The sequence below is a fragment of the Colossoma macropomum genome, unplaced genomic scaffold (assembly GCF_904425465.1).
Source record: "Colossoma macropomum unplaced genomic scaffold, Colossoma_macropomum, whole genome shotgun sequence".
Classification (NCBI taxonomy): Eukaryota; Metazoa; Chordata; class Actinopteri; order Characiformes; family Serrasalmidae; genus Colossoma; species Colossoma macropomum.
This window is the reverse complement of record NW_023494798.1, coordinates 27051571-27123659: the sequence shown is the minus strand read 5'-3', so window position 1 is coordinate 27123659 and position 72089 is coordinate 27051571. Positions and strand designations below refer to the sequence as shown.

At 38.2% G+C, this 72089-nt stretch overlaps 3 protein-coding genes across 8 annotated transcripts in view; all 3 read left to right on the top strand.

The window, feature by feature from the left end:
* The first annotated feature begins 30430 nt into the window (after positions 1–30430).
* Positions 30431–45048, top strand: chrnb4 (cholinergic receptor, nicotinic, beta 4 (neuronal)). The gene is made up of 6 exons (XM_036584910.1): positions 30431–30602; positions 37794–37939; positions 39802–39846; positions 40088–40197; positions 41449–42514; positions 44409–45048. Exons 1-6 carry the CDS (start codon positions 30554–30556, stop codon positions 44580–44582), a joined length of 1590 nt encoding a protein of 529 aa, XP_036440803.1. The 5' UTR covers positions 30431–30553; the 3' UTR covers positions 44583–45048.
* A 3628-nt stretch (positions 45049–48676) lies between these two features.
* Positions 48677–65432, top strand: chrna3 (cholinergic receptor, nicotinic, alpha 3). Its single transcript, XM_036584943.1, has 6 exons — positions 48677–48822; positions 50140–50279; positions 56487–56531; positions 60896–61005; positions 62233–63379; positions 65051–65432. The coding sequence occupies exons 1-6, from the start codon at positions 48771–48773 to the stop codon at positions 65177–65179; spliced, it is 1623 nt and encodes a 540-aa protein (XP_036440836.1). The 5' UTR covers positions 48677–48770; the 3' UTR covers positions 65180–65432.
* Positions 65433–68736: 3304 nt separating this feature from the next.
* Positions 68737–72089, top strand: part of LOC118818469 — a 6795-nt gene continuing 3442 nt past the window's right edge. For 4 of the 6 annotated variants that reach the window (XM_036585732.1, XM_036585731.1, XM_036585730.1 and 1 more), the window contains exons 1-6: positions 68737–68851; positions 68936–68968; positions 69074–69385; positions 70818–71126; positions 71369–71467; positions 71584–71608. In XM_036585732.1, coding sequence (XP_036441625.1) covers positions 68827–68851; positions 68936–68968; positions 69074–69385; positions 70818–71126; positions 71369–71467; positions 71584–71608 — 803 coding nt within the window. In that variant the 5' untranslated portion in view covers positions 68737–68826. Of the gene's footprint in view, positions 68852–68935; positions 68988–69073; positions 69386–70817; positions 71127–71368; positions 71468–71583; positions 71609–72089 lie in introns of all 6 variants that reach the window. The other 2 variants (XM_036585734.1, XM_036585733.1) reach the window with 2 other exon arrangements.

The window sequence follows — 72089 nt, the reverse complement described above, 5'->3', positions numbered from 1 at the left end:
AACTGAGGTCTTCACTCTGGGGTGGTCAAAGCAGAACACCTCCAGCTCAATGAAGTCTTTTTTCAGAGAAAGTATTTTGAAAATTTGGAAAAGCTAAACATGATCTGCTGTTTAGTTTGGTCCTTTTTTTCATTATCCTTTTATTCAGTAATGAAATGGACTTCAATACAAGCTGGTTGAGTTATTCTTATGGTATAGAAGTATGTAATAAAAGTTTGGATCCAAAATTTGGTCCTGGCCATTCATGGCTTAAATTTGAAAAACAAAAACTAAATTACTGATTATTTGATATCTCAACTGAGCAACAAAATAATCTGCAGATCCATGAATTGCTAATTAACTGATAGCCTTTGCCTTTTACGTCCAGCCTGGCTGCATTCTTCAGAGGTAGCATAGGGCAGTTTTGTTTCTGACCTATGTGGCTCTGCTGGCTTGTTGTGTGTAATTACTGACATTCAGTGGAATAAAACTGACCCATGTTTAAGAAGATGCCTCACCTGAGTGTAACCTATTAGCAAATGTCTAATAAAATGCAATAAACCCTGATTGACATCACCTCCAGAGCTTTTTCACCTCTCTTAGTGGCCTCAGTGTATCTTCACCACTTGACATTTCCTAGGCCTGCAGATTTAAACCAGCTGTAGCTCTGTTTTCCTTGCTTACTGAGCAAAAGTTAATTTTCGCCCATTAAAAACCACTGAACTGCAAGGAGTCAAGGCCATGTGTTCGTGCATGTTTGTGTGAGCATATTGCAGCATCACTTCGCTCATTTTGAGCCACCGAAAACAACACTGATTTGATAGTTGCAAACCAGCCAGTTGAAACATGTTTGACCTGCCATTCTTTGTGAAATGTGACAGAGGGTGTCTGTAGTGTTCAAAAGATACTATTAATCTTCCGTGTAATTATCTTTAAAAGTTGTATACAGAGGTTACATCAGCATCCACTTGCTAATTGTTTTGTTACATTGATGAATTCCATCCCAGCTTAATGTTTAACCTTGGGCCATGTGTTCGAAGCCAACATCAGCTACAAATCACAGTAGACTTCATTCACAACCATACTAAAGCTGTCAGATTCAGTGACAAAGCCAAAATGAATGTGCTTGCTTTAAATCCAATTGTCTCCTGGGTTGTACTTTATGATGGTGGCAGCATCTCGTAGTTTGTCAGGGCGAGAGCGTTCATGTCCTCTCTAATAAAGAGGCAGATTGGGGTTGTCATTGGTGATTTAGGCCCTTGTCCTCCATCTGTATGGCAGCTGAAGTTAATTAAAACCCACAAGCTCTCACATCTTCATTCCAACTCGGACATGAGCGAATCACGCCCCCCATTTACTGCCCACGATTCTGGTTTGTGCTTTATGATGCAGAAGGAATTCATGCGAGAAAATGATGGGCTGTGCGTAGCTGCTTGTGATTTCTGTCTCAAAATGGAATGGAAGTTGGTTTGGGTGCTAATCAGGAATAAACAAAAAGGCAAAAATCCTAAATCTCTCCCCTCTTTAATCTCTCACACTGATTGGTAGTGCTTCTCTAAAGTGTAGTCACTCACTCATGTTGGGGTGGGGCATCATGCTTGTGCAAAGCCAATGATATTTTTGAAGCTAGGTGGTTACAGTACATATATTAATATTCTTTTTTTCACGGCTATACATACTGTGAGTTGAATATAATTACAGATGGATGACTAATTAAAAGAAAAAAAAACAAAACAAAGTGTCTCAGTACAGTTTTGAGCCACCAGAACAGCTTCAGTATACACTGGTACAGATTCTACAAGTCTCCAAAACTGTGCTGGAGGGATGGGATGCTGTACTTCCAAAGGATATTCCGTCAACTGGTATTTTGATGACGGTGATGAAGTGCACTATATAATGTGTTGGTCCAAAAACTCCCATAGGTGTTCTGTGAAAGCTATAACATACGATTTCATTCAGTCAGCCCTGATGCCCTGTGGATGGGGGCTTTCTCATCCTGGAAAAGACCACTCGAAACAGGAGAGAAGAAATGTTTCTCCCAAATAATGCCCTAATAACAAACACTTATTCCAAGTCACTTAAATCCTTTGGATTTTGATTAAAAGTGCCTTCTCAATATTTTTATACATACAACAGAATATGGCAGGATGCAGTGGTGAACCATAACTATTAGAGCTGCCAAACCTTGGTCAAAAACATGGAAAAAACATGTCTACAGCAGTGCTAATTTCTGCTAGCACTCATAAAGGATTCTAGTAGTATCTTAGAGCTAAGCTAATGGTGATTCATGTGAACAGATATTAACATGTGCTTTACCTTGTATGCTGCAGTTTTAGAGTGACTCCTTCAGTATAGAGCTTTGTCATAGAGCTGCTGCCACTGTTTTCCATTTCTAATAACTGACTGAAACTTAGATTATTGCTTGTATTGACAGACAGTAATGTAACTAGAACTTTGTGGAGGCCTAGAGTGATGTTTTCCTAATGAAATTGATCCCATCCGTTGAAAATCAAAACATGACTGGTTGATTCTTCTGTCACTTCCTAACTATGTTGGTAGTTAAATGTGTAAGATCTTCAGTTCAGCTCCTGAAGTCCTAACCAATGGGAGAACATTCTTGGCTTCATTGACCAAGACACAGGAAAAGATTTCTGATTGGAAATCAGACCAAACCAAAAAGTCAATAAATAAATAATTAAATAAATACATACATACATACATAAAAAACACACTTATTTTAAGGGTAAGAATGGTCCTCTCCCCCTACAATCCATTATTATAAATTCCAGATTTTTATATTTACTACAATATAATTTAATTACACTACATATTTAAATGCCTAGAATTGATATAAAACTCATAATCTCATCATATCATTAATTCACTAACACCAAAACATCAATAACAGAAACATTCAAGTTAATTGAAATTGTTATATATTCCTGAGACGTTACCTCCATAACAGAGTCGTATGGCCGCTATAGCTGACGTCACACTAAACAAATGGCAAAAAGCCTTTATCAAGAGCGATCTTTATGCAATATAAACAATACATCACAGACACAATGATCAAATAAGGTAACCTCATTCACTGTCAGCACAGTCCTAGCAAAAATATCTCTTGTTTGCCATAACAACTTTAGCCTGTTTAGTTGATTATTTTCGTAGAAGAACGGCTCATACCACTTGACTTTTGAGCAACCAATTGGATCACCTCCTCCCCACAATCTGGACCCTGCCATGTCAAATTGAAAGTACAGACATTTTTTTAGTTCTCAAAAATCATTAGAAGTCCTCTGGTAGGATTTTATTGCTTAATTGTATTATACAGTACACCTGTCTAGAAGCATCTGCACTTGTTATGCCTCCCCATGCATTTCTTCAGGTTTTTCAATTAATTAGTCTGTAGATTTTGTAAACTAAAAATATTTGATATATTGGATATACTGATAATAATTCTAATATTGTCTACTGTTAAGATTAGAAACCGTCCTGTACTGCAACTGAAAACATTTGCACTTTAAAGTGTTTTTGTCTTGGTTTGTGTTTATGCTTTCAGTACCGCAATCTTGTTTTGGCAAATAGATCCTTTTTATTTCTTTCTCAAAAATGCATTAAATCATGATGCAAAAACACAATATATATCATATTGTGAAATATGTGTATCGATACACCCCTACTTTGACATGATTCAAACGCTGCCAATGGGTTAAAACACAAGCATGAGAGCTCTTAGCCTCAAGGACCTCAATTTTCAAGCACTTCAGCAGTTCTTTGTGATTAAACCGTGTCTGTAGTTAATAGCCAGCCCCTCTTATTCTCTTATGAACAGCTAATGACTTGGCTGATTTCAGGAAGCACAATGATCTGTACAAGTTGTCTAGTTCAGGAATTGCACACATAAGCCAATGTCATAGCCTCTACTGGCTTAAAGTAATGGCGAGTTAAACCTATATCTCAGGCTGCCCAAATATCATATATCAGCTGTAATTCTGGCATGCAGTCGATGTGCACTATCATTCAGGATGAAAGAGGATTTCCTGTGTGCTCTACTCTTGTCCTGCTAAGGTGGGGTACAAAATGTTCCACAGCTGTTACAAATTCACAACCCCTTGAGATGTCTCACTGGTAAGTAAAAGCAATTGCTTAACACTCATACTTAATTTTCTGTGGCTTGCTGATTCATTATATTTCTCTGCAGTTTGTAATCTGGACCAGCCCCATTGCTAACATCTCCACCATGAGCTATCCATTCTCCTTTTGGCAATCAATACAGACTTTTCTTGACCGAACGAAGGCGGCAAACAGCGTTGCAGATGTGAGAGTTATAAAAAAAGTATAAAACTATGGCCCTGTAGTTCTCCAAGTTGTATGATAATAGTTAATATTGACCACTTATCAAATTTGTGTTGGTTTATGTACCAAAAAAAAACCCTTAATTTATTCTTACATGACCATTCGAACCTCTCTTTATCACTTACAAATAAAGAGGTTACTGTACTTCCTGCTACTGTACCTTTAAGACTGAAATATATGTAAGTAAAGTCTGTTCAGATTGGCTCCCCTGTATTATGGCTAATTCAAAAAGCAATCCAGATTGAACAGATTGATTCTATAACCGCTGATCTCCTCACAACAGTCTCTAGAGTTTACTCAGAATGGTTCAATAATGAAAAAAAAACATCCAGTTCTGTGGATAGAAACATCTTGTTGACGAGAGAGGTCAACAGAGAATGGCCAGACTGGTTCTGTAGATGACAGAAAGACCACGAAACTCTACGAACTGCTCTGCACAATTGTGGTAAGCAAAAAATATCTCAGAATGCACAACTCACAACACATAGAACCTTGAGGCGGATGGGCTACAACAACAGAAGACCACATCAGGTTCCACTTCTGTCAGTAAAGAACAGAAAGCTGAGGCTGCAGTGGGCACAGGCTCATCAAAACAGGACAGCTGAAGACTAGAAAAATGTTGCCTGGTATCTTGATTTCTGCTGAGGCACACAGATGGTAGGGATAGAAATTGGTGCCAACAGCATAAATCCAAGGACAAAGCAGGCTAGTGAACAGTCCAGGCTAGTGGAGGTGGTGTAATGGTGTGGAAAATGTTTTCTTGGTACACCTGTGCCTTGGGCCTGTAAATACCAATAAATCATCCCTAGAAAGCCACAGCCTATTTGATTATTGTTGCTGACCATTTGCAACCCTTCAATTTACTCTTCTTCTAGTGGCTACTTCCAGCATGATAATGTCACAAAGCAAAAGTCATCTCAAACTGGTTTCATAAACATGGCAATGAGTTTAGTGGTCTTAAGTGGCGTTCCCAGCCACTAGATATTAATCTAATAGAACATCTTTGGGATGTGGAGGAACGGGAGATTCACAGCATGGAAGAACACCTGTAAAATCTACAGGAATTGGACCAGACCTGGACTAGAATCTCAAAGAAATGTTTCCACCATCTTGTGGAATCCATGCCACAAAGAATTAAGGCTGTTTTGAGAGCAAAAGGAGACCATGCCCAGAATAGTATTCCTAATAAAGTGCTTGGTGAGAGTATGTTTATCAAATGAAGAAAAGTAGCCCAATAATTTATGACACCGGTATTGGACTTATTCATTACTCTGCAGCATGGTTGGGATATTTCGGGTACTTCTGGCCTCCGCTTCTTGCCACCTGGCTCATTTAGAGAGCAGTAGGCCTGCAAAAAGGATGTTTTTTGTATCAATATTAGGCCTGAGGCTTTCACTGAGTCTAAAATAGAGGCTGCCCTATGAAATTTCATGGTACACAGACTATCAAAGTAAAACCATATCTGAGTGTAATGTGCCGATGGTATCAGCTGGAGTCAGTGTGCTTTTCTAATGTCTGACCGTCCAGCAGATGTGGTCCTTCCTAATTACATAATGAACCAGGAGAGAGAGAGAGAGAGACAGAGAGAAAGAGAGAGAAAGAGAGAGAGGGAGAGACGGATTGCTTCTTGTGTTTTGATTTTATGATCACTTAATACTTATCCTTGACAGTAAACAACACTTGGTGCTTGTGGTCAGGCACATGCACAGATGTACCCCTTAGCCCCTGCCCCTTTGGCCTCTAACTGTACAAGTGCCCTATTTGTCAGTGTACATAATAACTATTTTATATTCGCTGTTCTTTAAGATCTGTTTCAGCGAGGTGAGGCTCAGCCTCTGGAATAGAGCGTGTGGGTTGGCTTGGGTTCTTTAAGATTCATCGCTCTTGAGCGCCTCTTCTGATGCAGTACAGACCACCTGTCGTTCACCTCAGTAACTCCATCCTGTCATAAATCACTACAGTGCTGGAAATCCTGCTGATATAGTACTGAAAATATCTTTAAGAAAGTGTCACATTTCATAAAGCATCTCCATGGTAGCAGCAAACTTAGCTTAACTCAAGTTGCTTTTTGCCTTCTCAGCTAATTATGAACAGCTGTTGAGCTATTCAGAGCAAAAAAATCGTAATGAAAGCTTGTGCTGCTAGGTCATTTATTTATTGTTGTTATTATTGTTCACGGCATGGGAATAAAAGATTTTCCATCCATCTAATTTATATACTTTTTTAAATGCGCATAAAAACCAATGGATAGAAAAGCCAGAAATTCAAAAAAATGCCTAAATGTCATGTTTGAAAGAGGTGGAAAAGTTGGTTTATTGATAAAGGAGAGATGCCAAAAATGATGTAGTTACTGAATAATAAGCCTTAGTATGTAATAAGCCTGGGATTTTAAGGGGTTCAAATTGGCTAAACGTTTGGATGGAAATCTCACTGATCATGCATTGGATGTTACTGAATTGGATATGTGCATGCGTGTTGTTTCAGGGCAATGGTGTTTTCACACAAAAGACAGATATTGGTCACTTTCAAAAACAATTGTGGTTAATAAGTGCAGGACACGCATTTAGCTTATAAACAAAAAGGCTTTGGAAGTCCATCTATGCCTAATACTCTCTGTTGTAACAAATATTTGGTTTAAAACATCAACATCGATGAATATTCAGCCAGAGATGAAGTTTACACAAAAAATAATTTTCAGTGAAACACTTTTAGTGACACACAACTCTTAAAATGGGGGTATTGTTTCATTTAATGATTTAATTTTAAGGGAAACATTTTACAGACCATCCCATACACTTGTTGAAACTTGGTTTAGCAAACAGGCCTATACTGAGGAAAGAGAAATAAACCTGCTTGTATAGACTGCCAAAGCATTTTATGTCATGTGTAATGTCTCCTGCATCTGGTACTGGGGAGGTTATCATTTTAGGTCATCGTGTAGTTTGAGCTGCATGTATAGTGCGTGGATCCAATAGTGTAATAGAATAATAGACTGTGCTGGGACAGTGTAATTGGATAATAGTTATCGTACATCAGAGTCAGACATGAGCTCTGTTTCTGCCCATCCTCTCTAACCACGTAAACGGTGGCCTAATCAAATCCTCTGCCAGGATCTGTTTACTTTACTCACTGATGATATCAGTGCTGGGCAGGCAGAGGAGGACTTTAAGTGGTGCATGTTTACATACTGTATGCCTGCATGTGTTTTGTAGTGTCTTTAAAGGGGAACTCTAACCATTTTCAAAATCTCTGCATTATTCAGTGGTTGAGATGTGAACATTTAGAGTGGTTTGATGTGAAATGTTCACTGTAGAGAAACTTCCAGACTCAGATTTCTTTACAGTGGTGGTGGTGGGTCACAATGTCAACAACGCAAACATAGACATTTTATTTACTATGTAATATTGACAATGGTACAATAGTGGTAAATCTGAGGAAAGTTTGGCAACTATTTTACCATGTACTTTTATGCCATTAATGAATTTTTTAAAATACATTTTTGGCCAAATCTTTTCTCAAAATCATCATAAAACAATGTTTCAGGCATTGGTCAGCATATTTGTAACCAAGTTGTGTAATAACATTCTATGATGTTACCTTATAGGAATTAAACTCTTCCGACATCTGGTTCCTTTCACCACCATTGAGAAATATTCTGGTAAGTTTCTCTAGAACAGAACATTTCACATCAAACCACTCTAAAAGACTTTGTTTACATCTTAACCATTTAATTATGCAGAAATGTAGAAACATTGGTGGAATTATCCTTTCATATAAGCATACTGTTGAAATCAGCTCAGCCAAAAACTCATTTTTGTTGGTTTGTATTTGCTTATTATTATATATGTTTCAAAATGCAAATACAAAATCAACAAAAATCCAAAATCACATGGAAAAAAAATAATTTACATTAAAATACACTGAACAAAATAAGATGGAAAAAAATATCATTCCATGTTCTATAGCTGTCCTGTTTTAGACAGCGATGGTACATGACCGATGGTGACATGTGGTCATGTAAATGTTGCCATGGTGGTGGCATTACTCGTATAACAGTGAGGTTTCTGCCTGTGTACAAGGCAATATTGTTCTGCTCTATGTTATCTCACAAAGTGTTTTGAACAGATGCAGATCTTTCACAATGTATCAAAGTTCAGGATTTGTTGTGTATGACCGAATATGGCTGGACGTCAGCTGAGCGTGTTCAGCATCCATATTTCTAGAAAAATCAACATGTAGTTTATTCCTCTGCTGCAGCTGAAGACAAAAGGTGGGCAAACTGAACTGTTGAAAGAACGTTCCCCTGAAAGTTTGTCAGATTCTGATCTTTTTTCATCGCTGTTCCATTGAAAGACATGGAACTCATGGTTTGACATTGTCCATGCTCTGCCATGGGCACTGTCAGAAGCAGCATGAGAGTCTGTATGTGTGCTTACACTTCAGTTCCTCACTCTCATAACTACATATGTATTAATTTCATGGCAGTTACTGAATACTTTACAATAGTTACTGAATAATGAGTCTTACGATTAATAACTATGTAACAATCCCAAGGTTCACAGGTAAAGAATAATTTGTCCTTCTCTAGTTATCAGAGGTGTCAAGTTTTGTTACAACAGTGGTGATACTTGTGCCTCCAAAAGTGTAGCTTAACAGGGCAAGACTTACAGGGCAAGGGTAACACTTCACAGGCCAGAGCCCAAAGTCAGGCACAAAGTTTGATTACACACTTCTATAAATGAACAACAGCTCACACAGTTTACACTGAAGTCCCTGTAGTTACTGAGCTTGGAACTCTACAAGGTTAACTTTAAATGTGAGATAGCATAAAAAGATTTTATTTAAAGTAATTTTGGAGCATTTCTACTGCCCTGTTTGTTTTCACATGGATTCAACTGTAGGTGGTATTTTTAATGTTTTTAACCTGTTAACATTCCAGGCTTTTTACATGCTAAGGCTTATTATTCAGTAACTACAGGGACATCAATGCAAACGAATGGAGCTTTTCTTAGGTTGTAGAAGTGTATAAGAAGGCTTGGTAAGGGGTTAAAAGAAAAAAATGAAAAAATACAAGAAAAATAGAGATTTTGTTCTGACAGCGATGATGTCCCTATTTGTTTCCATATGTGTTTGTATAGCCTCAACACCAGGAAGCACTCCTGTCAATCTATCAGTCATGCAGCTAATGCAGTTTATGGGGCCTGGGGGGGCTCTGACACACTGGCAATGGGAAGGAGGCAGGCCTGGCTTAAATCAATTAGCTAAGAGGACAGGCCCAGCCTGAATCACTGGCAGCTAGAGAGCCTGGTCAAACAGGCAGAGAGGAGAGAGAGAGAGAGAGAAAGAGAGAGATGTTGTTTGTGTGGAGTGCTTAGTCAGGACTAGAGCTAGAGTTATGGGCAAACAACTGACAGGAAAAGAGAGAGAGAGAGAGAGAGAGAGAGACAGGGAGAAGAGAGAGAGACAGACAGAGAGACAGAGAGTGTGTGAGAGAGAAAGAGAATGAGAGAGAGAGGGTTAGAAAGAAAAAGAAAGTGAGCAACAAAAACGTAGATGAGGAATAAGAGAGAAGAAAATGAAAGGAAAAAAAACAAAGAAAAAGCTGGGGGGACAAAGTGCATGAGAGAGAGAGAAAGAGGAAAAGGGAAAGAGGGAGGGAGAGATGGAGAGGAGAGAGAGAGAGAAAAATGGAGAGAAAAGGTGTGAAAGGTAGAAGGAGAGAGAAAGAGTGTAAAAAAGAGAGAAAGAAAGAAAAGGGAGAGAGAGAATGAAGGTTAAGAAAGACATTGAGAGATGAAGGGGAGAGAGAGAGAGAGAGAGAGAGAGAGAGAGGCAGAGAGAGAGAGAGAGAATGAGAGAGAGAGAAAGAGAGAGAGGGAGAGAGAGAGAGAGAGAGAGAAAGAGAGAGAGGGAGAGAGAGAGAGAAAGAGAGAGAGAGGGAGAGAGAGAGGGAGAGAGAGAGAGAGAAAGAGAGTAGCTCCAACAAACTGATCACTCTCAGTGTAAAACCTGTCTGGCTGCCAGTCACTGTGGTATTAACATCAGCAGCAGTGTGATTTGGTGATTTGCTGATGCTGAAGAATAAAAGGCTGAGGATTAAAAGCTGCAGCCGCTGTGCTGAGGTTTTTTTCTGGCTTCACTGTTCAAGACTGTGACTTATTATCAGTATGGGAGTGAGCTGTATGGCATGCTTTGTGTTTATGGACTATGAAATCAGCTCATTCCTCCAGTGGCTGCAATCATTCCAACTATTGTAGTGTAGATGACATTAGCTACCTTAATTACTAAAGGCACTGAAAGCTCATCCCTTTACAGACTTACTGCAAACACTTCAGTGCCTTCCTGCTGATGACTCACAGCTTACCGTCCCAACCTTTTTGGAAATGGGTTTGTATAAATATATATAATTTACACTGTGCAAAAACCTCAGCAATACTGAAATAGTCCCAGCAATAATGAAAATGGTCCAGCACCTGGTTTGCGGTCCTTCTGTTGGTCTTTCTCACTGATGGATGAAGTAAATGGAAATGATTAACTGTGTATCAGTAGATGAGCAACAGCCTAAAAAGTGCACCCATATGGTAGGTTTTTCTGCTAAAAATGACTGCTGAATTTAGGTACAAGGTAGTTGTTTCTAATAAGCTGGCAACTCAGTGGCTGTTTATCTGTAGAGAGAAAAGCTCAGAAATGGTCAGAGATTTAGATCCAAAGAAAAAGACTCATTGCATTTGAATGTCATACACAAAGCTGTTTTCCTCAGTGGCACCATGCTTTATTCCTCTCACGGCTTTTATAAATTACTCTCAGTGCTTCAACAGACACCTGTGAGCCTGCTGCTGTTACCAGGAGGGCAATAATACACCAGGTGAAGGATTCTCCTCATACAAAAAGAGCAAGAAGTTTTTTGGTGTGCTCTGTTGCATTTTCACTGTCTTGAAAGGAGTCATTTCTTTTCAAGACTACCTCGAAATAAAAAAAAACAACAACAACAACAAAAAAACGTGGGATGATCTGCAAACCACAAAGAAAAAGATGCAATACTCTACAAAGTAAGACAAAAATTACAATGCACTACTAAAAATAATAGTCAGAAGAAATTACATTTGGAGTGATGGAATAAAATATTTTATTTTCTTTTTTTAAAACTACTTATTTCAATCTAATTACAGAATTACCAATACAATTATATCTGCCCAGAAGGGAACCCTCAGTGCCCTCTAAGTCTTCAGAGAAGGCCTAATAATTTCTCAGAACTAAAAAATGCATGTCTGTAATTTATTCAGTAGAATCACACCTGTAATTAACCTCAGTACTACTCTTGTTTCACTGCTAAATGGGATGGAAACAAAAAGCTACAAAGTAAAACATATGCTGATATATCTGTCACAAACTTCAAGTAAAACATGCAATATCTTTAAGAAGCTTCTAATGTATGTTTTTAAACTAGAACTGCCTTTTTAAATTTCATATCCCACCTTAAATGGTACAACAGTTACATTCTGGTTCCACTGTATTTTCCTTTCCACCTTAAGTGCTGAATGCACTGTTTAAGATGGAAAGGGAGGCTGACTTCAGCCTCATCAAAAAGTCTTCATGATACTTGCCATTAGCTTAGTGCAGTTTTCCTCATTTATTACTGAGGTTTGACATTTATGGCCCAAACTGAAGGCCTAGCTCTAATAGTTACAGTGCACCACTATATCTGCCACATCTACAGTGAATGGTTATTTACCATAAACCATTTATTCTGCATTTAAAAAATCACAAACAGAAAATCTGTTGCCTTGGGTTCTATTATTGTGTTCTGAGTACGTAATATTGACATAACCCTGCCATAAACATGTCATGGAAGATGACAGTGTCAATATAACAGTAATTGTCAAAACATTTGCCATAATGTTTGATGTTATGACTTCTAACCAGAGTAAACTTAGTAAAACTTAGCATGTGGCATAAGCTGTCACTACATCAAACATTATGGCGTCTGTCTTGAAAAAATGGTAACTGTTATTTTACTGGATGTAATCTGTCATGACAGCTCCCAGCAACATGTTTATGACATGGTTATGTCAATATTATGTGACATGGTTCAGGTAAAGTGTTACTGGTGGTTCTTTTATAGCATTGTCCTTTCGGCAGCTTTATTTTTAAATGTAGTATGTTTATTTATTTTTTTCACCAATGATGACGTGGCAATATGAACATATGACGCTAGCTTTGGCAGACAGCATTTTCCACCTCTACCTCAAGCCACAGAGGGGAGCGTGGAGAGAAGTGTCTGGGTTGGGGAGGCTGAGGGTGCAGCAGTCAGCCATCTGGAGTCCTGAGAGTGCTCTGACACTTCCAATTTATCTTCACCTGTGGGAGTGTGAGGCAAATCTACACGAACCTCGCAGGACAGAGGACCATACTGCACTGCCACTGACAAAACTGACAGGACAAACTTTTAGAGTGTTAAACCTGAGAGTGAAGCAGTTGTGTCTCTAATAGTTTTGGATATAGGTTAGACACGAGGTGAAGGTAAATTTGGAGTCAATCTCCAATGTGTAGAGAAGCCTAAGCCCATACACAAGTAAAAGTATTTCCCAAAAAACAACTTCTTCTGCTACTTAAGTACTGAATCCCAACAGAGGAGTAAAAGGAGCACTGCAGCAATCAACAACAGCTCATAACAAAAGCATAGAGTTTCTCTGCATCGCTAGATGCATCGCTAGATGCAGATCCAACTTTCACAACATTTCTCAAAGGATCAAAAGCAACTTTAGCAAAGATACTCACTGTATTTACATGTTGGATAAAAAGATCAGAATCTAAGATTACACTCAGGTTTCATACCTCAGGTATGGTATTCAAAAGAAAAGGACACTTCTATGAATTTTAGCACCAAGAAACAGTATTTGCAGTTTTTTTTTATTTAGTTGTAGACAATTTTGCAACATCTGCTGAGAAATATCTAACACACCACTAGTAAGCCTGTCAACAGAGCCTTGATTTTCAAAAGAAATGGTAATGTATAATGACGTGTCATTAGCATAGCTATGAAAAATATCCTGATGATATTACCGGTAACACTTTACACTAGGGTGCTGTTCATAAGACTACATGACGCCTACATAAGCTTGCAATGGCAACTGACATAACCCTACATATCTGCTTATAAATGCTTATTCCAACTGGCGTCATCTGTCATAAAGGCTACTTCAGCTAACTTTGATGAAAATTGGCAAACATAACCATTATAGTGAAAGACGCCTATTGGAATAAGTATTTATAAACATTTATGTAGGGTTATGTCAGTTGTCATGACAAGCTTGTGCAGGTGTCATGTAGCCTTATGAACAGTACACTACAGTAAAGTGTTACCATATTACCTAGAGGTAACATGTACAAATAGAAAATCAAAGGCCTTAAAATTGAACCTTTTGGGACTTGTTATAATTTTTTAAGGTATTGTGATTTGAAAATACCCAAGAAGGTGTGTTGGGCAATTTTTTACTTCAGTACATGTTACTAGGGAACATGTTACTACCCATCCCTGTAAAACACACTGTGCAATCTGTCAGTTAAAAAGTTTAAGGCCCTTTACCCATGATGGAATGGAGTTTGTGGTCTGTTATCACATTGGTTGTCATTCTGCACTTGCCATTTCTTTAAGTAACACAGACAAATGGGTCCCTCCTTGCTCCAGGGATTGGACAGCTTCCAGATAAGCAAAGTAAGTAGGCAGGTAATTCACCTAAAGATTGGCAGCCTAAAACAGCTTGGGACTCTGATAAGGATCAAACTCAATTTGACTCAAGAGACGAACCCTCCTTGATCTAAATCTCTCTCCGTGCCAAACCTGCACAGATTTTAATACCATTCCCTAATGAGATCGATAAATTCAGTACCTCTATCAGGAATGACAGCATTTCACAGCTCACATTACTGCCCTTGGCATGATTTATGATTGTGGGCTTGACTAAGAAGAGCCAAAATCCAATAAGAATGTACTTTTTTCAATAATGTTGAGAGCAAAGGATAAAACAGGAAAAGAAGTTTTAGCAAATGAGTCGTTTAACCTTTAGAACACTCCACAAGGATGTGGTAGAATAATCAGTTTGTCTTCTCAATGTTATGCAAAATTACATTTTGTCCAATGTGTTTTTGAACTGAAGTGAGTATTTAGCTTTATCAATGATCAATGAAAATGATGCCCTGAATTAAAGATTGATGATCCATTCACTTATGCATGTAACCACAACTCAGTGGCTGTGCTATCGCTGTACAGCCAGGGTTGGGTTGTAATGGAATACAAGCATTCGGAATACATATTCAGAATACAGAATTGAAGTATCTGTATTCAGTCTAAGTTACATTTTGTAAAGGCAGTATTGAGAGTACAGTTACTTTTTACATTTTTAGGAGACTATTTTATAGGGTACTCATCCACTAAATAAAAAAAAAATCTTCAAAAGAAACACCATTAATGCATGTTCTTAACTTTTAAAATCACACGACATATAGCAAACATGTTCATTAGACAAATCCTAAAGGGGACCTCAATTAACAGCTTCTTTAAAAACACTAAAGTTCCTGCTAAAGCCTGAGTAGACTGATAAATCAATGTGATGATCGGTTGTTAATCTCAGTGTTACTGAGCTCTGCTAAAGCCTGAGTAGACTGATAAATCAATGTGATGATCAGTTATTAATCTCAGTGTTACTGAGCTCTGCTAAAGCCTGAGTAGACCGATAAATCAATGTGATGATCGGTTATTAATCTCAGTGTTACTGAGCTCTGTTAAAGCCTGAGTAGACTGATAAATCAATGTGATGATCGGTTGTTAATCTCAGTGTTACTTAATCTCTGCATTAATAATCTCCTTTGAGGGATAATTAAACTAATAATCTCCTCAGCAGTGGACATGTTTGCAAGTGTTAAGTTTAGTACTAGACTCCTGCTCCTGTTGTACTAGACTCCTGCTCTGGGGAGCAGCAGTGGACTGAAGCAGATACGGACAGAGAAAAAAATTAAATGGTTAATTTAAATGATTAGGAAATTTTCTATGAAACAAATTAACGGAAGAATTACATGAAGAAAACTGCCAAATGGTAAAAGTGAGGAAAAGTGTGAATTAAGTAAAAATTACAGCAGAGTTTTTCCTTATCAATGTGTTATTAATAATATATTCTAAATGTCTTTTGAATGTTACAACTTTTTTTAGACTATGTCAATCTTGTTCCTCACTGAAAATAAAAAATACTCCACCAAGCATGTATTTTGCATAAAAAATACCTCAGTCAGGATGTAAAAATGTGTGTCCTTCACATTCTCATTCTAAACATCACCACTGCTGTAATGTTTTCCCCACTATGATGACTTCTGCGTTGAATGCAGAAGTGTGAAAAGGCTCCATTGATAGTTAATGTTCTTCCCCAAGTGTGTTGAGCTGTCCATTGAGGTTGTGTTAGATGTGGTGGCTGTCTTAACATGTCTCGGAGGAAGCAGATGTTAGCCCTCATTCTCTCAGCTTGTCAGCTTGGTAGTACTGCGTGATCAGGGAGACCTAGTTAGTGGGTGGGAATTGGCCATGACTTCATTTTTTTGGGGGGTGGGGTAAAAATAATTAGGATAATTAGGATAGTTCTTACATTATTAGGATAATTGTTACATTATCTGAACAACATTTCAGGATCGAAAAAGTGAGCTTTCTCAATGGAGAATGAAACAGGCTGGTTGATTCATCTCTGTAGATTGTATTCTGACCATGTAGCCCAGCTTAGCGAAACCTCTGTACTGCAGAGAGCCCCTTTCTGCGGTCTTTAACATTCAACACCATCACAACTGACCTTGTAAAAGTGTACTCGCTGCATTTATTGCCACGACACTAAACTCCTCAACTTGGCCAGGACAAATAGGCCTTATGAATCCGAATGACAAATCAAACTTGTTTTACTGTATGTATTATACATTCTAATGGACTATTGTTAAGGCTTGAGGATTTAAATGCTTAGTGTTCACTTTTTTTTTCTTTCCGGTCTCTCAGTGGGCTAAGCAATAAAATACTCCATAAAACCACTGTGCTCAGCTCAAAGATTTTAATTATCATTTAGAGATGAAGATGCTTATTATCATAAAACTGTATTTCATAAGAAGTTCATTTACCTGAAAATAAAGAACATTGAAGGAAAATTAATCATCCTGTATGCACAGTAACTATTTAAAGACTACTGCTATAGACTTGACTCAGACAAAGTCTTGCATATGGCCAATAAAATGTCCTTCACATGAAAATAAAAAGGTCACAGCATTTACTTTGGTACTGTTTGGGTACTCCTCACCTTTCACCTATCTCCTCACCTTGATTAATGAATGATTGATTTAGGTCTGCTTGTTTCTCACAGATATTGATCCAGTGGGAACCTTTGACCTGACTCTACCCTCACATTTAGCCCTAGCCATGGCAGGCCATTTTCACGTGAGGCATTGATGGCTATTGATTGCATTAGTAAAGTTCACACTGTAAAGCACACAGAGGGCTGGGTGGGCTATAATTTATCTCATCTTAATGCTGTCATCCATCCAAAAACAAGCTTAAGCAAAATCATGGGAAGAGGTCAATGCTAACATACTAGTGCCACAACAAATATCCAAATGAATGAGCGTGACAAAAAAAAACAAACTATAAATCACTCAACTACAAAAATTAAATAACTTTTAAAATACAGTACCCTGTACAACCCTGTTTCCAAAAAAGTTGGGATGCTGGACATAATGTAAATAAAATAAAATGTTATGATGTGCAAACCATTTAGACTCAAATTTTAATTGAAAATAGTTCAGAGAGAGCATAGCACATGTTGAAACTGAGGCGATGCCAGCAACATGTTTCAAAGAAGTCGGGATGGGGGTGTATTTACCACTGTGTTTCATCACCTCTTCTTTAAACAACATTCTGTAAGTGTTTGGGGGCTGAGGAGACGACTGCTGTAGTTTTGAAAGTGTAATTTTTCCCATTCTTGTTTGATATAAGATTTCAGCTGCTCATCAGTTCGGGGTCTCCTTTGTCGTATTTTTGGCTTCATAATGTTTTCAGTGGGTGGCAGGTCTGGACTGCAGGTAGCCCAGATTAGCACCAGGACTCTTGTACTACAGAACCATGGTGTTGTAATGTGTGCAGAATGTGGTTTGGCACTGTCTTGCTGAAACAAGGGCTTCCCTGGAAAAGACGTCATCTGGATGGCATTATGTGTTGCTCCAAAACATGCATATATCATTCAGCATTAATGATGCCTTTACAGATGTGCAAGTCACCCATGCCTTGTGCACTAATGTACATCCATACCATCACAGATGCCGACTTTTGAACTGTGCGCTGATAACAAGCTGGATAGTTCCTCTTCTCTTTTTGGAGGAAGTGTTGTTCATTTCCAAAAAGAATTTCAAATTTTGATTATTGGTTTGGATTATATGGTTTCTTCTTTGCATGGTGTTAACTGTTTTCACAGACAGTATTTTTTGAACTGTTTCTAAGCCCGTGCAGTGATTTCCACTACAAAATCTTGTCTATTTTTGATGCATAGCCACCTGAGGGCCCGAAGATCATGGCCAGCCAATATTGGTCTTCAGCCTTGTCCCTTGCATACACAGATTTCTCAGGATTCTCTGAATCATTTAATGATATCATGTACCATAGATAATGAAATCCCCAAGTCATTGAGAATTGTTGCACCATTTGTCCACACAGTCTTTCACAGAGTGATGAACCCCTCCCCATCTTTACTTCTGAAAGACGCAGATCTGTATCCCACAGGCCTGATCTGTATACAACATGTATTGCAGATTATGTTTAGAAATACTTATCTAATGTAAATGTCTAAAGTAAAATAGCAGATTTTTGCTACACATGTGCTTCAAAATAAAGTTTCCTAAATGGTTGTTAGCTTGGACATGTGATTCTAAGAAAAATCCTTTATTTGTAAGCCATTATGAATGCAATTATAACAATTTGTAAAAAGGTAACAATGCTTTATAAGCATATTTATAAACTCTAATAATTCTTGATGAGGCTCTAATAAAAACCTGTAAATAATTCTGTGACTTATAAATAAGTTGAAAAACAAATGTCCCAGTTCATAAAATGTCTCTTAAATGGATAGTGATTTTACATTATTATGAAACATCTCTAATAGTAATAATTATAAAAAACATTATGAACTTTTAAAATGTCATCACTGAGTGCTTCAAGTAAAGTGATTGATATTTTATATTATTCTTTGTTATAAATAAATTATAAAGTACTAGATTTTGTAATGAAAAGTGGAAACTTTTAATTCCAAACTAACTATAAAAGCACAGATACATTATGGCAGTTTAAAAACTTTATTTTCTTAATTTTTCAAAATTCTAAAAAGGTTACCATAGTAAACATATTTGTTTGGTATAGTAAGAACAATTGTTTTGAACATTTCACTGCAGTTGGAACAAATCCTCGAATCTTCATTTTTTTCAATTTTCAGTTTTTGACATAATTTGAAAGTGTCTGCCCAAAGCAAATGGCCCAAATGACTTATGAAAAGGTCTGATTACACTGATTAACATTAAAATTAAAGTATGTTTTTACCTTCTCCTGTAAATATATATATATATATATATATATATATATATATATATATAGTAAACATATATATAGTATCGTAGCAAGCAAGTCAAAGTGTTGCTGTTTTTTACTGTTTCATTGCTTGCTAGCAGCTCTCCTCAGAGTCAGATTATTTTACACACAGAGAGCCAACAGTGATAACAGATATACAAAGAAAAATATTTTACATAACACAAAAACCTCTGAAGAGATTTTCCATGTGATTTCAAATGGCCTCTAGGAGAAGAGGCTATATAAGACCTGGATAAGACCTTTACATGAAGTGGAGGTTCTTTAACCCCTTAAAATCCCTGATTTATTACATACTATGGCTCATTATTCAGTATCTACAGGGACTTCAGGGCAAACTGGCTGAGCTATTCTTAGGTTATATAAGTGTGTAATAAAACTTTGGGCCCACTGGCAGGTCCTGTTAAATATCAGATTTGTCCTACATACCTGAATAACACACTATATCCACTCACACACATAGTCGTGCATTAACTTCTCATCTGAGCGCTGACAGACTGACTGGAACGTACTGTGACAGGCCGCCAGTTGACTGGTGCAGGTGAAAAAGACCACAGGCAGATGACAAATGGAATCAATTTTACGAGTCTGTTAATTTAAGAGACAGCTTTCAGTGAATCATCTGTGTCATATAATACAATAACACACACACACACACACACATACACACATTTCTGTCTTGTTTTCTTATATATTCAGGCAGGAACAAGAGATGAACACTATGAAACACTCCTGGACCATGTTCCATCCTTCTGTGAAAGTTATGGCAGAGAAGCTAAATGTTTCCAATCTGTTTGGCAGCCTGTGGGTGTATCTGTGTGAGATAAGTGGTTTCTTTGCACATTTGCTGTGTCCAGCTAGAGACAGACCCTGATAGGATCTGTCTACTCATGAGGGGCAGATAGGAGGTAAAGAGGAGACCCTCTATTACGGGTGGAGAACCACAGACAGATGAGCTTTGTAAGTTTAAAATCAGGCACACTAACGTTCAAAAATTGATATTTTTTTGTAATTGCTATTTTGTTCAATAATTCAATAATAACTTTAACTTACAGATTGGTACACTATAGCTACACTATACACTATGTGCTAGAATTTTAAGATGTTGCATTCAATATTTCAAGTTTACTGGGGACATCAAAAAAGTAATATATTCATCATCATCATCATCATCATCATCATCATCATCATCTTTAACCTCTTAGTCCAGATAAGGTAGCCATAGCAGTTGGGAAAGCAGAGAATCCCAGACAACCCCATCCCCAGCAACTTCCTCCAGCTTATTCCGGGCGACCCCTAGCCACTCCCAGGCCAACTTGGAGATATAATCCCTCTATCGGGTCCTAGGATCTTGGGGTCTCGTCCCAGTAGGCCATGCCTGGTAAAGCCCCACCAGGAGGCGTCCAGGGGGCATCCTGATCAGATGCCTGAACCACCTCACCTGGCTCCTCTCAATGAGGAGGAGTATCGGCTCTACTTTGAGCTCCTCTTCAGATGACCGAGCTCCTCACCCTATCAAGTAATGTGTAGCACACCACCCTGCGAAGAAAGCTAATTTCCACCGCTTGTATCTGTGATCTAATTCTTTCAGTCATTACCCAAAGCTCATGACCATAGGTGAGGGTCGAGATGTAGACTGACCAGCAAACAGATAGCTTTGTCTTATGGCTCAGTTCCTTCTTCACCACTACAGTCCAGTACAGTGACCGCATTACTGCTGCCGCCTCTCCCTGCCTCACAATTTCACAATCCCTCTTCCCCTCACTCGTGAACAAGACCCAGAGAGTAATATATTGTAATGTTTTATATATAGTAATTTCTCAATAAGTTATCTGCCTGAGATCTGATCAGCATCCTTCAAATACAAATAATTCTGGATGTTAAATTATGGTTCTCAGAAGTGATTACTCAGAAACTACTACTCAGAAGTGGTTCTGTTTCATTCATATTTCAATTCAGTTCAATTCAATGGTTTGGTTTCTTTCACATTTGCCTTCAATTCAATTCAATTCAGTTCAATTCAATTCAATTCAATTCAATTCAGTTCAATTCAGTTCAATTCAATTCAATTCAATATGCTTAAAATTCACCTTTTTTATGTGATTACCAAGAGATAGTTTGATATCATTCACATTTTAGTCCAATTCAATTAAATTCAGATTAACTCAACTTTTTTGTCATTATACACATACTGGCCACTACATTAGAAACACCTATGATGTAGCTTCATCTTGCTGGTGTACATTTAGAGACTGTAGCTCATCTGCTGTCATGCATATTTTACATAAGCTATCCTCTTGCCCTTCATCAGTAGTCATTTTCAGACACGTTGTGTGTTTGTATGATTATAAACTGGTGCTCTGGTTGATGTGTGTGTGTGGTAGCAGTGAATAACTGAGCTCCACGGGGAGGTAAATTCTAAATCTGGGCCCCAGAGAGGACAACCAATCCCATATAATGGCTCGCTGCGGAGCCTTGGGACTTTATTTCTTCCTTGTCATTTGAAACCTCTTAAGAAACATTTAAAAAAACAATTTCATCCAGAAACAACATATGCTTCTCCTAACTAAAATGGCATTAGTCATTCAGCCACATGGGAGATTGAACTCTTGTTGTGAGTTCAGAATCTTTCTTTTTATGCTATGATTATGCATATGACTCACTCCTACTGTCTTCAAATCATACTCACACATCAATTACACTCGCAGTATCACTCATTTGCTGATTCTCTCTCTCTCTCTCTCTCTCTCTCTCTCTCTCTCTCATGTACAAGCCCACAGGCCTGACTATAAGTTTAGTGAGCATCTGCGCATCCCTCTCCTCTCCAGTCGCTCTGCAGATGCTGGGAGTGGAATCAATAGCTCAGTATGCCTGCTGCTGCTCCACCATAGGAGCCAAGCACTTGAGGTAATGAACTGCCCGTTTGATATATCTCCCCTCAAAGCAGGGGCACAGGAATACAGCTCTGCTACAGCAGCAATTCTTTGATTAGTCATTTCTCTTCTATCACACCCTGTACTCCACCCCCACTCACCCCCCAAGACCACCACTAGCACACAGAAAAATCAGGTGTATCTCCTGTGTCTGTCTGTTGTGGAGTCTAGTGTAGAGTTCCAGTACACTTGAAACAGAACACATCATTAAATACAGTATGTTTCACGGATTACACATGACCATTCAAAGTTTGGGATCACTTGCCTTGTTAACGATATTTTTTAACATTATTTTGTATTTCATATGTTCTTATATTATTAATCAGTAATAACATATACAATGTGGATTTAAACATTACATACATTTGCCAAAAGACGTTTTGGCTGTTTTATCCAATATTTCAAGAATTCTGAGAACAATAAGTTAATGATAAATAAGTCAATAATAAATATTTATCTATGTACACTTTTTGCCAAGCTATGTGCTTTGAGATTTGATCTCTACCTTTGAAGTTAGATGAATTCTATGTTTTATTATTACTTCATTCTTAATGTTACACAACTTTCTCTGTTCATAATTGAGGAAACAAATTGGTTTCATATCAGTAAAAACAAAGATGTAAAAAAAAAAATATATATAAACAGTTTCTTATTAAAGAAAACATAGAGAAATTAGCAACTGTGCAAAACCTGGTAGACCACCAAAACTGTCCCCATCAGATAAACAGTACTTAAAGCTTTCATCCTTGAGAGAGAGAAGTAAAAATCAAGCTATGGGTCTGAAAGAATGTGTAGCTGTCAAGAGGCCTTTGCTAATATTTTGCTACTGATCTGATCACTTTAAGAATGGCATTATTGTTTTTTTTATGATTTTATTTGTAAGACATGCCTATCATTTCAGCTTCATATGTAGCATAGGTTTATGCGATATTGTTAGCACATATGTTAGCAGTATGTGTACTCAAATTGATCAAAGTCTATGTGACACTGTGAGTCATGCTGTTACATTGCGAAAAATGTTAATTTATGGATATTCTCATTAAACTACGTCCATTTTGACTTGGGACGTATCACAGTCCATATAGATATTATATGAGTCAGCAGACTGTGTAATAAGTGTAGTCAAGCGACTAATTACATTTTACAAGTTCATTTTTGTCTCTCTGTGTCTACAAGCGTTCCGTTTGGGATGTAATGGGTAGAATTGAATGGATTAGTGTCACTATCTGTCACTGTTAAAAGGGTGAAGAGAAATGTTCACATGCTACACTGCTTGCTCAGGGTTTGGCAATACTGGATGTAATATACTGTATGTGTACTGAAAAAAAGCTGGTTCAACTGTGTTTAACACTACAGCTTTAAAAGCTAAATATATGGTGCCTGTATTCTACATTTTTATTATTATTTTGAAGTCCACTCATGACTTTTGTGTGCTTTTATATATACAGTTTAGGCACCCCGGCCAAATTGCATCTTTTGTCAATTTTTGAAGCAAAAATAAGGAAACACAAACTCTGCAGCAAGCTATTTTTTAAAATCATAATTTTTGGCAAATGTTTATGCAGAGTTACTTTATATTACACATGTATATGTGAGATGTAAAAGCACATCCTACTATGTCAGTACTCAGTATCAGCTCATTTTTATGAATACAGCTTGCAAACACTTTTGTAGCCAGATTTCTGTTCCTGTATTTCACTCACTCCTCCTTGCAGAATGCACAAATTTCTGCCATATTCTTCAGTCATTTTGCTTGGGCAGCTTGTTTGAAATCTATCAAAACTGTTTTAGTTCTCTAGTGTGTCCTGAAGCCGCTAAAAAGTTTCTTTTCAGCTTCAGTTTCCTGACCGATTGTGTCACATTAGCTTACAGAATTTGCTGATAATTAGTAGATTTAGTTCTTGCATCTACTAATGCAATGTTTCTGTGCCATAGCATAAGGGATCCACCTCCATGCTTAACAGTAGGCAAGGTGTTCTTTTCATCAAATGCTGCTCGTTTTTTTATTTTTAATCCAAACTTGCCTTTGGGGATTGTGGCTAAAAATTGTGGCATATTTTGGACATTGACTTTAGTGATGAAGTCCAGGTAAGGCTTCTTGTTTCCCATGTAAATCATGTTTGTGCAAGCAAAGCTACACAGAAGAATGCTCCTCTCATGCTCAGCTAAACCTCCCTGCAGGTCCTTTGCTATGATATGGGGGTTTTGTTTTGCATGTACGGCCAGCACACAAGCAATTCTGAGACTTTACATGCTCTTGCAGATCTTGCCTTGACTGCTACAGCTCCTTTTAACTTCTATTTTTTTTTAATGAACTAAATTTAATTTTTTAAATTTTGAACAGTAGAAATTGTGAAGCACAATGATATCTTTTTATACCCTTTCCCTGCTTTGTAGACATCAATTAGCTTTATTTACATATCTCAGTCAGCTGCTTGACCAGGGTTGTTGAGTATCTTAAAGTTAGAAGAGTCAGAGAATTGATGCACTCTGGAATTGTGAACAGCTGACAAACCCTAATGCAGTTCTTACCAGTCCAAACAGGTCAATTAAGACCTAATTATTTAGGTTCTAAGACTTTACAACTTGAAGGGTGTCAAAATTTTTGCACATACCACAATTACAGTGTAATTTGTTCACTTTTCACATTCATCAAATATAAGGTAACTCTAAATGACCCTAAGCAGCATCAATGTTGTTTTGCTTCTTTTCTCTTCAAAAATGTGCATATTTGTATTTGGCCAAGGGGCTTAAATGTTTACATTAATGTAAAAAGATTTTTTCTGACATCACAAAAACTACATATTCAAAAAGAGCTGTTTGTGCAGCTTAGTATTCACTCAGAAATGGATCGGGGAGCAAATGGAAAGCTTTGAAACTTTCATGATGTTTATATACTACAATAAACTCTTTAATCTGAAGAAAGTAAAAGTTTCTATGACATGGCTTCTTTACATTTAGGTGTACTTGACTCTGTTTTAAAGGTTTCAGATGTTCTAAATTATTCACGCCTGAAAGTTAGCACTTTCTGCAAGTCTTGCATGTTAATCTAAATAGCATGTATTCAGTCATTAGAAATCAATGGCTGCCTCATCATGTACAACGTAACAGCATTCTGCCTTCATTCATCGACTTGAACTGACTAGCCAGGATTTATAACAAGTACATAAAACGTTTCTCTGATTAAAGTCATGTCACTGAGAGTTTTTTTTTTAAATCACCACACACATTGTAAAGCTGAGACAGGAAATCTGTGGCACTGACAGATGCACTGATTTGCCTTAGGTTTAGCCTTTAAATTGCATGTCAAAGAAAGGCATAGAGAAAGTGCACTGAGGGCTTAGGCGCAATGGCCGGAAGCCATTCTGTCTTTTTTCCACTTCTAGTTCCGTAAAACACACCAGAGATTGAGAATTTCTCACCTTTCGTCTCAGTAAATCGAGCCTGGAGACTGCGGTCATTAAAACAAAGCCATTTCATGGGAGAAGATGGAGAAGGAGGAGGAAAAGGCGTGTAAAGATGGTTCTGAAAATCAGAATGATTGCACTGCATGAGGTGGGGAAAGAACGGAATGAGATAAAGAAAAACTAAGAAAAGTTCAGTTATATATCAGTCATATATTCAGGGCTGTTGTAAGGGGAGGGGGGATAGATTAGGATGATTCAAATGGCCACAAAGAGATGGGACCCAAAAAGATTGTACACTTTTTGTGATGTTTAGACTTAAAACATTCTTAATGAAAATGCCTCATTTATTAAATGATAACTGAAGACTAGCAATGCATCCTGCATTGTCACCCCTCCAGTAGGCCCCTCTTTGTAAATGCATGTGCAAATTTCAATTTTAATTCAAGTGAACACAAAAAGCTTTTAAAAGTGCCAGGAAAAAAAAAGAAGAACAGCAAAAATGGAGAAGACATATGTCAATATTGGAGGAAATCCCTGATCACGTTATCAGCCCCTGGGCACAAATGTCAGTTGGGCACTTACCTGGCTACCTTATTTGGGTTGTCAGGGAATTTTTACAGTATCACAGCAGGTTACATTAGGGCTATGAAGCACCACGATGGTAGCATACTAACCGCGGTGTTGGGCACATCACTGCTATAAGCACTCTTTTTGTTCTAATTGGGACAAACCAACAGCAAGACTACACACACATTTATGAGATCACAGGTTAACAGAAACCCAAGTACTAATGCAACATTTCCCTATAAAACATGCGTCTGCTCTTGACAAGTAAAACATTTAGCCCAGCAGGCAGTTGACATTTACACAATAAAGATCAAAAAAATCAGCAAATCCTCAGCTAAAGCATGCTGCCACAGTGGGCATGGATTTTTTTAAATATACTTATAGCGTACCTCTGATGATTTTATGCACAAAAGTAAACATCACGTATCGCATTAACGACAATTTTTTTATATATTTGGCTTTAGAAAGGGACATCCTCTGGGCCGCCAAAATATCAGGTCCTGCTTTTACAGATCAGGCACCCCCCAGGCATTTTGAGTATATGGAGCTTCAAATTCAACATACATTACAGTAATGCTAGCTTAGTGCTAAAATAATAGGCAAAGTAATAGTGGATACTGGTAGTTTAAAATTAGTTTATTTACTTTGCTGCTAGTAAAGTATCCCCTTGTGAGTCAAAAGAGCTGCTTTGACTTTCTCATAATTGCCTGCGGGGGGCCACTAGCGGCTTAGGACCTCCTAAACGTGCCCATAAAAGCCATGGGATGATCTGGACTTGACTGGAGGTAAAAGTGGATTATCAAGCTGTATAGCAGCTGTTAATAGAAAACAAACTTATGCTACAGTAATCGCAGTTGTAAAATGGAAATGATGTGACAGAGCTGTGTAAATAAAACCGTGTCCTACTGCAGTTTTACAGTATTTTGTGGTTTTTCCCTCATAATTCAGGAATGCTGTTGTTAAAAAATTGTCATTTTAATCTTAAAGAGAAGCAGAAAGTGGTGTCTTACATGCTCTAAAGCCTCATCTTCTATCTTTCAGCCTGGGTAAAGTAGTCGGACATATCACAGTAATAAAACCAGAATCTCTCCATAATGACACAACTCCATTTTATGATCTATGGCTGGATAAAATGAAAGTGTGTTTTGCGGAGATTTTAGAGAGCTCTGAGTAATGTATCTGTCCTGTACTAAACAGAAACAGTTCATTACAGAATTCTGCTTTGACAGCCAAGATGCAATGCTGTTGAGAAGCAACATTAAAAAAAAATTGGCCAATAGTGAACAGCATATTGATAAAGAGTAGGGTTATAAAAAATTGGCATATTTTAATATTATGACTAGGGTTTCAGTTTCGGATAAAGGAAATGAGGTGAGGCAAAGGCCCCGAGTTCTTATCAGCACCCCTGCATGTAAAACAATATAAAAATGACCAGGTTGACCACTTTGGAGCAGGCCTGGTGGCAGGACTAATTACACAAAGCAATAAATAAAAAAATGGAGGCACCATCATGGATGCCTTATTTTGCATGGAAGTGGGGGCTTTTTGGGGTAGGGGACAAAAATAAAACTAAAACTGAACTTGAACAAAACTAAAATCAGTAACAATATGGCAGTTCATCACACGAAAGTTATTAGTTACTAACTTACTAATATTTCAGCCTGAACTGCTTTTACAATGAGCCAGTTAGAACAGAGGCCATTTACATATGTCAGTTGTAAAGAACAAGAACAGCCTTTTTTAAGTAAAATGGATAAAGAAAGTATGGAAAATGGTCAGGCAAAAACAAATTATGCCTTTTTTTGTTTATAAACCCACACAAACATTGTAGGCAGATTTTCAGGAAATAAAAAAATATAAGAATACAGTAGGATGTGGGCCCTTTAATGCTTGGTGAATTTGTAAGAGCAAAAAATCAAGTAGACAAGCTCATTTTAATCCATCAACAGAAAATGAACCGAACTGAAACTCCTACATCTGATATCAGTAAATATGAAGAAATAAGCTGAAAGACGTCGACAGCTTCTGTCACTATAGGAAATCCAAGATCCAATTCTGATTCCTGATGTTCTAAACAGGATTTATGCTTTTATTACACTTATGTAGACTCATATTTTTATATCTAACATGCTGTAAATGTCTAACACAGTCAGTGGTCCAGAACATCTTGGACAGACTTTAATGTACTCGCTGGTTTATCTCCCAGATCTTTCCACTACAGGATCTGATTACCTTTGTTTAATATTCCATGCAAGCTTGTGTCTTAACAGCACTATCTGGTGCGGCTGAAAGGAGGATGCCTTCCTCTTTCTGAGTGTTAGTTCCTCAGTTTCTTGCTTGAAATAATTCTAAATGAATGTTCACATCTTGCTCTTCGATCCTGACCCACGATAGAGCCTCTTCTTTAAAGATGTGGTTAAGTGCCAAATCTGTCTCTGTGAGATTACAACTGACCCAGACCAGGCTGGACATGAGCTGTGTAAATCTCTTTGCTCCAGAAAGCACCCTTATCCATCACAGGCTGGACCTTGGGAGTGTCCTCAGTGTAACCCGGAGCTGGGTGAATTATCATGCTCATCGGGGGGACAGAGCGAGCGTAATGCAGAGCAGAGAGGCGCAGCAGGAGCCGGGGAGAGGAGATAATTAGCTGTGATTATATGAGTAGAGGTGCTGAGAGTTTCGCTGGGTTGCCGTGGAGAAGAGAAACAGCGAGGGGGAGGAAGTGTGTTAAAGCGTGTCACGGTTTGAGAGGAATTTGATACGGAGGTGAGCTGGAGAATACTAAACTGATGAATTATAGAGTACATTAGAGGAAACGAGAATAGTAAGACAGAAAGAAAGAAAGAAAGAAAGAAAGAAAGAAAGAAAGAAGGAGCTGGAAGAAATATATATATATATATACATACATATATATATATATATATATATATATATATATATACACATATATATATATATATATATATATATATATATAGATAGATAGATAGATAGATAGGTAGATAGATAGATAGATAGATAGATAGATAGATAGATAGAAAGAAGCTGGAAGATAGATAGGAGCAGAGAGAGAGAGAGAGAGAAAGAGAGAGAGAGAGAGAAGAGAACCTAATGGGAGACTGACCCAGAGGGAAAACAGGATGTATGTTATGAGTATTGGTCACTCAGAATACACTGACCCCTTCATGACCCCTCCACCACCCGTTACCACTAACTGTTAAATGACTCTGAAGACACACAGAGTTCATCACTTTAACTATGTCGATGATCATGACGCAGCAAAGTCCACTCACACTGTTCATTTGTGTCCAGCTGGATTTATATGAACACTGAAAGTGTTACATCTACACTGAAGCTGTTTGTTAGTTCAGAGTAGGCTACTGTGGACATTCACTTATGGCCCAGAGACAAAGAGCACTGATTTAACTGACCAAATGACTTAAAAAGGGGTATACGACCAATTTTTGTAAAGTTTTGCCTACCTAAATTGTTAAGATGTAAACAAAGTTATTCAGAGTGCTTTAAAACACACCTGTCTGGTGAATATTAGAGGCAGAATTGTTCGCAGTGGTGTTGATAGGAACCAGACATCTACAGCATATAATGCCTTTAATTTATTTTTACATCAGATCCCTCTGATTAACTTTGTTTACATCTGAATGACTGAATCATTCAGACTTTTCAAACAGTGGAATTTCCCTGGCATGGGAATGAGATCCTAATGCGTGGCCATGACTTAGTAACGCGTGGGAATGAGATCCTAATGCGTGGCCGTGACTTAGTAAGGCATGGGAATGAGATCCTAATGTGTGGTCATGACTTAGTAAGGCGTGGGAATGAGATCCTAATGCGTGGCCGTGACTTAGTAAGGCACGGGAATGAGATAATCGAGTCGTGGCCACCACTTAGTAAGGCGTGGGAAGGGGATCATGCCTTACTAAGTCATTAGGATCTCGTTCCCACGCCTATTAAGTCATGGCCACGAATGAATTATCTCGTTCCCATGCCTTACTAACTTGTGGTCACACAGGATGTCGCCAGCAGGGCTCTGTAGGGTATCATAAATCAAGAAATAATTAATTAATAGCAATCTTATAACTCTTAACAATCTTATAAGACTTTATAATCTTATAAAGCCACCGTCTTTAATTAATTAGATAGATAGATAGATAGATAGATAGATAGATAGATAGATAGATAGATAAAATGTTCATCAAATTCACCCAACATGAAGGGCAGTTTGTGTTATCAAACAGTGTCCAAAATAGTGTGAACCAAAAATAAAATAAAATAAAAAAAATAATAAACTGTAGCTTCAGTGTCCTTTAGCACACAATTGTGGAGAAGACCAAAGTAAAGAGTCATCAGCACCTTGTTTAACAGAAAGTCTAACAGAAAAGCAGAACAAGAGCAAATCTGGTCCTGAAACACGCGCTGGCTGCGGTGTCTCCCGGGCTGAGAGGGAGTGTTAAGGTGGCTTTAGGGGAGGGGGAGCGGCAGCAGCAGCACTAGCAGCAGCGCGCGTGCACCGGGTCCCACCAGCCACACACAGCTGCTGCTCCACCACCACACACACTTTCCCCTCCGGACACTCACACTGCGCTTTTACGCGCGGCTCGCCACGGCACTGCGCTCAGCGTGATGGGAGGGACAGCGCGAGCATGAGACGGACTCTGGCCACCCTCGTTTACGCCTTCAGCCTCATTCAGAGTGAGTAAAGTCAGCTCGGTGCTCGTCTTCACGCGCTCTACACTCTGCTAAAGTTCGTAGCTGGGTTGAATGAATGTGAGCGAGAGGAAGGCAGAGCGAGTGGACTTTAAAACGGTTTTTCGTTTAACTATGTTTACATTGAACTGTTTTAGATCATTAACTACAACTGAATTACGAATGTACTGATTTACAAACTATGGCGTGCATTTCAAGAGTGTGAATTGATGGTGTTGCACTAGGTTTCATGCAAACGTGTGGATTTCATGGGTTGCTGGTCTTAGTGATTAGTGAATTTAATAAATTGCCCACTATCATCTGTGGGATGGGGGGTATGTTTTGTATAATTAGCTCCTGTTTTCACTAAATAACATTTTACATCCATGCTGAACAAACCAGTGACTGCGGCCTAGTCTGAAATATTTAAAACAAGGCCATCACTCTCTGGGTGAGCTGAATGGTCCACACTTTGCCTCTTCACTTTACACCAGTCAAGTCTTTGTGTGGGGGCCTTTTCAAACTCCTAGACAGCCTAAATCATTGAATCCCTCCCACAACTGGGTACCTTGCTGCGTTTTAAAAGACCCACAAATATTTTTTTTGTCAAGAGTTTCTGTAGATCTTGTCAGTCATGCTTAACACAATTGGTTCATTTCAGATTTTGAGACTATGCAGATGAAAAGATTTGTTTTTGTTGGCGTGGTAGGGATACAATGTGTAACTAGGAGCCAGACTGCTAGAACAGTTTGTAGGGGCTCTTTAACTTTCTGTAGGCCTCGGCTAGAGCTTTGGACTGCTTGGTTCTGATTCAGGCTTGTTGCCAGTTTATTAACAACACCCACCTACCTACATTGATCGGTCATTTTATAGCAAACATCTATCATATAGATGCACATTGTAGGTTTACATTAACGGACTGTAGCTGCACAGTTTATAACCCCACTCTACTGTGTCCGTAGGACCACCAGATATTATTTGGGTGGAGGATCATTCAAGCACAACAGTGACACTGACATGCTGGTGGCATGGTAGTTTGTGTACTAGAATGATTGTAACAGGCATGGCACAGTTGGTTTTTAGACAGTGTTCACTTTAATAGATGTACTGTGTTGGATGTAAAGTAAGAGAATGTTGCTCATCTTAATCAATAAACACTATACTGTGTCCATCAGTGGAAAAACACTGCCATAGGACCACCAGTAACCAGATATTATTTGGGTGGGGGATCACTCTAGGACAACAGTGACACTGATATGCTGGTGGCATGGTAGTTTGTGTACTAGAATGATTGTAACAGACACAGCAGTTGGTTTTTATACACATTTCACTTTATTAGATTTACCTTGTTAGACGTAAAGTTAGAGAATGTTGCTCATTTTTATCAATGGACGATTTATGTTAGTGATCATATAGTCCTTCACCTGGATGAACTACTCTTGGCTGGATATTATTGGCTGACAGATCAACCCAGAAGTGACACTGAGGTGCTTCAAAACAATGCTGATACACTACCATACCACTGCAATGTTGGTGTCACTGCTGTGTAGATAATGGTAGGTATACTGGTAACTCACTATATAAGGAACTGCGAGTGTGCATTACCAATCACTCAGTCAGTCACTGTCAATACAGTAACATCTTGTAAGCTGATTACTTTCAGTCATTACACCTTGAGCCAAGTGCACATAAACTGGACAACACAAAAGAGCTGATGTCTAATTTGTAGTCCTGCCTTCACGCTGTGCTTTGTCCCCCTCTGGATAAGCAAAGTGCTGTTTGACATGCATGTCCTGGTGCTTTGACAATAGGCCATCTGCTATGGAGAGTTGTTCAAAACTCACTGCATTATGAGGAACCACAGCCAAGTTACTGACAAAAGGAATTCATATCAGCTTTGGGCCAGGTTCAAGGAGGCTATAGATAATGAAAGACTACAGGCAACTGGTCCCAAACCTGTGGCTGCTTCAGGAGACTATATGAATACAGCCTGGACTTTTTACAGTACTGTGCAAAGTCAGTGACCATGTGATCATTTATTTATTTTACAGTCAAATGGCCAATGAGTCTTTCAAAGATATTTGTAGAGACATTTTTTCACACCTCCAAAGTTCAGCCTTAGACGTTCGTTGCTTTTCCTGCTTCTCAGAATCCAAGTAATCTCATACTCCATGATGTTGAGGTCTGGACTTTGGGGTGGTCAGTCCATTGTTCTGAGAACAGCAGCAGCTTCTGATGTTTGATTCGCGAATGTTTGTCTATTTGGTCTATGTTCCTTCTCAGTGAGGCTTCCTGACAGCTAAACATCCTTTCAGACTCAAAATATAAGGATGGACAGAAACACCTGTGGATTTTTTCCAATCTGAAGCCAGAGTGGCGCTAGAATTTCTCCTCCCTCTCAAAGATGAAAGCTTTATGTGCTGTTCATCTGATGGGGACAGTTTTGGTGGTCTATCAGGTCTTGCACAGTTGTTAGGAGTCTCATTTTCTCTAAATCTTTTAATAATTTTTTGAACTCCAGTTTTGAAAACGCCTTTTCCTTAACTTGTTTTCCTTTGACTTTCTCCTTCCTTATGCAAGTGGATTATCTCATATCTAATGACCTCAGAAACATCTCCTGAAAAATGACTAACATGTTCTTACTAGATGTTTTGACTGGAAGTTAAATAAATGAATGTTGTACTTTGACTTTTGAACAGTGCAGTGCATGCAGACTGACCCAGTGCCTACTAAAGGCAGGATTGGCATTTGTGTAGCAATAGAAAACAGCAGACAGAAAACTCCAGTTCCACATGCAAATCCATTTCGACATGCATGCACAAACTACTCAGAAGGGGCAATTTTAAAGAGTTAAAGGCGGCAAAAGCAAAGTTTCTGAATGTATCACTGGCAAAATGTTAGCTGTTTGCTTATATATGGTTAGCATCCCAGGACTTGTTAATCCAAAGTGAGGAACTTCTTAAAGGAAAAAAAAGTTTGCTCCTCTTCCACTGATCTGTGACCATCAAGTGTATACTGCTGCTCTCACCATGTTTCTGCAGGAGGTGCTCACCATCTGTTTGAATCAAGCCTCTGCCATCTATTAGTGTAGGCTTCCAGTTCATTTGTCTGTGTTCTGCATTTCTTCCACTCAGCGTTGCAAAGGGGAAGCTTACAGCTCAGCCACGGGAGTCACTAATTAAAGAAATGTTAAACAGCAGCCCTGCACATTTATATCAATTATTCACAATTAGACACCCAAGATCCAAATGATACATCCGTATGTTCTATATCCACACAATGCCTTAGCAATAGGTCCTCAGAGAGAAGTGCAGCATAGGCCCAAACTTTGGAGTACACTCTTAAATATAGGGGCTCATTGTATATGGATACCATAGGATGATTACTTTTGGTTCCCTAAAGAACTTTTCAATGTAGAATTTTTTAAGAAATCATTTCTGTAACAACATGCAAGAGTTTTACACCTATTACAGGCTTTCACTAGAACAATTCAGAACACAGCATCCTGAAAGTAACTTTTTGTAATGCTGCACAAGCACAGAAAGACGCTCGCGGATCTTAAAAAGGAAGTGGTTTAATGAGAGACAGTAAGATGGTCAGACAGTTTCAGGGCAAATCCAAAATCAGAATCCAAAAGCCTTGCAAAAAGTCAAAAAACCAGAAGATACAAAATGCAAAAGCGACCAGAGCAAAAGGGCAAACACAAAAACACAATATCCAAAAAACAGGCAAAGGGTCCAATACACAAGTCAGAAAACCAGTAGAAAAACACTCAGTAGTCCAGTGAAGGGCAATACCTCACAATGAGAACAAACCAGAAACTACTTAAAGCCTGGGACAAACAAACACAGGTGAATTGCATTAATACTCAGGTGACTGAGAACGAGGAAGCTGTGTGTGATTGGTGGAAGGAGTGACATCATCAGGATTGGAATCATGGGAATTGGAGTCCTGGAGAGTATTAGGCAAGGGAGGAGAACCCGGAAGTGTGACACTTTTAATGTCAAAATTATTTCATAGGAAGAAAACATACACTTTCCCACTATCTACTTTATTAGAAACATCTACCTTGTACTTCCACTCACTGGCCATCTGCCTTAAAGCTCCACTATATGGGTGTCAGGCCTGTTGTCAGAGGGTCATTTAGTGGGCAGTGCCCCACTAGCCAATCATCATGCCCCACTAAACCTACTACTTTTTGCATTTATTTCTATTTGTTTAAAGTGAAAGTAAACTTAATGTGCACTGCTGCCTGCTGCGCACGGCTGGTATAAAAGGCTACATCAATTAACACAGGAGGGTTTGCATGCATCTCTTTGTACTGGCTGCATTATTGGACATATGTTTCCTACACTCTCAGAAATAAAGGTAGTAAACTGTCACTGGGGCAGTGCCCTTCTTGTCACTGGGGTGGGACCCTCAAGGGTACATCTCAGTACATTTAGTCAGGGAACATAATTGTACCATAATCCACTGAAATGATATTTTCTAAGTTGTATTGACTTCATACACCCTGTCTCGTCTCCAGGCTTTTTATTTTATTGTTCTGTTTTAAAAAAATTAGGTTACGAAAAGGTACAAATACGTACTTTTCACCTGGAAAAACTTATTTAAGGTGCACAATTGGACCTTAAAACCACTGTTGTACCTTTGAGGAAACATTTACATTGTTTGTACCTTGGTGAACGAAAAATGCACCTGCACAGAACCTTTATTTCTAAGTGTGTAAATGATTAGATGTGAAATGTGGATCTGTTGTTTGTTTCCTTCTGAATGTATGGCTCCTTCAGAACATTTTCTCCCTTGAACTGTCCTTAGTTGTTTTTTTTTTTCTTTGCCTTGGGAATACTCATAGTTGAGAGTGGTCCAACATCCAAAAATACTGGACATTGATGAGGATCTTAGCACTGATGAAGGACTAGAGGATGGCAAACTGTGCATCAACAGATGAGCTACAGCCTCAACATGGAGCACTCTTAAATAAAAATATTGTTACAATATCAAGCTTGTAATAATAGAAGAACCCTTTTGGGTGTGATAAAGAACGCTTTTCAGACAGGTTCTGTATAAAACCATGTACGGCACATGCTCAACCAATCTGAAGAACGCTTTTATGATGCAAATAATCCTTTAAATCATGCAAAGGGTTCTTTGAGTCTTGATGGTTCTATACAGAACCATTTTCTTTGCTAAAGAACCCTTGAAGGATCATAATTTTGAGGGTGTGGCGCTACAAGGGAGTGGTTTCTAATAGAACAATCAGTATTCAATCTGTATCACAGGAGATATTTCTTCTTCTGTTTTCACTAAAACAGCTGTTGTATGTGGATTTATGATATTATTTATATTACAATTATAATGTCCAATTGTGGTAATAAAGACTACACCTACATTAAAAATATCAAAAGATTCTTTACTTATGTTCTCTGTGGTGCTGCTGGCTGTTCCTCTTCCTCTTCTGCCAAGCATTTTAAGTTTGCTAGCTGATTGTGGATTCAGGAACAGATCCTGCTGTAAGGTAGAGAGGCTGCAGAGTCAGCAACAAGTCTCTTAGCAGGGTAATAAAACATGCTCCATGCTACTGATATCTGGACAGGCGGAGGAAGTATGGAAGACATTAGACCAACACGGACTTGCAGAGACTGTAGCGGAAAAAACAAGAAATCTATGACACTTCTTAGTCATTCAGGTCACTGAATTGTCCAGTATTAGTAAATCAACTGTACTTGTGTTAACTTGAAAATGCTTTGCCACTCATCCAAGGTGTGAAATGTTAAACGCAAGTCCATTGGATAAGTGGCAAACATCTTCACTTATTACTGACAGACAACAAAGTCAAGAGTTTTTAGTAAAGTCACAGTAAAGCAGGAGGCTACTTGCAGCACAGCAATTACAGGACAGAATTTGGTTATTTACCGCCATATTGATGCATTTTAAGCAACAACCTCTCCTCATCCTCAATACATTGTTTGAGAAAGCTACTGGCAGTATATGTAAATGATCTTTTGTGCTGTTACTGCTCCCTATTCTATACTACATGCACGGTTTGTGACCATGGAAAGAACAATGGAATGTAATATTCAACAAAAATAGACTGAGTATGTCAAAACCATACTCAAGGAAAAGTGTTACTGCATTAGAGTGATATAACAACTCAAAAGCAAAAGTATCCAAAAACAGCTTGAGTAGAAGTACAAAAGTAGCGAGTCATAAACAGTACAGGGTAACTCATTAAAATCTTAGTACAGTCTCCACAGTGTTAATTAGCTTATAATATATATATATATATATATATATACATATATATATATATATATATATATATATATGTACATTTTTTTTATGTATTACCTAAAATGAAATCTTGGATTTACTTAAAAATGTAACATGGCTCCACAGAACTGTGTTAAGTAGCTTTCACGATACTCAGCGTAGCAATATGTAGAAAAAGTACCTTAAGTTAATAGGTTTACCTTAGATCTCCATAATTTCATTATATTGTTACTGTGATACAGACCTGTTGGGAAATTAAGCTCAGCAGTAAGTTATATGGTAACTTACACTCACAGCCAGCAACAGTGTAGGCTAGGCAGTTCACTGTGAAGTATAAGAAAGATGCACACACAACAAAAGGTAGGCCAGGGGAAAAGATGACACAAAGAGAGTGAATGAAACAAATAAAAGAAAATGCAAATGGAAATGGATGATGCCAGGAGCCAATAGGGAAACAAGTACATTGATCAAACAAAGACTTACGTAAATCTGACAACTCACTTATTTTCATTTAAACAACAACTGACTCTGTTTCACTGACTTACATGCTTTTGTTAAGTAATATTAATGAGAGAAAAGTCGTGAAAACCAACAACAGAGCGATTTCATAGGAAGTGAAGGGTGTTAAGTGCTTTTCTTTCTTTCTGGGATTCTGTTGGGCTAAAATGAAAAGATGAAGCTCCAAAGTTGGAGGTACATATGTTGTCACCAACGTAACAGAATGTAATTAAAAAATGTGAATGACTAAAATGTAACTCAGTATGAAGTAGAATTCAATTCTTCATAAATATATTTGTGTAGATGTTTTTTCATTTGTATTGTCATTTGGAAAAGTACAAATGCCTCACATTTGTCTTAGGTTCATGTAACTGAGTAAATGTAGCTACCCACCCCTGATATATCTCGTGTGCTTTACCTGTGCAGGTGGCATCTGTGCAGACTCTGAAGAGCGGCTGATGAACTGGCTCCTGGGAAAGGACCGTTATAACAAGCTGATCCGGCCGGCTCTCAACAGGACCGAGAGAGTCACGGTGAAGCTGCAGGTCTCTCTGGCACAGCTCATCAGCGTGGTGAGGAGAAACTCTGACAACTGAGAACCTGAAACTGAACAACACCCACTCAGTTCAGTGCTATGCTTAAAGTCACTCAGACAGAGAGCTAATGAGAACTCAGGGTTTCTACCGTGTTAGAGGATTTTAAAGTAGGATGAGTTCACTATATTTACAATATTTACAAATGTCTGAAAGAAAAATGGCACAGATTTTGTTTTTTTCCAGCAGTACCACAGCTGCTTCTGCAGTGATAGAGATAATTCCCAAATATTCACGCATTCTGTTTCAACTCAGTTATTTGTTTAATTCAATTCAATTCAATTCAGTCAATATCAGTCCAATTCAGTTCAATTTCCTGTGATTTCCATAGGGACAAGTGTGAGGCTTTTCTTGTGAGCTCCAATAAGAATATTCTGTTCCAATTATGATAAAAACATGCTGACTGCTTACTTTTTAAACCTTAAGTTAGAAGAATAAATGTCCCAAAACGCCCAGGAAGTATGGAAATAATCTCATAGAAATGTACCTACAGTCCTACAGTAAGACTTCAGTTAGCAATATCTGTAATAGCTATAAAGTTAGTGTTGAGATGGTGTTGAGAACCCACAATGATTTACAGGGTCATAGCATTCAGAAGCTGCACGCAGACATATATGTATATATCCCATTTTATGAGCCCTTACTGTCCTCTTCCCATCTGGTAATTGAAATCATAAAGTCGGGCAGTATATAGTGTGTTGTGCTGTCTGTTACGCCTGGGTGCAGATTGGCTATATGTTCATCTCACTTCATACAAGCCGTATGTAGTATATACAGCTTGCAATGGCGCAGGCCTATTTCTGTTAGACTGAAAGAACATTTCATAATGGAAAAATATCAGTGTGACTGTTGAAATCACTGCAAAGAACAATATCTTGAAGTAAAGTTATTCTAAATCTAGTAAATGAACCAAATATTTCTCAAAATTATTCTACGAACATCATAAGATTATTCAGCATTTTGAGATGTTTGTTCAAAAGACTTTTCTTGTTCAATTAGGAGATCATTTTGCTTGTTTTAATCTAAAAAAAGAATCAGTTTACTGGATAAACATACTTAAATAAGTAGAAAAATAAATACAGTGCAGTGCAAAAGGCAGAGACCACCCTACATTTATTCAATTTCCAATTAATACAACCATTAAGTTCCAGTTACAATTTTTCAGGAGATATTTTTGAGGAGATCCACAGTATTTAAGCATTCATCTTTGAGAGAGAGGAAAAAAATGTAGCTCCACTCTAGCTAGTGGAAAAAAAAAACACAACTTTATTTTAAACTTCCACTGTGAGAGGAGAACTCAAACGATATGGGTCTTCTGTCAAGAAGCCCATACTAAGAAAAGGAAATGGACCAAAAAATGTTTGCAAATCAAACAAAGAACAACGGACTAACCACCCTAGAGACCTCAATATTACTGGATGTGTTTGGATTATTTGGGTCATGAGAAGCAGAAAATGCAACCAACTTCTAAGACTGAAAAATATCCCTGCAGATTTCCTCAAAAAAACTGAAATCAAATCTCCTGAAAACAATGGAAGCTGTAATAAAGGCAAAGGTTGGACACATTAAATACTAAAAAAATGATATTATATTTAGCTGTTGAGGCTTCTGTGACTTTTTTCTTTATTAAATAAACGTTGTTGTTTTTTCCTGGTGCTGAAACATGAATAATGTATACTTATTTGCCGTTTTGCCCAGAAATAAAATAAAGTGATTTTTGCACAGTGGTGTAGGTTGAATAACATAATGTTATGTAACATTATGTTGTTTGATTTAATTGCTTATAATGTAACATGTGAATGACCTTTTGTGTGTGTGTATCTAATATCCTATTTCCACAGAATGAACGGGAGCAAATCATGACGACCAACGTGTGGCTCAAGCAGGTAAGCATGAATAGTCCAATAAAAAAGGCAGTTATCACCAATACAGCTCCAGCGTCCTTGCCCTTGAACTTGAATTTACCCATAGACATCCTTCTCCAACAGCAGAGCAGCAACCAGTCCCACTCACAACCACTCATTAAAATGATAATGAAGTGTGTAATTGAGTATCATCTGGCTACTGGGACACCATTATTTCAACACGACCTGGATTCTAATGACAATTGGAATATTCTTTTCTCAGAACTGGAATGATTACAGACTGTCGTGGGACCCGTCAGACTACGAGGGCATCGACAAGCTCCGAATTCCTTCCAGACACATCTGGCTACCTGATATTGTTCTATACAATAAGTAAGTGAAGTGCACATGGGGCATTCAGGTGATACTTTTGATAGGTATTCTTTACAGAAGAGTGAAGCAGAGTCTTATACATAATGCATAGACTGTTCACTTGAGCAATGCTCACATTCATAATGCATCATACACACTAGAGTGAGTCATAATGGGTGAGATATTTAAGAAAGAAATGCAAGTAAATAATTAATTTTAACATGTTTGTAGTAATATAGCTAAAGTTTACAGATCTAATATTTATTACTCCTTAGAGATCTAGCATTATTCTTGTTGCTTGCTATAATATGTTAATATAATTACTCAATTATATATTTCATTACATAGATAGTTGCACCTGCATTCAGTGACTTCTAAGGGTTAAGGGCTGTGATAAGAAATAATATTCTACATCTAGTGTTGCAGTCAATACCATTAGAAGCAAGACCAGGTCAAGACTGAGACCTCAACAAATCAAGTCAGATTCAAGACCAAGACTTCATAGTAGCAGAGTCAATACTGAGACCGGAAGTCGGTAAAACCAAGACTAAAATTTGCTTCATTAGTTTTGCAGTGGAGCAACAAGGTTAATGTGGCTTACAAGTAATGGGAGTCTATGCTGCCTAAAATTGTTCTATTATATTAGTTTTGTAGCTCCAGTGCAAAACTAAAGAAGCAAACTTTGGATATCAAACGTCTCGGGTGATCACCTATGTTTGGGGTGAGGGGCAACTTTGGTGGTATAGTGTAATAGGTAACACCTCTGACCGCCGCCCCCCCCCCATAAGGCAGACTAGAATTCAGTTGCCCCCCCCCGCCAGCAAGCACACCCAACATTATCAAGAAGAGTCCTTGGGCAAGACTCCTAAAAATTCATTCATCTACATATGTTACACGAAGCGAGCATATGCCGAAATTTTTTTTGCAGTTCATTTAATGTTCTCTATACATGATATATACCAAGAAATTGTATTATCAAGCAATCTTAGTCCTCTTGGTACTCTTCATTCTATGTTTTGGATGCAATAATACTGATGGTCACTGATTGGATACTGAGTAAATTAAGTAATGATGGCAAAAAAGTATAGTAACCAATGACTGCAGGTAAAGAGGGAGTAAATTTGGCTAGTCTCTGGAAAAGTCCTTCCTATCCCAAGATTGAGGCCATTTAATTCTAGGACCATTCATTCAATGTTTTGAGACCATCACCAAACTCAAGTACTACAACACTATTTACGAGAGTGCCATTACATACCTCTGTTCTTTTTTCAGCGCTGATGGCACTTATGAGGTGACAGTCTTCACCAATGCTATCGTCCTGTTTAATGGTAGCATTGCTTGGCTCCCTCCTGCCATCTACAAGAGTGCCTGCAAGATCGAGGTCAAGCACTTCCCTTTCGACCAGCAGAACTGCACACTGAAGTTCCGCTCCTGGACTTATGACCACACAGAGATAGACCTGGTCTTACTGTCTGAGATGGCCATCATGGATGACTTCACTCCTAGTGGAGAGTGGGACATTCTGTCTCTTCCAGGGAGAAGGACAGTCAACCCTCAGGATCCAACCTATGTGGATCTGACGTACGACTTTATCATCAAACGAAAGCCGCTTTTCTACACCATCAACCTCATCATCCCCTGTGTGCTTATCACATCACTGGCCATCCTGGTGTTTTACCTACCATCGGACTGCGGGGAGAAGATGACCCTTTGTATCTCTGTTCTTCTGGCCCTTACTGTCTTCCTCTTACTGATCTCCAAAATTGTCCCACCTACTTCCTTGGATGTCCCGTTAATTGGGAAGTATCTGATGTTCACCATGGTCTTGGTGACGTTCTCCATCATCACAAGTGTGTGCGTACTCAACGTCCACCACCGCTCCCCGAGCACACACACCATGCCCAACTGGGTGAAGCTGGTCTTCCTGGACAAACTCCCCACATTACTTTTCATGCGGAGGCCTCACAGGAGCTCAGCCCGGCAGAGGCTGCGGCAGCAGAGGCGTCTCCAGGATCGCAGGGCCCTGCTCGGCCTGGGTTATGGAACTTCACGCAAGTCAACCATCTCCTCTTCCGCCTCCGCCTTACTCGCTGCTTCCTCAGCTTCTGCTCTCTCCTCACCGGGACACTTTTATGGAAAGAGTGCACCGTTCGGATTCAGCCGTGGCTCCAGGAAGGGGGACCTGCGGCCCACAGAGTTTCTGCCCAATGGTCACACCTCGACCCAGGACCTGAGGGCGGGAAGGGTGGGCTTGGACTGGGGGGCTGACGTTCAAGAGGCAGTGGATGGGGTTCGCTATGTGGCTGACCACATGATGGGAAATGACGATGATCAGAGTGTAAGTGATGTCTCATTATTCAATATTTACTCCGTTAGCAGACTATCAGGCTAGCTGTTCTAGTCCCGATGCAGCATGAAAGCAATGCTTTGGCCTAAAAACGTACTTCAAATGTAATCGATCTGCCAAGACATGTTTGACGTCTGAAGTTTGCTTCTTGATTTTTGCACTTGTGATTTTTGAACTGATGGTCACTGGTGATCAGCACCAGGCTGGTCATTACCAACTGACAAGTAATTGAAGCTTATATCCCAGCTATTAGCATCATGCAAACTGCATGCTTAAATTGCTTCAATTGCATCACACACATGCCTGAAATCATGTCAAATTGTTAAGTAATTTCAAATAGACTTGCTTAAGTGTTATCTGATACCGGGGTCTTTGCCAGAATTTCATATGGGGGGTTGGTAGTTTACAGGGGCCAGCTAGGAAGCATTATGTACAAGAGACACTATGGTGAACCATCAACTAGCCACTTTCATTGTAGCTACCATAACTGTGTTATTGTAACAACTGACATCATATTACAGTGGATAATGACAAATTAACCTACCTTTTACATTACTAGTGCCAGATGCCTGGGGTGAATGGGGGGAAACTACATTTTTTTTATCTTTATGTTTAGCACTATTGAACCTTGTTTCCTTTACCATGGTCAGCTTAACTGCTTACCTAGCTCAGTATCGCAAGGTACGTAGCACCTTATGGCAAAAAAAACTAGCACAGCTCATTTATGTTCCCACAATCTGCAAAAACAGCCTAGCAGGATGGTGCTGTGTTTACATTCTGGCATTTAAAAAAAAGCATCATTTCATGCTCTGTTGCAGAGTTGGTTAAAACTGTGATGTTAGGTGACCAATGGCATCATGCAACCATGTAAACGTTGCCATGATAATTGCAGTTTTGGCAGTCACTTTCATGTATTTAAGCCAATTCCACAGTAGGCATAAAATGTAATTCCCAGCTGTTCCCTTTCACTCCTCATTGCTTGCTAGCAGCTCATCCTGTGTTATGAGAGCATAAGATGAATTACAATAAATATTTAATATTTTACATGTAATGGCAGACTTTTTTTTTAGCAGTGAGAAATCAGGGGGTCTGTTATACTGTGATAATGTTATGTTTAAATGTATTAAAGTATGTCTCATAACTGAAAAAAACAACAGTAAGCATCCATCTTAAACTCTCATGTTTTTGTTAATATTTTTGTCAATTTTTTTAGGTAACAGTATGTTTTATACATAACAGTATAGATAACAGCATACTTTAGACCCCAAACATGTCTTTGGCAATTGACTACATTTGCAGTAAGGGGAAAACTATGTAAGGTTTATTTTTGACTGAATGATCACCTTTAAGAATATTGCTATGTATTAAATAAAACGTAGATCCATGTTTCCAGGGCAATGGAAAATACTTTTTAGGAGCTCTTTAAATGCTCTTAGGGGTCTTTCAACCTCTTTTCTTCAGCATCATAAGCACATGTCCTTCAACATGCCAACAAAGTGTTTGGTTTGGGAGCTCACTGACTGACACATTAACTGGACATTCCTCTTGTTACATGTTGCCAGTAGGGAAACACTTAGAGAGCAGAGATGAGAACAAGAGGTGATAAGAACTACATTAAAGCCAAACCACTGTGTCAGAGCCATTGATTGTTTTCTTAAATAAATCAATATAGGAGGAGGGCATCCACGGTTGACTAATGGTGGCCTTCAGAAACTGCATAGGACAGCAGTCAGGCGGAAGGGTTATGGGGTCAATAGCCTTTATTTTGCTCAGGCTCATTTTCACTCTGCTATTTTTCATCTTGCTCCATGCTTCATTCCCTCTACTCCTCTTCGACTTTCTAACAGGTTACAGTAATGTAATGTTCTTCTTGGTTCTTCTGTAGGTGATTGAGGACTGGAAGTACGTCGCCATGGTCGTAGATCGGATGTTTCTGTGGATCTTTGTGATTGTGTGCGTGGTGGGCACGCTTGGGCTCTTCCTCCAGCCGCTTTTCCAGAACCAGATCATCCCTGTCCAGCACTCGAGTGCTGAGTCTTCCAGGCGGGATGGGATGTAAAGAATGTAGGGGTGTGGATCCCCTGAAACAAAACCAAAAGGCTCCAGTGCCATACCAGCTCTAAACACCCCCCCCCCATAAAAAACTGTACTGTGATACTGTGAGAAGGTCTATTCATATAAACCCCACTCTTAATAATACAGGTTCCTAATTGGTTCTTGGCTGGACATATGATTCTAAGGAGAGAGAAAATAAATGTTTAATTGGTGAAAAACCTTCACATTATGTTCTTGCAGGTTCCTCACGCTTGTACAGTACTGTGCCAAAGTCAGACACCACAGCCAGCCAAAATGGCCATTAAGTACAAGTTATTAATTTTTCATAATTGTGTGTGTCAACACTTCGCCTTCATTGCAGCTTCCATTCTTTCAAGGGGATTTGTTTTCAGTTTTTTTTTCACACCTCCAAAGCTCAGCCTCGGCTGCATTTTCAGTTGTTCAGTTTCAATGATGTTGTGGTCTGGACTCTGGGGTGGTCAGTCAGTTGTTCTAAGAACACCACTGGCTTTTTTTGCAAAATTTCTTCTTTGTTGTCTGTCTTTTTCTCAGTAGGGGCTTCTTGACAGCTAGACATCCTTTCAGCATTGAGCTGTCTTCTCACAGTGGACGAATGGACAGAATAAGAAACAGATCTGAAGCAAGAATGAAGCTTGATTTCTTCTCTCTCTCAAGAATAAAAGCTTTAAATACAGTTTATCTGATGGTGGTGTACCAGGTCTTGGTTGGTAGGAGTCATATATTGTCTATATATTTTAATAATTTTTGAACTCCAGTTTTGGAAACTCCTGTTTTTTTCAATTATTTTCCTTTGACTTTCCCCTAACTTATGCAAGTGGATCATTTTATATCTCTTGTAAAATTAAAATTTTACATTACTTGACTGGATATTAAATAAATCAAAGGAGGTCTCTGACTTTTGCACTGTATTTATACATCTAATTTACAACACATGTTCTGTAAACAACCACCCAGTGCATCTATTTCGTTCAGGAACCCACAGTGGTTCTTTTATGGTATCACTCCAAAGAACCTCCTTTGGAAAATTAACTTTATTAAGAATGCATCTCACCCATTGAGTTCTGATCATTAATGAGCCAGACTGTATCAACCATCCACGTAATGTTACCTGAAATGGGCAGCCACTGGTGCTTCAAAATTATAGTATTAAATCAGGAGAATCCATGCTGAAACAAGGCCACCGCTCATCTGCAAATATTATTTCAGCCCTACAAACCAGTGAATAATCCTGGATGAATCACAGCCTTGGTCTTTAAAGTTTGACAGTTGCTCTCTTCACTGTCGGCCATATGGAGCCTAAACAGCATTACATCCTGCAACCACTCCCTTCCCATGTGGCAAAAATAATATCTAATAAAAGTGAAAATTGCATTGACTTGCAGTGTTTACCTCTGATTAACTATGTGCCCCTGGTTGCCATGAATTTTGTTTTGACATGTCATATTAATTTCATTTGCCAGGAGAGTATAGGTCACATATTTAGCCCTCGTAAATCTTGTTAGTGTGTCCTTTAAAATGTCATGCAAGCTGCTTGTATAATAAAGGCATATGTCAGCTGCTTTAGTTTGTCTACTTAACTAATGAGTTTTCTACAATTACTGGCATAGTTAACTAACAATATTATGGTTTTATTGTAAAAGTAAATTAGTGTTATCAGTGCAAGGGTAACAAAATATGAAGAACATAGTGAACACAATGTTATTGATCTGGATGTTTTCGTGAATTATTATGCCTGGATACTTAAAGAAAAGGTTCTGAATCTACATACTGGGACATTTTTTCCATAACTGAGCAAAGAGCTCAAAAGCAACATGAACCACAAAGGGATGTCCTCACTAAGCATGCCTCCTGCTGGACACTGTGCAAAGCACAAATATCTCTCTCTCTCTCTCTCTCTCTCTCTCTCTCTCTCTCTCTCTCTCTCTCTCGCTAAATACTCCTGGTACAGAGTGCTGAGTTGGCTCGTTGAATATTCTGCCGACTGCAAAGCTTCTTTTGCGAGGCCTCTAATTTAAAACGTGATGTATCCGCCTGCTCTGCTGAGTCCAGGGCTGTTTAGCTTTGTTTTTCAATTTACTTCCATTTACAGTATCACTGTAAATACCACTGCAGCTGTATCCTTCAATTGACTAACTGTCAGTGCTGTAGGGACTAATTCATATTTTGCAACTCATGGTATTTTGCAACTAATGAAAGCTTTGCACAGATATTCACACCAACCCATTGATAATTACTCTTGGCTTTGGAACAGTATAGTGATGTAATGTGGTGAGTAATGTCAAAAGGATATTTAAGGGAATAGTTTGGCAAAAATATCTAATTTATAGAATTTTAGCCCAGATATAGTCAACCTTGTTGAACCTGTTTGGTTTGCTTTTTTAGTTTAGCGCTGGCGCTACGAGGCTAACATCAATAGTCACCCAAATCTTTTCAGTAAAGTCATCCTCAAAACGTTTTTAGACGACTCAAACTGTGTCCAGGTCTTCATTAAAGTTGGTCAGAAGTGTCAGTGTGGTTCAGGATACAGAATGGCTGACTGTGAACTACTAAAATAAACAAAGCTTGACTGTGTAGCTGCACACAGTTTTTTTTTTAAATAAACTGTTAAATATGGGGATTTATCACTATACATGTGACTACACAATGCTAATATTTGTAGCAACATTAGACTAGAAGTCCTAGTTTCATATATTTCATTAACTAGGTTTGCTTTCCCAAAATACTCATTCCAAAAGAAATACATTTTCCAGACCAAAAACAGCCACCAACAAACTCTCCCCCATGTCAATAGAGACCTACACCTGACTACATGACAACCTGGCTAACATGGAATAGAACATCTCTCTGCGCCTGAGCTCTACACTCAAAACATGGAAACTCCACTAGGAACCTTTGGGGATCTTAGTAGAAGATTTTTTAGCCACTCATGTTCCAAGAGCTTTTTAAAGTTCTCCAAGAATTTTTGAAAAAGAGGAAGTTTCTCCAACTGTCACAAGGTTTTTAAAGAGTCTTGTAATAAAAGCTTTCTGAGGCACTGTTCTGCCTTTGAGACAATCCAAAGAAACCATCAGATCCTTCTGTTTTCAAGTGTAGGTCATCTGAGATTAGCACTCCGTCTAAACAAATATTTTAACAAAGCCCAAACACACTTGTCTAGCTGTACTTCAACAAGCGAAGTAGGTCCTAATTTAACACTGTAGACCAGGAGTCATGAATGAATGAATTTGTTTTCAGTGTAATGGATTTTCAGGATTGTTTTTCAGATTTATCAGAAATTGACATTTTAAAATTTAAGGAAAACTTCCTGAGATGCATTAAGCTCACACTGTAAAAAAATAGTTGGTCAGTTCAACAATTTCATTCAACTCAAATAAAAACTTTGTATAAAAAATGCAAAGCAGAATTTTAGTTTAGACACATGAATTAAAACACATTCATTCAATAATATTTTACATTAATTCAGAGCTCATTGACAGACTGATATACCTTCTACTGAAGTAATATGTATTTCTAATGAATGTTAATAAGTACTTTTAGACATATGAGAGTGTGTCCAGGAGAGAGTCATGACCAGCACGCGCCCTAATGCTCTGTCCATGGTGCTACAACCGCTCCACAGTCTGTTCTTCAGGTTCCAATGCTCCAGAACCAGCGTTCACATATTGCAGTAAAAGTGCGTGTTAACACTCATAACATCCCTATCAACTAATTATAACTTATTAGTTACTTTTTGATAATTGATAATGACGTACAGTCGGCAAATTCCACCAAAGCGCACGTAAGTCACTTCTCCCAAGACGGCGAATTCGCTCAATATGACGCACTGGCAGCTTCAGTGACTGATTAGATTCAGAGTTAATGATAATCGCGCTGTTAACATGAAATAAGATTAGCTGAATCCACACGGCGACCCTGTAAACAACCGTCCACCACGTGCACATCTCGGGTCTGTGATTGACAAAGTCTCTCTCTCTCGGGTCTGTGATTGACAAAGTCTCTCTCTCTCTCTCTCTCTCTCTCTCTCTCTCTCTCTCTCTCTCTCACTCTCTCTCTCTCTGCGCGCTCTCCACATCCTCTCTCGCGCTCTCTCTGCTCGTCTGCCTCCACTTTGTCCTCCGGTTCCAAACAAGATTCATGGATTAATATAACAGGACTTGTTCTGATTTTTACAATGAACGCTGGACTTCTCCTTCCCTGCTGCATTCTCGCTTTCCTCTTCCAGGGTGAGTATAAAAAGAGACTATTTTAAATATGATTTGTAAAGGAAACGAGTAAAGACTGTGGTACTTGTTGCTGACCATAAAAACAATTCAAATCATGACCTTAAAATCTATGACTGTGAATGAACATCTATAGAGTAGAATGAGCATCTACAGAGTGAGGAAAACCAAAAGTGCTGGACATAAATGGACCCTGCTTGGTTTCTCTGTGTACTTAACTCAGTCAGGAAAGAACAAAAACAGATGCTTAAAGCAAAAACTATGACAAGCCAAATTGTCAGATGTCTACAGCTCATTGTGTGGCATCTGTTTCCTTTGTGACTCAAATGCAGGGTGACTCAAACGTGTTAATTTGCTTTAAGCACATGAAATCTTACTTTAGAATTACTACATACTAAGCCTTGTTATTCAGTAGGTGCATGGAAAACAGTGCACACTGCCACTGTTATTAACTTATGGGGGTGAGGAATGGAAGCCTGGACATGCTGGCAGCTCCTGGGTACTAGAGGGGTTAAACCTGACTAATAACTACTTGCCTGATTTGTGAAAAAGACCACTTCAGTCCACCCTCACCGGAGCAGAAGCACAGTTACTGAAAGTGGATGTGATTATGAAGTGTAATTCCACAGTCTTTTGCAGCTGAAAGCTTTTATTTGCTTTTCTAGATTATTCTCTTTTAATCTGAATCAATGTTGACTGAGCGTTACTCTGATGTTCAAACGAGGCTTTAGCTGAAGGTCAAAGAGTTTAAAGGAAAATGTGCTGACAAAAATGATGGAATATTCACGTTTATTCATATTCAAAGTGTGCTGTATGTACGGGGGTGTACAAAATAACAGAACCATCATACGACTCGTATTCATTGGCCATATTATCTGGTACACCTACCATATAGAAGCACTTTGTAGGTTTACATCTGTAGCCCAACAGTGGTCCTGTGCTCAGAGACTGACCACTGATGAACTAGAGGATGACCAACACAAATTGTGCATGGAAGGAGATCTACAGTCTCTAACTGTTCATATATGAGGTGGATCAACAAGGTGTGTCGAATGAGGTGGACTGTAAGTGTACACAGCACCTATACTGTGGGTGTTTCTGATAAAATGGCCAATGGGTATAATTCATGTGGTGCTTTGTCAACCCCATGTAAGTACATGGGCTGTGCTTTGCTATAAACATTTAATTGCCAAACATATGAGTAGTAACATATTCTCTTTAACACTTTTAATGGCAACAGTGTGTTATTCTTTGAAATTAACTCATGAAGTGCAAGTAGAAACTAATACCACCCCCTTCACTCACCTCACCTTTCTTCAGGTGGAACCTGCTCAGAGGCGGAGCACAGGCTGTTTTCTGTGATCTTCTCCAGCTATAATCAGTACATCAGACCGGTGGAGAATGTGTCTGACCCAGTGATAGTCCAATTTGAGGTGTCCATGTCCCAGCTGGTTAAAGTGGTAAGTGTCTGGACAAAACAATGATGACCAATGGCAAACTGTATCGCACTGTAATTGTGTGTTTGTGGTCTCATCTGCACCGTGGTGCATTATTAAAGTGTGCAGTGAAAGGCTGCACTCTGCCAGGATGACAAATCATTCACTGAGCATCTCCAGCAAAATGGCTCCATTAAGCTAAATGAAAATACAGTGATTAACCCCTTCAACTCTATTGTTATTAATCATAAGGCTTATGATCCAGTAAGCATTATAAAATATTCACTAATGACTATGAAAAAAAAATTAACTTACCTTTTTAACCTTCCATTACCAGCAATATGAAAGCATTGTTAAAAAAAGTTTGATTCACTTTCTTGAATAAAATGGACTTCGATTGATTCATTTTATTTTTAAAGAAATCCTTTTATCCTGATGCAGCATTGTGAAGTATATACAACAATTGTTGCACATGCAATTATTTAAAACCACAATCCTTGCTAACTCAAAACAAAACAAATAATAATCAAGCAAATAATCAGATTTGATTCCTATTCTAAATGAAAAACCAAACAGTAACTGTTGTCTTTCAAGTGGCTGCGTATGTGACACTTCATTTGTGATTGGCTGTATCCATTCTACTGTTGCATGATGTTGCTTTTAAGCAACATCCATCCATCATCTAAACCGCTTATCCTTCTGGGTCGCGGTGGGGTGCTGCAGCCTATCCCAGCTGTCATTTGGCGGAAGGCAGGATACACCCTGGACAGGTCGCCAGTCCATCGCAGGACAGACAGACATACACATTCACACACACACTCACACCTAGGGGCACTTTAGCACGTCCAATTGGCCTGACTACATGTTTTTGGACTGTGGGAGGAAACCGGAGTACCCGGAGGAAACCCACGCAGACACGGGGAGAACAGGCAAACTCCACCCAGAAATGACCCTGGTATCAATACCCCTGGTATCATACCCTGATATCTTTGGATGGATGAAAAAGGAGGAAAATTTGTTATTCTGATAGAAACTGTAGAAAAAGGTCAAGTGACACCAAATGAGCAAAAGGCTTAAAAATGACCACCAAGAGATATAAAGACCAAGTACAAGCATTTTATTGGTTTGTTCAAACTCTACCCTTTCATTGTCATTATATAGTAAGCAAAATGGGTTTGTTAACCTGAGGCAACATTGTGTGATAGAGGCTTCAATTTAAGTGACAGATCTTCTATTGTATAAGAATGTAGTAAGGTCCATAGACTTTAAAAGGTTAATCATGATGCCTTTGCATGTATATAGCTATGAAATATCCAGCTAGAACATGTATACAGTTTATGCTCAAAGGTTTGAGAATAAGGGTATTAATAGGGGTGCTGGAACATTGCTGTGAGGATTTGATGGCAGCCAGAAGAGAATTAGTGAGGTCAAGTACTGATGCTGGATGATTAGTTCTGGATCACAAATGCCGCTCCAGCTCATCCCAGAGGTACTGAATGAGCTCTATCACTCCACAGAGTGCAGTTTCACTGCTCCACAGCCCAGTGCTGGGGGGCGTTATACTACTTTATCTGACGTTTAACATTGGGCATGGTGACCTTAAGCTCATGTGCTCCAGAGCATCCCATTCTACTTGAAATATTTATATCTATGGAGATTCTACAAGCTTGGTGTGCACAATTGCACACTTGCACCTTAAAGTAGATTAATTCACAAATAATGTATAGTGTCTGGATAGTTTTGGACATACAGTGTGTATTTAAGTGATTTCAAGATGTACAGAAAGTGCACTGAGAATGTAAGCATTTTAATTTTGCATGTGTGCGTACGTCATATTCTGTAAGTACATTTGTGCGTTCGTGTCCACCCACTGAAACAGCTCTGAAATCGGTCTGGGTCACAGGTTCTTCAGACAGTAGCTCCTCATTGTGCTCCAGTACACCTTAGCAGTGCCGTCTGAATTAGCCCTGGAGCTTCAAAGCTCAATGCAGGCCGCCTGCCGCTCTGCTGCTCTCTCTGCTTTGGCTAAGGCTCAACGGATCTGTCACTGCGAATGACCGTGTGGGTGTGTGACTGGCCAGGAGCAGACAGGAAGTGTCTGTTCCCCCCTTGTTTCTTCACTTGCTCTCTATCTTTCTCTCTCTCTCGTTCCCCTCAGCCATAGCCCTCTTTTACTGCCTGTCTCATCTGCCTGTTGCCAACAGAGCGTATCCCTCTCTTTTTCACCTTCCCCACCAACAGACCCCCCTTCTCTCTTTCTCCCTTACTCTCTCTCCCTGTCCCAACTGCCCAAATCCCTACTCATCTCAACACTCACTCACCTCTCTTTGTTTTTTTTTTCACTCTCTCCTTCTGTCTACCTCTCTCTCTCTTCTGCTCTTTGTTGTTGTTTCTCTTTGTCTCACTCTCTCAGTCTCCCTTTTTCTTTCTCAGTGTACCTCTCTGTCTTTCTTTCTCTCTCTCTCTCTCTCTCTCTCTCTCTCTGTCTCTGTCTCTGTCTCTCACTCTCTTTCTCTTTTCACTGTCTCTTTCTCACTCTTTTCTTTCTGGCTACCTCTCTTGTCCTCTCTCTTGCTCTTTGTTTCATTCTCTCTGTCTCTCTTTCCTTTCTTTGTGTACCTCTTTTTCTCTTACTCTCTTCTGCTTCTTCCTTTCTGTATCCTCTTCTCAGTCATTTTTTTTCTATTTACCGTTATCTCTCTTTTCTCACTCTTTCTGTCTACCTCTCTTTATCTGTATCTTTTTCTCCCCCATTCTGTTTGTTTCTTTCTTTCTTTGTCCTTATCTCTTTTTATTCTTTCTTTATCTGCCTGCCTCTCTGTATCTGTATTTTTCTTTCTCCCCATCCTTTTTGTTTTTCTTTCTTTCTTTCTTTCTTTCTTTCTTTCTTTCTTTCTTTCTTTCTTTCTTTCTTTTTCTCATCTCTTTTTTACTCTTTCTTTGTCTTTCTCCCCATCCTCTTTGTCTCTGTTTTGTTTCTTTCTTTCTTTCTTTCTTTCTTTTTATTCTTTCTTTATCTGCCTGCCTATCTGTATCTGTATTTTTCTTTCTCCCCATCCTTTTTGTTTTTCTTTCTTTTTTTCTTTCTCCTTGTCTCTTTTTTAATCTTTCTTTATCTGTCTTTCTCCCCATCCTCTTTGTTTCTTTGTAGATTTCTCTCTTTCTTTCTTTTTTCTCATCTCTTTTTTACTCTTTCTTTGTCTTTCTCCACATCCTCTTTGTGTGTTTGTTTGTATGTTTTTCTTTCTTTCTTTCTTTCTTTCTTTCTTCTTATCTCTTTTTTACTCTTTCTTTATTGGTCTGCCTCTCTGTATCTGTACATGTCTTTCTCCCCATCCTCTTTGTGTGTTTGTTTGTTTGTATGTTCTTTCCTTCTTTTTCTTTCTTTCTTTCTTTCTTTCTTTCTTTCTTTCTTTTTCTCATTGTCCTTTTTATTGTCTTTATCTGTCTCTCTGTCTTTGTCTCTCACTTTCTGTTTCTTTCACTGCCTACTTTTTCTTTCTTTGTTTGTCTTTTTCTCTCATTTTCTTTCTTTCTTTATCCGTCCGTCCGTCCGTCCTTGCAGAAGTTTAGAGTATTGATACAGGAGAGCTCATTATGAGATAATGGAGTGAGACTTTAATCTTTTAAACTGCAGGCTTATTATTCTGTTATTAATCCTAAGTCTTATCATACAATAACTACTATGAAGCTAATATCTTCATAGTAGGCTATCTTACTTTAAAAAGCAAGGAGAGAAAGAAGAATAGAAGAATGGAGGTGAATGAATTGCTATTCATAAAAGACTTTGCTGTCATTCAAAGTCAGTTAAATAATGACTTCAATAAGGCTTTATTTAAACTAACTTATGAATGTGTGTGATATAAAAGTATTAAATTAAACATGTATTCAGTTATGGTTATGCACACAATGGCTTTCAAGTTTAGGGAGGTAATCCACAACTCAAGGTGAATTCGAGAGAAAAGGAAAAGTGAATCAGCAGCACAGAGGAGCTTTAGAGGGTTTGACACTAGTGTAAGCCTCAGCAGCAAATAAAGCACTGATACAGCCTCCTTATGACTCCACATGGCCTTGATAAAAGGATTGTCTCTGGTGGAAGGGAGATGGTTTTTAATGACGATGCAGAACTGGACACAGCTAGTCTGATCTGAATGTCTTGAGGAGCGTATTGTGATGGATTTGTACTGTTTCTTTCCATCCCTAAGTGCACCCCCATTCTCTTATACATCTTTATAATTGTTTAAATATAATTACATAATGTATAACTAATTACATGATTACACACTGAATTGCATTTAGCTTATATTTAACTTTTGTACTGACATTCACATTTTAAGGTCAAAAATGATAATGATCAAAAAATTACTTTTTTTTCTTTGTGCAAGGTTGTACACACAACAGTAACTTTTTAGCAAAATTAGAATAATAAAATGCCTCTTCTTCTACTTACAAACACAAATATGGTATTGCTTAAAAAATGTAGAATCTGCACTAAATGTCTCTGAATCAGAATCATTTGCAGGAAATTAGATGCTTTTTTTCAGCATTATTTATAGTATATGTTACAGAAATATATTAATAAATGCAACGTTGAGTCCAAAGTGTAAGGTGTCCACTGTGGTTAATAAGGGCCAAAATTCAGACTCTTTGGCAGAGGGAAGAGGATTAAAGAGGTGATGTCCAGGGTAAAAATACATATCACTGCTCTCCAAACCTTGAATTTTTATTGTTATATTTATCATGACATTTTATTAGTTTTATCACAATGTAAAGAGCAGCTGGATTGCAGTCTTAAACAAAATACATAAAAGGAGATATAAAACCTAAATTGGCAGCATATTTTTGTTCTTGGTGTGATTTAGACCATACATATATATAACACATATATATATATATATATATATATATATATATATATATATATCTCGCTGCTGTTGTATCAAAACCTTGTATCTCTATGAGAAAATGCCTGTTGCTCTTTACATTCTGTGTAAATTGCGTGATGAATGGACCAAAAGAAACGACCCAAAATTACTTGGAAAAAAGTCTGCTTCCATTCACTTACATTAAAAGTAAAGTATGTTTTTTCCTTCTCCTGTAAAGTTATCATTTTGGAGATACAAGGTTCAAGGTGCAGGTTCAGACAACAGCAATATGTATGTATACACTCCTATATATCTATATATATCTATATGTATCCTAAGTTCCTAATTTTTCAGGTTTTATCTTCATTCAGACCTATTGCAGACCTCTGGCAATAACTAGATCACAGCTCTCATCTCAATGACCCCAAGGTATGCTGTTATGGACCAGCAGTCCCCCTGTCTGGGTCACGCACCAGGGGAGTCTTCCAGGAGGCTGTGAATGTGGGTTAGTCAGTGCTACTAGTTCATTAGACTTACAAAACTAGCTCTACACCAGCAGCCCAGTCTGTTCTTATTGACCCAAGAAGATAGGCTTTCACTTCCTAAGGGGCAGGAGAGGTCAACGAAGTCAAATGCACATTTTAACCCCTAGGTCCTCTGTGGTGCATATGGCTTGAAAAACCTCTGTGCAATTTATGTGATTATTTCTTACTCATAATTCATAGTAACAAGCAGAGAAATGGTGTAGAAAGTGCAGATTCTAAACCTTCAGTGATACTACATTTGTATTTAAGTAGAAGAGGAGAAATTTTATTATGATTTGAATTGCAAACCCAAGTCTGTTCAGAATGTTAATGTAAATGTAATGCATTTTAATTGTGTAATTTTAATTTTAATTTGTGTAAGAGTATAGAAAACCTCCAGGCAAACCTCCAGGCTAAAACAGCATCCACCATATGTTGGCACGTCAGTGAAGTGGTCGTTTCCTTGGACATTCCTTTCCTTTAAGATATCTCTGTGGCTGCTGCTGATCTGTGATCTGCGTTGCTGTATCCTTGTAGCAGCTCTGTTAACATGCAGAGCCACACATTGCATGAACACCCCGGAGGTCCGGGTGTGCTGAGTGGCATGCCTTTGGGCGAGAGGACTCAGGTGGTCTTCGCTTTCACTACAGCTCGGCCCATCTGTGAGCCACTGAGGGTCGGAGCCGGGACACAGTCAGTCCTCCTCCGACTGACGGCAGCAGAATGATTGTTTATGACAGCTCCTTTCTTCTGTCTGCTCTGAAATATTCATTTAAGAAAGTGTTGTTTTCCCCTAGTGACTATCTGTCCTCTCAGAGAATCTGCCCCCTCTGTTTCTGCAGGATGAGGTCAACCAGATTATGGAGACGAATCTGTGGCTGCGACACGTAAGTTTGCACCTTCTTCACCCATGAGGAGTTCACAAGGTTAGCGCAAGTGCTGTGGCAGCTGCTGATTTCATTGCTTTAACATGTTTCTGCAGACTCAGGTCAATGCACAACATCACATCTAACGACTGAGTGCAGTGATGAGCTCTGAAAGTGCATTGCTGAATTAGAGAAGGTGCCAGAGATTCCTTAAACAGTCCACAGATCATTACTTAGAAAAGGAAATATCAATAAACTCTTGTAAACTGAGCTAGTAAAACATGTACAACTGATATTGTTTTACACGTAGCTCATATATAAATAAATTTCACTCACACACACATACAGTAACATCCATGTACCGCTGTGTTTTGTTGGTTTTTACAACATATTACTGATATACATTACCAGTCAAAAGTTATAGAAGCCTTCTGTTTTACTTATTTTCGAATAAAAGCAGAGGCATCAGACTGTGATAATAACAACACATATAAGTATGCACTGGCCCATGTATGAACAAACAAACAAATAAACAAATAATAAGACATTAGATTCTATAAATTTAGCTTGTTTTTGCCTTGATGTCAACTTAAAAAATAGCCTGTTTAGTTTCAAGATACAAAGAAAAACAGTGATTGGAAAATGAACCATTTAAAATTTTAAAATGAACCAGGACTGTTTTTGGTACATAAAACCCACACGAAAGTCATAAGTGGATTTCAGGGCAGAATAAAATAATATACAAGAAAAATGTAGGATGTGGCCTCCTTTTTCCCTTTTTGCAGATAAGTTCATACATTTGTCTAGATAACACCTTTTCAAGAACTGAAGCATTAGCGTGTAGGCTAAAATATCTTTAAGAGTATAAAACAGTCATATGTTCAACCTGGTGTGTCTACTTTTGACTGACAGTGTACAGAGATTCAGTATATTTGTACTAGTATATATGGTATATAGCATATTGGTTATTTTACTGTGCTCAATGTTTATTTATTTATTTATTTAACCTTTATTTAAGCTACTTGGAGGAATCTATCTTTTAAGGGTCTTGAAGCATTAATGGTGCCTAAAAGAACCTTTGTTTCAAATCCTCTAGCAGAACTTTCATTTTTAGAGAGTGAATTGAGAAACAAGGTTTGAACTTGATAAATGATCAGCGATGAAGTGATATCAGTTTTTGAATTTAAGGTTCTCTGGCAATGTTGCATTGACAACTTTGAGTGACTTGGTTATTGACTTTTGAAATTCATATTTTCTGACTTTTTACAATGTTTTACCAACCACACAGTGTTCTGGGGGCTAAATCAATTGTTTAAAAAAAAAAAGGGAGGAATTTCAGTTTCATTTTTCAGACTGGCTCTCACCTGGCCATTTATTTTAATATTATAAAACTCTTGTTGCCTACATACTGAAGGGCTGTAGGTTAATTGGACCAGACACTACCAGTTATGGTACATCTGTTACATTACTCTGGACACTGCACCGGTCACACATAAGGACATTTCCATTCAGCTGCTGAAATAAATGTAAGCAAATAACTGTAACGTTGCAAACGACTTATATATATAAAAAAAAATATACTCTGAAGGAGAATAAAACCCCCATCATCACATTCATAAAACACCTCTGAGATGTTTGGACCGAGTTTAGAGTCAAATCTTAAAGTTGAGCAAACGTCTCGCTGCAGTTTTGTTCAATTTTATGACTGTATTTGAAATCCTATGAATACACCAAATGCACTGGCAAGCAGAACAACTCAGGATATCTCTATCAATCAGCTGCAGGCAATACCAAATAAAAGACAATAACATTTTTTAGTAAAATGTTGTAATGCACACATATTTAAATTGTTTCACTTTGATATAACATTGATATAAATGCTCATGTTTTTACATTTAGTGACTATAGTACGTTCTGAAAAGCAATATTCAGGCATATATACTGGTATCATGGGAAACTGTAATATAAAAGGCCATGTAAATTCATAATAACCTTCACTTCTGTAATGAGTTACAGTGATGTATATTCTGTACCATAAATAGATAAGAAACTACCAAAATATCTGAAAAACAAAGCTTTGATATATTGTGTTTACTCTATAAGCACTCGGTTTTCCTTATTGAAAAATGCTCCTCACATGGCCCCATTAGTTTAAACCCATTACATCCCCCAAGTGTGTCTGCTTTGTCCCTTTATGAGGCTCTGGAGAATTCATGCCTGGCCTGTCAGAATCGACTAAAGCCCCCTGACCTGCTAATAAAACAAGTCATAAAGCATTGTGAGCATGGCCCATTTTAAGATGAAATGAAAGAGGCTCAGACTGAATCATTCTGCTTAAACAAAAACTGTCCAAGACTAGTTCTGAATTAATAAAGAAGAGCTTTCTCCAGAGAATGCCTGCTTTATCTTAAATGGTTTGCCACAATCAGAGTTCATGGCACAATATAATACTGTTCCTGAACTAATTACAAGAAATTATACCATTTTTAAACAAAGAATTTCACTTATCAAAATTGTGTAGGGCGAGGTCTAATCGTAAAATGAGCACATTCAAATTTTACTGACAGTTTTGTTATTCTTCAATTTCATCTTTGGCATTTCTGTATAATCAAAGTCACATCTGAGTGCGTGTAAATTTGAGCATAATAGCTTAACAACCTGAAAAATATGCTTGATTTAAGGTTAACTGACCAAAACTATTATTAATATAATCTATAATACCAGTAAGAATAAAAATAGAAAATAATACTAATAAAATAATACTAAAAATCTGTGCACATGGCATTCCAGTACAGACACTGTGCTTTTGTTTTAGGCTACTGACACTGCCAAACAAAAAACCAATACAAAACAGCTATAGTGCAGAAGCCTCTCATTCACTGCAATGATTCAGTGTTTATTCAGTTAGTTCAGTGTATACCTTTTATTTTAGGAAAATAAAACACACTACACAATCTCATCATTGTACTTAATCTTTTGGTTTATTTCACATTTTATTCTTTCCAGTGGTCCTAATTCAAACACTACACTGCAAAAAATGGTCTCTTGTCAAGTGAAATGATCTTAAACCTAGTCAATGAGTCCTATTTTGAGATGGTTGTGCACTTATTATAAGATTATCTAGCTTATTTCCAGATTTTAGGTCAGTTAAGTAAAATTATCTGACAATACTGGCAGTTTTTCTGTTGTCAAGCACATTTCTTAAAACAGGCAAAATTATCTGCCAATATAGTGAGATCATTTTAACTTAAAATCATGTAAAAATGTCTAGAAGAAGTTACATAATCTTAAATTAAGCTTACAACAATCTCAACAGGAAAAATATTAGATTTCTTGCCTATATTTAGGATACTTTTACCTAGATACCATTTTCTGCAGTGTATACAGTTTGGTCAGTAGGGGGAGCAGTGCACTTACAATGAGCACAGCCACTGGCTCATGAGCTGCTGAATGAAGCTGTTTAATTGTCACCCTACCCTACTAAAACATCTGCATGACTTAGGGCTTGCTTCATGTAAATGATATGTAAATGAGGTGCTCATTAGGTTGGCTGGTGCCTAATTTCATGCACTAAAGCTGATTTATCATTTATGCTGAAATCTCTTTTGTTTCCATGTTGTACAGAAGTTTCATGAATCAGACACAGAGTAGCTCATGTGCTCACATCTGCGCTGTTTTTATGCAAATTTGATGAATAAGGGCCATTGGATGTTCAGATGGGTCAGAGGGCATCAGGATAGAAGGAAATATCTAAATTATTAGTGCAGTCATTACTTAGTGCATTAAGGCGAATTACCTTTTCAACAGTCTAAATCACATTAGGCTGAAGGAGCTGGATCAGACGCTCGAGCTGTCTATCCTGCGCTGTGTCATTCCTGTTTTTTGTTATCTGTCCTCTCCTCAATGACACAGCCTGTCTGTTTGCTGTCAGGCTGCAGGGAGACATAGAGGTCAGAGTCTTAGATATCCAGCGGAATAACAAACGATAGAAGAATTAGCAATCCTGTTGCTGGTCTGTGTGCATCAACTCTTAAATCAGTCTCTAATTAGTTCAGCCGTACAAGCCTTTCTGTTTTTTCATTATCTATTGTGTTTTTGTGAAACACAAATCTGCTGTTAAATCACTCTGTGCACTTTGCACTCGAGCACTGGCTAATACATTTAAAAATCTCCAGCTCTAAGAGTTTTCCTTTGTGTCTGGTTTGGTACTGTTTTAGTGTGTGAATCATTTGCTCTTTGTTGTGTCTAAAGTCTAAACTTCATATATTCAATTCTGTGTCTGATAATACACTAATTAAATCCTGTGTATTGGACCATTGTATGAGTGTACCATCACCTATACACAGACGTATGTATAATGCTTGCATTATTTCCATTTTTCACAGGTGTGGAATGACTACAAGCTCAGGTGGGATCCCAAGGATTTTGGAGGAGTGGAATTTATCCGTGTCCCATCCAACAGGATTTGGAAGCCAGATATTGTGTTGTACAACAAGTAAGGTTACATCTTCACAAACTTTGCCTTCTCATCAACCTTATTAACAATAATACCAATTTCTGCTACCACCGCTATGGAATTTCTCATAGTGTGAGGTGCTCATGAATGTTTTAGCTATTTTATATCAAACTCCAATATTTGAAGCTTGTAAAAGACATTCCTTATGTCTGTCGCAACTATTTCTATTTCTAAAATCTAACTGAAACCTGGTGGATCACCAGTTTTCACAGTGACGTATCTAGGACTTCCAGAAGGCCTAGAGTGATGACTTTTTTTCTCGATAAGTTGGTCTTGCTCATTGTAAATCAATTTAATCTGGTCTAATGAGTAAGCTTTTCAGTCCAGTTTCTGAAGTCTGGGCCAATGAAAGAGCTCACTTGGCTTTATCTGACTACTCCAAAAGCTGATTGGACAATTTTACACTGGGCATTTTAAGATTATATGCCATTTGTTTCCAACCAAAACTTCACTGTGAAATAGGTACTTGCAGAGTTTGGATACAGCAATCATGAAGATAAAATAATTTGGCCTTCTCTGAAGGCCCTGAGAGTCCCTTACTGCTGGTTGGGCATAATTGTAATGTAATATAAGATTTCAAAATGGCTATTTCCTAAACAGCTTTCAAAATTTGTATTGTTCCTTATAATACACACTTAAAAATGATGGTTCTTCAAGGGATCTTCAGTAAAGAAGATCGTTATACATAGATCCATGAGCACTCAACAGACCCTTTGCATGGTTGAAGAGTTCTTTGCATCAAGAAAAGGTTCTTCAGATTGATGGAGAATGTGCTGTATGCTCTTAAAAAGATGGTTCTTCAAGGGTTCTTTAGGAAAGAAAATGGTATATATAACCATGAACACTCAAAGAACCCTTTGCATGATGAAAAGGATCTTTGCATTGTGAAAGCATTCTTGAAATCGATGGAGAACGTGTTGTCTACGTCAATGTGTAGGATTCTATATAGTACCAAAAAGGATTCTTCTACTGTTACAGCTTTTCAAAAGAAGTTCTATGTAGAACCATCTATAGCACATTCTCCATCAATTTGAAGAACGCTTTCACGATGAAAAGAACATTTTGATCATGCAGAGGGTTCTTTGAGTGTTCATGGTTCTATATAGAACCATTTTTTTTACTAAAGAACCCTGGAAGAACCATAATTATAAGTGTGTATGAAACTGAATGCCTTGTTCATGACATGTGTTTAATTCCGAATCACAGTGCAGTGGGAGACTTCCAGGTGGACGATAAAACCAAAGCTCTTCTTCGCTACAACGGAGACGTGACATGGATTCCTCCAGCAATCTTCAAAAGCTCCTGCAAGATCGATGTCACATACTTTCCCTTTGACTACCAGAACTGCACCATGAAATTTGGGTCATGGACCTACGACAAGGCCAAGATTGACCTGGTACTGATTGGTTCCACAATCAACTTGAAGGACTTCTGGGAAAGTGGAGAGTGGATGATTATTGACGCTCCAGGCTACAAGCATGACATCAAATATAACTGCTGTGAGGAGATCTACACAGACATCACCTACTCCCTATATATCCGCCGTCTGCCTCTTTTCTATACCATCAACATGATCATCCCCTGCTTGCTCATTTCATTCTTGACAGTTTTGGTCTTTTATCTTCCGTCTGACTGCGGTGAGAAAGTGACACTGTGTATTTCGGTTCTTCTCTCCCTCACTGTCTTCCTCTTGGTCATCACCGAAACCATCCCATCTACCTCTCTGGTCATTCCGCTGATTGGCGAGTACCTTCTATTCACTATGATCTTCGTCACACTTTCAATCGTCATTACAGTGTTCGTGCTCAATGTGCATTACCGAACGCCAAAGACCCATACAATGCCTCGCTGGGTTCGCCGTGTGTTCCTCAGCCTTCTCCCCAGAGTTATGTTCATGACCAGGCCTGAGAGAGACCCAGAAAGGCCTCGGAGTTCAGGAACTTCTGCTCGATCATGTGCCCTCCATAATACCTCCTTATTTCCTCAACATCTTACCAAACAGCAGAGTCTTCCAGGCAGCCTGCATCCACGTGCTCATCTCTTCCTCAGCACAGAGCTCAACACTTTGAGTGAGGCAGCAAAGTCTGGCACAAGTTTCCTGTGCAGAGAAGGAAGATGTAACTGTTGTTTGAGGCAGCACCCCAGCAAACTGCCCCCAGATGGCGGTGCTGGCAGCGGAGGCCCTGGTGGTCTGGTAGGAAATGGAGGGGGAGGAAGCAGCCCTTGTTCAAGCTCTGATTCTTTGGATGGAGGACTTTTGACCTTCTCAGCACTTTCACCAGAGGTCCGAGAGGCCATTGAGAGTGTTAAGTACATTGCAGAGAATATGAGGCTTCAGAATGAGGCCAAAGAGGTAAGCTATTTTTTTTTAATGCTATTATCAATAAATCAAATTATTTTTACAATATTTTTCTAATATAGGGGAGAACAGGGTTGGTCAGCACAGGAGTTGATTGGCACAGCATTCATTTCTGGGTCAGTAGGGGAACTCACTCAAAAAACATTACAGAAATAATTGCCCTCTTGACCAACATTCATTCATTTTGTCGAGCTCTGAATGTTACTGTGGGAAGAACTTTTGGATATTTAAGACAAAAAGTGGTCTGACTACATTACACAACTGTGAGAGACTAAAGAGAGACTGAAAACACACCACCATCTGTAACATAAAGTAAATATAGTGTTGTTTCCTGAAGTGGGTGGGGTTTGTTGGCACTTTATTTTACATTTTATGCTGCACAAATACAATAGCATACTAACACAGCTAGAGTGCAGCACTGAACTATGAATGTTAATTTACATTAAATTTGTAAGTTGTTCTTACCTCTAAGCTGTGGCCATTTGAAGCCAAATAAGTATATCTCAGGATATAAGAACTTTGAATCCAAACTGTTTATGTATTAAATGTTAATTTGGAAAGAATTTTAAAGATTCTAAAAACTTCTGTTTTATTTAAACATATATTTACATTTTTACAACTTATATTTTAACCAGACAATGTTGCATATGATAAAAGATTGTTTTTAACAAATTATCATGTTTTAGGGAAAAGGAGTTTTAAATTAGTGAAGTGGCCCAATTTTATTTTTTGTATTGTTATAGCTTTTTATTATTGTGTCAGCCGTCCCCATAACGTGTGCCAACAAACACCAACATGAATTTACCCATGAATGCACTATTTTCAGGAAATACTTTCTGATATTGACGTTTTCTGCCAGTTGGTTTATCCTAATATATGATGTGCCTGACATATATGGCAAAGAGCTGAAAACTGCCAACCAGTCCTGCTCTCCTCTACACTATTCATGTAAAAACAGCAGGAATTAGTTTGCAAATTATTTTTTATGACTTTTGTTGTATGTGCTTTGTTTGTAAAATATACAAAACCAATTGAACCAACTGTAGCTCTGAAAGGAAACTCAGTCTTAATGCAAATGGTCTGCACTTTAAAATTGAAGGTACTTAAAGGGGTTCTCCGGAGCAATGCTACAGAATAGCATCCTTATACTGGAGTACATATGCCAGGGGTGTCCAATCTTATCTATAAAAGGGCTGGTGTGGGTGAAGGTTTTCATTCCAAACATAAAGAGCACACTTGATTCCACTTGCATAATCAGTCAGCCTCTGTCTTTAAACAACTGATCAAGTTGTTCATGCTCTGCTTTGTTGCAACGAAAACCTTCAGCCACACCGGCCCTTTGCGGATAAGATTGGACACCCCTGACATATGCCCTGCACGTTGTGCTGTTTTCCCTGCTCTGACACACCCAGTTCTCCATTTAGGAACATTTATTTTTGAGTGTGTAGGTCAAATGAAAGTATAGCACAAAGATTCGAAATGAAAAATACTGGATTAATTCTTTATCAGAGTAAAAAAGTCTCCCTTAATGTAAACATAACATCCATTCCTTCTTTCCTCTGTGATTTTCCATCAATTTCTGAGTGAGGATGAGATCTTTTTGCTCCGCTGCTCTGTGAGGAAATGTTCTAATTCAGCTCTGCGTTTTTGCTTCACCTGTTCAAGGTCCAAGACGACTGGAAATATGTTGCCATGGTGATTGACAGAATCTTCCTGTGGGTGTTTATCCTGGTGTGCATTCTGGGGACGGCTGGGCTCTTCCTGCAGCCGCTCCTTTTGGGAGAGGACATGTGACACTTGCACAGACGCAGACTCAGTGACCGGACCAACGGATTAAACAGAGAGACACAAAATGACTTTAGAAACCTTCTGTGCAGCTTTGCAGGCAGCGAATGCAGGATGTTTACAACCTGCACCAGTTCCTGTCTCAAGCCCTTTGCTCAAGAAGACTTTAAAACAGCTCCTAGTCCTTTGGACACTGTGTATTTCTTTCTCCAGTCATGCTTCTAAAGGTCTTTGGGGAAAAAATAAAAAAGAGCATCAATAAAATGTCACTGCTTTTTATAGAATTTTGATGTTTCTGACTATGATGTTACAGGCCTATGTATTGTACAGTGTCCAAAACACCATGTATGAGTTGCCATTTCTTAAAACAAATAAAAAATGTCTTTAAGATCACTTATCAGGCAAAAGTTGTCATGATGAGGATTTTGAAATGCTCTATAAATGCATTAGTGAAACTATGCTAAGTAGAGTATCACCATTCACTCGTTCCCTCGTCTGAATCTTTGCCTATGCTTTGTGAACAGTGCCATCCAGTGGGAATGTTAAGCAAGTGTTAACCAAATAATCATAACTGCATCACTGAGCTGTGTAGCAGACTGTTGATGTCGCCCTGTACACATCAACAACATATCAGTGAAGTAGCAGTAGTGAATCATCTGAATACACTGAAGTAAATATCTTGTAGATGTTCTGTTTATACATTACTTACATTAAGTAGATGTATTGTTAATATGTTACTTCCATTACACAAAACCTAACCTTACCCAAACCTCACCCAAAACCTAACCCTAACCCTCATATGTCTTTGACATGTTACTGAGAGCCCGGTGAGCGTTCAATCTAAAAGTACCACTTAAAATTGTCACCAATGCAGCAATGAAAAATGTGACATTTTACTTTGTTCACTGTAGACAATGAGTTATTTTCACTTAGAAAATCAACAAAACATGTAATTTGACTGGGGGTCTTCAAACTTTCGCATACAACTGTATGTTCGCTATAAAATGATTCATCTCTACAAATCATTTGTCCAGAAATATATTCAACGTGAGCCGATTTCAGTTCTTTAAACATTGGATTTAAAAAGTACCCATATAATGTCTAAATACCCTACACAGTCAAAAATATGAAATCACACTGTTGTTGTTTTCACTCTTATTGACATTTCTTAACATTACTCTGTGAAATACAGTGACTTGGCCGGTCTACTTGACATGTTTGTTTGGCCAGTGTAACCTTGCAGCCTCATTCACCATCTAGCCTCATTGCTGTTGTATGAAAGAGTTACGATGCTCCTTGTTGTTAAGCATTTTTCATTGCTGGCTGGGCACTACAACAACTTAACTAATCTATGCAGATATAAGACTCACATTAGCGAACCATATTAAGTTAAATGCACATATGAAATTTAACAACTCAATTAATTTGTGCTTACTGAATTCACTTTGGTGCTATTTATTTGACTTCATTGAGTACATATTACTCAATCAAGTATCTGTCAAGTATCTAAGAGATTACTCAATGCAGTCTTATAGGTGGAACCACTTGACATAACATTTTTAAGTCAATTTTACTCTTAATTTTCAGTTTTCCAAGATCATATCCACAACTATCGCTCATGTTAGTTTCCTGATACAGGTCATATAAATGTGAATAACTTTTTGCTCACCCCATCAGAACATAACATGATAAAGATAACAAAAAGTGCTTGTTATTTCATATAATGTCTCACATCTAAGTAAAATTATCATATATAAATGGTGACTGATGCCTGCTTCATAATGTGTCATACAGCTATACCTGCTTACATGGAGTCATATTGGCCTATTTCATATATAAGCTAATGATGGCGCTAGTTTGACCTTAATTGGGGCCTACCATCCGCACCAGTTTGACCACCATGGGACCACCTACATGTGCCTATGGCCCTCTCCTGCCATGCCAAAAACCTACATCCTCCTTATACCGCCCCCCCCCTTATTTAGACTGATTTGGCTGGATGTCACGGCTGACCCAAGCAACTTGCCTGTTTGTACTAATTGTCTACACAGTAATCATGTATTTAACTTCCATTCTCATTCTTTTTAGTTTTTCTTTCATTATTCATTATTGTGTCTTCATTAGTCATTTCATGCTCACAACTGATTGTTCTTGTTTCACTATTCAGTGTTGACCAGAGGTGAATGGGTTCCCTTTTTGACTCATGGTTCCTCTAAAGGTTTCTACTTTCAGGGAGTTTCTCCTTATTACACCCTTGGCTTGCCCGTTTGGGGCCTGGACACGGATTTCTGTAAAGCGGTTTCGTTGTGACAGTGACAGTTGCAAAAAAGCATGATTATACATAAGACGGAACTGAACTGACTTGAAAAAGCCCTGTCATTAGTTTAGAACATGTCTTTTCTTTATTTCTCAAGTAAGTTTGACTTCAGGGACTTCAATGCAAACTGACCGAACTATTCTTAAGTTATAGAAGTGTGTAATAGAACTTTGGGCCTGCTGGCAGGCCCCAGCCCCGGCCCCGGCCACGTAAGGGGCTAAATAGAACAAATGACTAACCATACCTGAGCTTGCCATCTAGCAATGGAAAGTATATCTTCATGTGTATGGGAACCGCCAATGTTAAAATGACAGTGCTAGTCTGTCTTGTGGTACACCATACTGCTTCAGAATAAAAGTGAGAGCACCGTTTAGACAAAGATAGCAGGGCAGGCAAACTCACAGACATGAAACCTATTCAACGTGTGGTTACACTGAAGATACAGAGATCTCTATAAGCAGAGATCTCTGAGCAGATGCAGGTATTTATATCTATAAACAGTTGCAGAGTAGGAGATTATATTAAGATCTTTTACTGTTTGTGAACAGACCTCAGTTTAGCGGTAAACAAAATGGTTTACAGAGTTCATGAGCTTCTGAATAACAGCTCAATGACTAAAAGAAACAGACACATTGTTTGCTAAAGAACACTAACATTCTTGTATGTTTTCTTCTTCTTCTTCTTCCTCTTATTATTATTATTATTATTAGAGTAAAAATTATCATTCTTACTGAATAATTGATGATGTCTTTACTGAAAGGAAGAATTGCAGAGAATTAGTTTATTAATAGATCAGATCATTCAAATATATTTGTATACACATGCATAAAAAACACATTGTTGCTGTCCAAAAAAAGGTAACTTTACAGGTGAAGGCACAATAAATTCTAACACTTTAGCAAAATTTAATGTAAATAGCTTTAATTTATGGTCATTTTGGAGCATTTCTATTGGCCTATTCATCCTGAAATGTTCACACAATGTAAAGGGCAGCTGCTGCATCCAAAAGACGTAGAAAATATTTTTATTTTTATTTTTATTTTTTTTAAGAGATAACATGCAGCTTATATATCAGCATAAAGCAGCTCATCAAGACAGTACAGATAAATTAAGCTGCTAGCTGCGTGAAACCATGAAGGTTACCACTCATTCCACTTACTTCCATAATCTGATTCAAAAAAAGGGAACATTTGTGCTGCTTTCAGCTGAAAGCACACTGACAACTCCATATTGTTTACACAGCAGAATTAGCATGCTAACATGCTAACCTCCTACCAAGCACTCTCTGACTTCAGAACAGAGCACAGAGGACCGGCTGCATCCTTTGTTCAGCTCTACAATGTTTGCCTTCGTTCTTTCACTAAGTAAGTGTCTCTTAGTTATTATACTGTTATAAAGTATGCTCTGCATGTTGAATTCCAACTCTGTCTGAATTTTCTTTTTAACAGTGATCTGTGTGTCTTGGTTAACTCAGGCTCAAGGTATGGATTCATCAAAATGGTACTGACATACTTCACTATCACAAATTTATTGCAATGAAATTGATGAAGTGCATAATTACAGTTGTATGTATGTGTGTTTTGTAGTGTCCCTCACAGGTGAAAAATTCCAACCAGCAAAGATTTATGGAGAGAAGACTTTTAAAGAGGGAGGAAAACTGCAAATCAAATGTAGCACGTTTGGTGCTGTGAACGATAGTGAGGAAGTTTTTAATTATCTTTGCAAAAATGGCATTGGAATAGAGATGAAAAAATCAAGGGATCGGGATGTTATTTTTACTATAGATGGAATAACAAAGGACTTTACAGGCAATTACAGTTGTGTCTACTCAGAGAAGGAATACGATGTTAAAGAAGCAAGAGGACAAGACTTCGAATCCATCTTCATTACGGTGAACGGTAAGAGTTTATAGCACTTCTCTAAGTAATCTGCTTGTTTATTGTTGGTATTACCACCGTACTTGGATTGAGTTTGTCATGTCTTATTATAGTGTTCCATAGTTGTCTGAGAAACTTCCAAACAGGCTATTTCCATTCAGATACTATTTTTATAGCTCTCTGTAGGTCTTTCACCTTTATAACACAATCACCTAACCACAATTATCTGAAATGATTGCAATTATTTAAGCTGACTTCAATCATAGTTCACAGTTATTAGATTTCTTAGTCATATTATGCTGCAGCAAACAAAATGTGACTTGGATGCATCGAGTTAAGGCAAATAAATGTAAACACAGAAAAGCAGTAAATGCATTCATTGAAACATCACAGCGTTTATGAAAAATTAAAAAAAAGTTCTAACTTCTAATTTGATGCTTCAACATCTTTAGATTGCAGCGCTGAGTAATGTTTGTTTATTTGTTAGCTATGTAGCTATTTCTAATGTTTTTATCATGTATGCTGGCTGAATTAGGGTTTTGCTTATTTTTTTCACTACCAATAATAACAACATGTAGCTTTTCTTAACTCTACCATAATTCTGTGCAACTGCACACATTTGCATGAGTGTGTATGCACTAAGTAAACATAGGCAAAAAAAATTACACTTGAACAAAAGTTAATGCAAATAAATTTCATTTTATGTAATTCTGGAGCATTTCTATTGGCCCATTTATCATGAAATTTTCATACAATGTAAAGGGCAGCTGTTATGTCCAAATGACACCGAAAAATAAAAAAAATAAATAAATAAACTTTTTGTTTGGAAAGAGACAACATGCAGCTCATATTCTTTAATAATGTCTAATTTGGTGCTTCAACATGTTTAGATTGCAGCGCTGAGTAATGTTGGTGTATTTGTCAGCTATGTAGCTAATTCTAATGTTTTTAGCATGTATGCTGTCAAATGAGTTTTTTTTTTGTTTTGTTTTTGCTTATTTTTTCACTCTAGATAAGAACATGCAGTGTTTCTTAACTCTATCCATAATTCAGTGCAACTGTAAACATTTGCATGAGTGAGTCACGCAAGTAAACATGGGCAAAAAAAAAATTACACTTTAATAAAAATGAATGTAAATAGATCTCACACACACTCGCATATTTTCCAAACCGCTTATTCTTCTGGGTCATAGGTGGCTGGAGCCTATCCCAGCAGTTGTAAGCAGATTTCATTTTATTTGATTTTGAAGCATTTCTAGCAAGCAAGGTGGACAAATTGGCCACTTTAGGCTTGTCAATACTTGCAAACAATGAACAAGAAAAGAAAATTCAATTATTAATCACATTTACCTATATGACAATTAATCATCAGCTTGTGGCAGTCCTAACTTAGTGATGTCATCCAATCTTGCTCATTATACAATAGGATGAATGCATCTTCTCTTGTTTACAGATTCTTTCATCCCTGCAATTATAACCTTGCCCGAGATAAGCGTGAAGGAAGGAACTGATGTGGATTTCAAGTGTACCTCTTCGAAATTACCTGACAATGATCAGAACAACAATTATGCCTATCTGTGCAAGAATGGAACTGTTATTCAGGTGAACATCTGGAATACAGAGAAGATGGAGGCAATCTTTACCCTAAAAGAAGTCAGTAAGAGAGATGCTGGATCATATACCTGTGGTCTGATGGCAGATATCCAGCCTATACCGAAAACGAGATTGCATGGAATTAATAAAGCAAGCCTTCATGTTACTGGTAAGAGCTTGACTAACGAACATAACACCAATAACAAAAATGCAGAAACTAGACAACTTGAATTCATTAGTTCAGGTGTGTCAACTCCCTACAATGCACTTATACATCAATGTAAACGTAAATAGCCTGAATAGCAGCAGCTGAATTGATAGTTAGGCTTCATTCTTAAAAAAAGGATGTGATTTTTAGTTTTACTTTGGTGTGGCATTGCATGAGAAGTGAATTACTGCTTTACTTGGCAGAAAACGTGAATGACACAGTAAGAATTGTGGTGGGCTGTTCTGTCGCGCTCCTGCTTGTTCTTTGTTGTCTGGGCCTTTATGGAGTCATTGAAAAGCAAGGTGATTTCCAGTTTCTAATTAATCTGGGACACAAAGTTTTTTTGCATAAGAACTTTTGTGGTCAGTCAGTCAGTCACTCCTAAATCAGTCAATCAATATGTTCTCTTTCTCTGCAGGATGGTGCAGATGCCACAGTGAAAGGTTTGTTTATGGCTATCTTTGTCTTTCTTTCTCACTGACGTTCATGGTTTTTCACTAAAATACACTCCTAACAGTAGTCACTGGTTTTCACTCGTAACAGTGACAGATTTTCACAGATCTGTTCCTTTTTGTTACTCTGATAGGCCTCTAACGGTAGTCATTGGTTATCACTGGTTAAGCTAAATACAGGCTGGTTTATTTCCTTTTTCTCTATATTTAATACTGTATATTAATAGTTAAATCCTATTCTCTGTTCATATTGTTCTTGTTATGTTACTGGTTCATGATCCGGTGTCGACCACAGGATGATGCGTTCCCTTTTTGTGTCTTGGTTCCTCTCAAGGTTTCTTCCTCTTGCCCTTAGGCAGTTTTTCCTTGCTACTGTCACCATTGGCTTACTTATGGGGGCTTAAACCTGGATTTTCTGTAAAGCTGCTTTGTGACAACACCTGTTGTAAAAAGCGCTGTATAAATAAACAAT

Excerpts from the sequence above, each read along its gene's own strand:
- chrna3 (XM_036584943.1), top strand. The coding sequence starts at position 48,771 with ATGAACGCTGGACTTCTCCTTCCCTGCTGCATTCTCGCTTTCCTCTTC. Across the intron at positions 48,823-50,139 it reads TCTCGCTTTCCTCTTCCAGG|GTGGAACCTGCTCAGAGGCG; the intron begins GTGAGTATAAAA and ends ACCTTTCTTCAG. Across the intron at positions 61,006-62,232 it reads GATATTGTGTTGTACAACAA|TGCAGTGGGAGACTTCCAGG; the intron begins GTAAGGTTACAT and ends TCCGAATCACAG.
- chrnb4 (XM_036584910.1), top strand. The coding sequence starts at position 30,554 with ATGAGACGGACTCTGGCCACCCTCGTTTACGCCTTCAGCCTCATTCAG. Across the intron at positions 39,847-40,087 it reads CCAACGTGTGGCTCAAGCAG|AACTGGAATGATTACAGACT; the intron begins GTAAGCATGAAT and ends TTCTTTTCTCAG. Across the intron at positions 42,515-44,408 it reads GAAATGACGATGATCAGAGT|GTGATTGAGGACTGGAAGTA; the intron begins GTAAGTGATGTC and ends GTTCTTCTGTAG.